The 70,948-nt window shown below is 52.4% G+C and overlaps 3 protein-coding genes across 4 annotated transcripts; 1 reads left to right on the top strand and 2 right to left on the bottom strand.

The window, feature by feature from the left end:
- Window positions 1-8,859: 8,859 nt before the first annotated feature.
- Window positions 8,860-49,055, bottom strand: LOC145339856 (uncharacterized). 2 transcript variants are annotated; one of them, XM_080184389.1, is made up of 6 exons: window positions 48,939-49,055; window positions 45,272-45,326; window positions 28,860-29,015; window positions 21,003-21,128; window positions 18,109-18,363; window positions 8,860-9,203 (listed from the first exon to the last, which is right to left on the bottom strand). In XM_080184389.1, exons 3-6 carry the CDS (start codon window positions 28,939-28,941, stop codon window positions 8,941-8,943), a joined length of 726 nt encoding a protein of 241 aa, XP_080040515.1. In that variant the 5' UTR covers window positions 28,942-29,015; window positions 45,272-45,326; window positions 48,939-49,055; the 3' UTR covers window positions 8,860-8,940. The 2 variants fall into 2 exon arrangements, with proteins under 2 accessions (XP_080040515.1, XP_080040514.1); XM_080184388.1 differs by lacking the exons at window positions 45,272-45,326; window positions 48,939-49,055 and adding an exon at window positions 37,192-37,478.
- Window positions 49,018-60,712, top strand: LOC145339855 (transmembrane and coiled-coil domain protein 3-like). Its single transcript, XM_080184387.1, has 4 exons — window positions 49,018-49,713; window positions 52,691-53,535; window positions 56,889-57,024; window positions 60,410-60,712. The coding sequence occupies exons 1-4, from the start codon at window positions 49,018-49,020 to the stop codon at window positions 60,710-60,712; spliced, it is 1,980 nt and encodes a 659-aa protein (XP_080040513.1).
- A 6,359-nt stretch (window positions 60,713-67,071) lies between these two features.
- Window positions 67,072-69,621, bottom strand: nprl3 (NPR3-like, GATOR1 complex subunit). Its single transcript, XM_080184390.1, has 3 exons — window positions 69,436-69,621; window positions 68,560-68,752; window positions 67,072-68,142 (listed from the first exon to the last, which is right to left on the bottom strand). The coding sequence occupies exons 1-3, from the start codon at window positions 69,608-69,610 to the stop codon at window positions 67,977-67,979; spliced, it is 534 nt and encodes a 177-aa protein (XP_080040516.1). The 5' UTR covers window positions 69,611-69,621; the 3' UTR covers window positions 67,072-67,976.
- Between the last annotated feature and the right edge of the window lie 1,327 nt (window positions 69,622-70,948).

A 70,948-nucleotide genomic window follows, 5' to 3' on the forward strand; every position in this document is an offset into this window, starting at 1 on the left:
AGCTGCCTCTTGGCCCGTTGCCCCTGGCAACTCACTGCGACCTCGGTGCCAAAGCGAGGAAGGGCCCAGGCCCAGGATTGAGGCCAAGGCTGACTCTTTGGTCAATCAGTCAGGTGGATTGGCCCGGGGATGGGCAGGAGCGATAAATTCTAACAGCCTTGGGCCTAGCTGGCAGGAGGTGTCAAGTTGACCTGAAGAAAGCAGGCCAAAGGCAAAACAAATCGAGAGAGGCAAATCTCACCAGCTCGTGCCTCCTCATGAACACACGCTGAGGGTGTTGGTATGGCGAGGCTTGTTGTTGTCAGGGGGGAGATGACTGACCTTTGACCTCAGAAGAGTGGGCAACTTGTGGGTATGCCACTTAGAATGAACTGACCCGTCCTCCTTCAGAGCCTGACACCCCCACCCGAGCAACCGGAGGAGATATTAGGGACAGAGGGTGGGTCAGTGAGGTCAGATTTTTAAGGATTGTCTTGAAGTAAGAGAGAGAGAGGGAAAGAGGGTGGACACAGATAGAGAGAGAGAGATACAGAGAGAGAGACAGACAGAGATAGAGAGAGAGAGAGAGGAGCGAGGGAGAGAGAGAGAGCGAGGGAGAGACAGAGACAAAGAGAGACAGAGATAGAGAGAGAGAGGGAAAGAGAGAGATACAGAGAGAAAGACAGAGAGAGAGACAAAGAGAGACAGAGATACAGAGAGATACAGAGAGAGACAGAGAGAGAGGAGACAGAGAGAGAGAGAAAGAGAGAGATACAGAGAGAGAGACAGAGAGAGAGACAGAGAGAGAGACAGAGATACAGAGAGAGAGAGCGAGAGAAAGACAGAGACAAGAGAGACAGAGAGAGAGCGAGAGAGAGAAAGAGAGAGATGCAGAGAGAAAGTGAGAGAGAGACAGAGAGAGAGAGAATTGGAGAGGTTTAGGGAGGGAATTCCAGAGCTTAGGGCCCCTCAGGCAACTGAAGGCACGGGCGCCAATGGTGGAGTGATGGGAATTGGGGGATGCTCGAGAGGCCAGAATCGGAGGAACGCAGAGATCTCGGAGAGTTGGTGGAGGTTACAGAAATAGAGAGGGGTGTAGGGGCTGGAGGAGGTTACAGAGATAGGGAGGGGGTGTAGGGGCTGGGAGGAGGTTACAGAGATAGGGAGGGGTGTAGGGGCTGGAGGAGGTTACAGAGATAGGGGAGGGGTGTAGGGGCTGGAGGAGGTTACAGAGATAGGGAGGGTTGTAGGGGCTGGAGGAGGTTACAGAGATAGGGGAGGGTTGTAGGGGCTGGAGGGGTTACAGAGATAGGGAGGGTTGTAGGGGCTGGAGGGGTTACAGAGATAGGGAGGTTGTAGGGGCTGGAGGGGGTATACACGAGAGGGTTGTAGGGGCTGGAGGAGGTTACAGAGATAGGGAGGGTTGTAGGGGCTGGAGGGGGTTACAGAGATAGGGAGGGTTGTAGGGGCTGGAGGGGGTTACAGAGGTAGGGAGGGTTGTAGGGGCTGGAGGGGGTTACAGAGATAGGGAGGGTTGTAGGGGCTGGAGGGGGTTACAGAGATAGGGAGGGTTGTAGGGGCTGGAGGGGGTTACAGAGATAGGGAGGGTTGTAGGGGCTGGAGGGGGTTACAGAGATAGGGAGGGTTGTAGGGGCTGGAGGGGGTTACAGAGAAAGGGAGGGTGAGTTTCTGGATGAATGTGAAAATAAGGTGAGTTAAGTGGTGCTGATGCTGATTTTTTTGGTGAATTTTGCTTCAGTCTGCATCTAATCCGTTAATGATCTGGAATCTGATCCAAGGCCTGATCTCTCAGGCTTGTGGGCTTTGTCCAAATGTTCAGGAGGGCATTCCCTGGAGATCACATCAAAGCAGGTCGGAGAGCTCAGCTCCGAGGCTGCCAGCAGCTCCTGGGAACAGGTCCATCCATCCCGGAGAGAGGAAGATCCGGATTCCGAGAGACTGGCATTCTCACCCTTCTCCATCGGAGCCCTGCCCACCAACCCCGACCCCCCCGACCTCCCCCCCACTCCAACCACCCCACATCCTGACCACACCCACCCAACCAACCCCCACCCCGACCCCCCACCCCGACCAACCCCCACCCCGACCCCCCCCACCCAACCAACCCCCACCCCGACCCCCCCCCACCCTGACCCCCCCCACCCCAACCAACCCCCACCCCGACCCCCCCCCACCCTGACCCCCCCACCCCCAACCAACCCCCACCCCGACCCCCCCCCCCACCCTGACCCCCCCACCCCGACCAACCCCCACCCCGACCCCCCCCCACCCAACCAACCCCCACCCAACCAACCCCCACCCCGACCCCCCCCCACCCAACCAACCCCCACCCCGACCCCCCCCACCAACAACCCCCACCCAACCAACCCCCACCCCGACCCCCCCCCCCACCCAACCAACCCCCACCCAACCAACCCCCACCCCAGTTACCTTTTTACAGCACCTTTCCCATCCCAGGGCAACACCGCCCCACCTATCGCGCCCCCCTATCCCTCCACGGCAAATGAAATACTCGCTGGATGTGTCAAATGTGTCAGCCACTCTCTACACAAAAAGATCCCACAAACAGAAGCCAACAACACAGCACTCCCTCAGCACTGACCCTCCCACAGTGCGGCGCTCCCTCAGCACTGACGCTCCCGCAGTGCGGCGCTCCCTCAGCACTGACCCTCCCACAGTGCGGCGCTCCCTCAGCACTGACCCTCCCTCAGTGCGGCGCTCCCTCAGCACTGACCCTCCCACAGTGCGGCGCTCCCTCAGCACTGACGCTCCCGCAGTGCGGCGCTCCCTCAGCACTGACCCTCCCACAGTGCGGCGCTCCCTCAGCACTGACCCTCCCACAGTGCGGCGCTCCCTCAGCACTGATGTTCCCGCAGTGCGGCGCTCCCTCAGCACTGACCCTCCCACAGTGCAACGCTCCCTCAGCACTGACCCTCCCACAGTGCGGCGCTCCCTCAGCACTGATGTTCCCGCAGTGCGGTGCTCCCTCAGCACTGACCCTCCCACAGTGCAACGCTCCCTCAGCACTGACGTTCCCACAGTGCGGCGCTCCCTCAGCACTGACCCTCCCACAGTGCGGCGCTCCCTCAGCACTGACTCTCCGATAGATAATGCATCACGACTTTGGAGTGTGGCGGGAGGGGGTTTGAACTCCTCAGGGTGGAAGGCCAGATTGTGACCATTTGTGACAGCAAGTCTTGGACGGGAAATTATTGCTTCCAAAGATTGACATCGAGCGATTGAGACTTGAAAAGAATCCAAGAATAAAGGCTCAAAATGTACTTGCTGAGTAATTTTATTTTTTTTACTGAAATATAGCAAATGTGCAGTATAAAAGCCATACTAATTCACATGAAGAGGACAGTCTTGTATATTAACACCGTAAATGAACACCTCCTTGTACTCTTAGAGAATGCCAACATCCTGCCCTTTGGAACCCTTTTCTTTTTGCTATATTCCAACCAGGATTATCCGAGATCCTATCCCAATGTTATTGCGAGTGGCCATCTCAGAATTGCGATCAATGGAATTCCCCCATTGGCGCTTCCAGCTCACACTATCTCACCCTTAATGATTTCACTTTCAGTGGGCCTCCAATATGGGCTAACAGCTGCTGCTGCTCCCCTCCATGTCAGTTGGGGGGGGAGGGGCGGGGGTGCTGCTCTGTCACGTGACATGGTCAAACAACGGCCAAAGTTCCGCCCAAAAAGTGGCCTCTTGTTTTTTTTGAAACTCAGCCAAGTATTCATAATCTGCTGTACTGCTGGACAACGCCAATAATGAATTCCATAGAATCTTGCCAGAATGGATGGTCAGGGTTTTCTTTTTTGCAAAGCCACACCAGGTGGCCTGTCAAACAAAGAGAAACCAATGAACATCGGCCATCGGGCTGTACTGACAAAGCTTGAGGACGGGATTGGAGCCAGGACCCAGAGGTTTCCTGTATGCTTATTCCCGGGATCTGGGCGAGATTTTCAATTGAGAGTGTCGACTGGGTAACAGAGAGGGTCGGACGTTAACATTCGTGAGTGTAGATTTCCAAAAGAGGTTTGAGGATTCATTTGAGTGGGCTTGTTCACCAAGACTGAAGGCAATATGGGGGAAGGAGTTGTAAGTGTTGAGGATACAGCATTGGCACAGGGTGAGAGAGCAGAGAGTCGTGGTGGGGGGTCATTGTTCAAATGGGAGGGGAATGTACAGTGGAGTTCCCCAGCAGTTAGGGGTGAGGATCACTCTTTCCTCTGATGTACACACACACACATATACGTGTGGTAGGGTGGTTAATCAAAATGAAGATGATCGTAGGCTACAGGAAGATATACACGTGTTGGTCAGACGGACAGAGCGGTGATATTTAACCCTGAGAAGTGTGAAGTCAGCAGTAGTAACGAGAGTGTTTATGAAAAGGCAGGGCACTGGGAAGCTCAGAGGAATCTTGGGGTAATTTTTCACAGATTCCTGAAGAGTGGGTGAATAGGATAATTAAGAAGACATACGGGCAGTCGTGGAGGATGAGAGCAAGGAGGAAATGTTGGAGCTGGACAGAGCATTGATTAGGCCACAGCTGGAGAACTGTGTTCTGGTCACCTCACTATAGGAAGGATGTGATTGCACTGGAGGTTCACCTGGGACGGAGCGTTTGGGCTAAAAGCAGAGACCAGAGAAGACCGGATTGTGTTCTCTAGAAATGTCAACAATGGTGCCTGTTGAAATGTCAGGAACAGATGATGACTTTTCCCTAAGCTCCACCAGATGGCCTGTTAATCAATGCATTGCCGCATTGTGTGCTTTCTGTCTACTCTAGCCAACATCCGCGGGTTTTCTTTTCTATTTACAAGGGGCTAGGGCTTTAGGAAAAAAGCTACAGGTCACGGTACTTCAGTAGAGAGAGAGAGACAAGGCAAGAGTTAGAGGTGGTTGGGGAGTAGGGGGAGATATGGAGTGAGAGAGAGAAGTCAAAACTGGTTTCTAAATTTCTAATTGCTCCCCGGGAGGGAGTGAGATTTGAAACATTCTCGCAGGTATTGAGCCAGGATCTGTGGATGACCTGCCTGGCAATCTAACCAATGGAGAGGAGAGAGAGGCAGCCCCACCAATAGAGAGGAGACTGGGGCAAACCCATTGGTAATGGGCCTTTATCTAGTCAATATAACTCATTAATATAAGGCAGGATGGTCCTAATCATCACAGAAACATTGAATCCTACAGTGCAGGAGGCCATTCGGCCCATTGAGTCTGCACTGACCACAATCCCACCCAGACCCTATTCCCATAACATTGTGTATTTACCCTGCTAATCCCCCTGACACTAAGGGGAAATTTGGCATGGCCAATTCTCCTAACCTGCACATCTTTGGACTGTGGGAGGAAACCGGAGCACCGGAGGAAACCCACACAGACATGGGGAGAATGTGCAGACTCCACACAGACAGTGACCCAAGGGCAGAATTGAACCAGTGCTAACCACTGTGCCACTATGGTGATACAAGGGATTGTTGGAGAATGGTTTGTCACTGTATAACACTGGGGTACATTACTGGTGGGGATGGGTCTGTCACTGTATAACACTGGGGTACAGTACTGGTGGGGACGGGTCTGTCGCTGTATAACACTGGGGTACAGTACTGGTGGGGACGGGTCTGTCGCTGTATAACACTGGGGTACAGTACTGGTGGGGATGGGTCTGTCACTGTATAACACTGGGGTACAGTACTGGTGGGGACGGGTCTGTCGCTGTATAACACTGGGGTACAGTACTGGTGGGGACGGGTCTGTCACTGTATAACACTGGGGTACAGTACTGGTGGGGACGGGTCTGTCGCTGTATAACACTGGGGTACAGTACTGGTGGGGATGGGTCTGTCACTGTATAACACTGGGGTACAGTACTGGTGGGGACGGGTCTGTCACTGTATAACACTGGGGTACATTACTGGTGGGGATGGGTCTGTCACTGTATAACACTGGGGTACATTACTGGTGGGGATGGGTCTGTCACTGTATAACACTGGGGTACAGTACTGGTGGGGATGGGTCTGTCGCTGTATAACACTGGGGTACAGGGGGACGGGTGTGTCACTGTATAACACTGGGGTACAGTACTGCTGGGGATGGGTCTGTCACTGTATAACACTGGGGTACAGGGGACGGGTCTGTCGCTGTATAACACTAGGGTACAGTACTGGTGGGTATAGGTCTGTCACTGTATAACACTGGGGTACAGTGCTGGTGGGGACGGGTCTGTCGCTGTATAACACTGGGGTACGGTACTGGTGGGGATGGGTCTGTCACTGTATAACACTGGGGTACAGTACTAGTGGGGACGGGCCTGTCACTGTATAACACTGGGGTACAGTACTGGTGGGTATGGGTCTGTCAGTGTATAACACTGGGGTACAGTACTGGTGAGTATGGGTCTGTCACTGTATAACACTGGGGTACAGTGCTGGTGGGGACGGGTCTGTCGCTGTATAACACTGGGGTACGGTACTGGTGGGGATGGGTGTGTCACTGTATAACACTGGGGTACAGGGGGACGGGTCTGTCACTGTATAACACTGGGGTACAGTGCTCGTGGGGATGGGTCTGTCACTGTATAACACTGGGGTACAGTACTGGTGGGGATGGGTCTGTCGCTGTATAACACTGGGGTACAGTAGTGGTGGGAACGGGTCTGTCACTGTATAACACTGGGGTACAGGGGGACGGGTGTGTCAGTGTATAACACTGGGGTACAGTACTGGTGGGGATGGGTCTGTCACTGTATAACACTGGGGTACAGTACTGGTGGGAATGGGTCTGTCACTGTATAACACTGGAGTACAGTACTGGTGGGGACAGGTCTGTCACTGTATAACACTGGGGTACAGGGGGACGGGTGTGTCAGTGTATAACACTGGGGTACAGTACTGGTGGGGATGGGTCTGTCACTGTTTAACACTGGGGTACAGTACTGGTGGGGATGGGTCTGTCACTGTTTAACACTGGGGTACAGTACTGGTGGGGATGGGTCTGTCACTGTATAACACTGGGGTACAGTACTGGTGGGGATGGGTCTGTCACTGTATAACACTGGGGTACAGGGGGACGGGTCTGTCGCTGTATAACACTGGGGTACAGTACTGGTGGGGATGGGTCTGTCGCTGTATAACACTGGGGTGCAGTACTGGTGGGGATGGGTCTGTCACTGTATAACACTGGGGTACAGGGGGATGGGTCTGTCGCTGTATAACACTGGGGTACAGTACTGGTGGGGATGGGTCTGTCGCTGTATAACACTGGGGTACAGTACTGGTGGGGATGGGTCTGTCGCTGTATAACACTGGGGTACAGTACTGGTGGGGATGGGTCTGTCACTGTATAACACTGGGGTACAGTACTGGTGGGGACAGGTCTGTCACTGTATAACACTGGGGTACAGGGGGACGGGTGTGTCAGTGTATAACACTGGGGTACAGTACTGGTGGGGATGGGTCTGTCACTGTATAACACTGGGGTACAGGAGGACGGGTGTGTCAGTGTATAACACTGGGGTACAGTACTGGTGGGGATGGGTTTGTCACTGTATAACGCTGGGGTACAGTACTGGTGGGGATGGGTCTGTCACTGTATAACACTGGGGTACAGTACTGGTGGGGACAGGTCTGTCACTGTATAACACTGGGGTACAGGGGGACGGGTGTGTCAGTGTATAACACTGGGGTACAGTACTGGTGGGGATGGGTCTGTCACTGTATAACACTGGGGTACAGTACTGGTGGGGATGGGTCTATCACTGTTTAACACTGGGGTATAATACTGGTGGGGACGGGTCTGATACTGTATAATGCTGTTTTTGTTTGCTTATTAGTGTCACAAATAAGGCTTACATTAACACTGCAATGAAGTTACTGTGAAAATCCCCTAGTTGCCACACTCTGGCGCCTGTTCGGCTAAACTGAGGGAGAATTTAGCATGGCCAATGCACCTAGCCAGCACATCTTTCAGACTGTGGGAGGAAACCGGGGCACCTGGAGGAAACCCATGCAGACACGGGGAGAATGTGCAGACTCCACACAGACAGTGAGCCAAGCCAGGAATCGAATGCAGGTCCCTGATGCTGTGAGGCAGCAGTGCTAACCACTGTGCCACCGTGCCAACCCCCAAATCTCCACTAGGACTGAGCACACCAGTGGGAATGAGGAAGGGGCATCTGTACGGGGTGGTGATAATGTTGCAGGCGCGGAGGGATGGGAGTTTGCGCAAGGGGGATGTGGAAAGTGCGGAGGGTAAGGGAGATGGAGAGGCGGAGGAAGAGGGGCATGGGAAGGAAGAGGGAGGGCGAGGGCGGACAGGGGCCAGGGAGGGGAAGGGGGTGAGGGGAAGGAGGACAGGTGGAGGTGGGGGGGGGGGGGGGAGGGGGCAAATGCAATGAGGCAGGGGGGAGAAAATGTCAGATGGGTGAGTGGGAGGGCCAGGAGGGTAAGAGAAAGGGATAAGAGAAGGCAAGGGTATAGGGAGAGGAGGGAGGAGATGGTGGAGGGGAAGGTAAGGGAAGGGGTGGATCAGGAGGGGGGGGGGAAGGGAAAAGGGAGGAGGAGGGCAGGAGGAAAGATGGCGGGGTAGGAGGTGAGGGGGTTGGGGAAGAGCAGGACTGAGGGGAAGCAGAGGGGGCAGGAGGTGGGAGGGAAGGTGGAAAGGTGGGAAGGTGGAGGTGAGGAATGGTGGGGAGGGCAATGGGTGAGGGGAGGAGATGGCTGAGGGAGTAAGGAAGGGCCCGTGGGTGAGGGGGCAGAGTTGGGCAGGGGGTTGGTGCTTTGCGATGGGGTGAGCTGGGGAAGAGAAATGGAAGGGGCTGGCTACACGTTAAAGAGAGACTCTTAACCAGTGTTGCGGAGGCTCTCAGGCCTCTGCTCAGGCCTCCTTTTGGGATTATACGTCGGCCTCTGCTCCAGCCTCTGCTCAGGCTGGGAAGCAGATGGAACAACACTCCAGACAAATCTCCAGGCAGTCGGATGAGCCACAGCAATCCTCCAGTATGCCGCACTCCACCTTGCAGGGGCAGCCCTCGTCACCCCCTTGGCAGGCCTCCCCGCAGCCACAGCAGCAGCAGGCCTGAGCACCAGCCTCACCCCCGGCCCCGCACGAGGTACAATCCAGCAGCAGGTCGCAAAACACCAGCAACTCACAAAACAGGCAGGCCAGGATGCAATGGACACAGCAGTCTGCAGCAGAGGTGGGGGTGGACAGAGAGAGGGGCGCGGGGAAAGATCAGAACAGGGAGGGGGTGTGGGGTGAGAAGAGAGAGAGGGAGGATACAAGAGGAGAGAGAGGAAGAGAGGAATGTGCAGAGAGAGAGAGAGAGAGAGAGGATTGCCAGGTGAGACAGGGTGGGGAGTTGTGGGAGGGAGATAGAGGAGGGTAGGTGAGAGGAGAGTGTGGGACAAGGAAGAGAGGTGGTAGAGAGAAGGGGGAGGGAGAAAGTGTAAGGGAGAGGGATGGAGAGAAAGAGAGACAGATAGAAAGACACACACACACACACACAGATGGAGAGAGACAGAGAGAGAGACAAAGAGAGGGAGAGAGAGAGATAGAAAGAGAGAGTGAGAAATACAGAGAGACAGACAGAGAGAGAAAGAGAAAGAGAGAGACACACACACATAGAGAGACAAAGAGAGACAGAGGGAGGTAGAGAGAGAGAGAGACACACACACACACACAACCGGAGAGAGATAGAGAAAGCGAGAGACAGACAAAGAGAGAGAGGCAGACAGAGAGTGAGAGAGAGACAGAGAGAGAGAAAAACACATACACAGAGACAAAGAAAGACAGAGATAGAGAAAGAAAGAGAGAGAGAGATGGAGAGAGAGATAGAGACAGACAGACAGAGAAAGAGAGACAGAGAAAGAAAGGCAGAGAGAGAGACACACACACACACACACACACACACACACACAGATGAATGTAGGTCAGAGGAGTGTGCAGGACGAGAGGGAAGGGGTAGAGAGAAAGTGTAATGGCGAAGGACAGAGAAAGAAAGAGAGAGAGAGGGACCAACGGGGAGAGAGAGGGGAAGACAGAGAGGAAGAGGGCAACAAACAAAAGAGAGAGAGAAAAACAATGAGAGACAAGGAAAAGAGAGACTGGGAAAAGGGAGCAAGAGTGATAGGTGAGCGAAAGAGAGGGTGAGAAAGAGAGGGAGAGATAGAGTGAAGACAAGGTGAGATGAGGGGGCAGTGGGTGGGGAGGGAGAGAGGAAAGGGTTTGAAAGACAGAGAAGGGAACGAGAGGACAAGAGATTGAGAGAGGTGGAGAGAGAGACGAAGTGGAGATGGAGAGCAAGGGGGAGAGAGGAGGAAAGAAAGAGAGAGGAAGAAGAGTCAGGAAATAGATAGAGGAAGACAGGAGAGATTACGGATGACCAGATGCAGGGAACAGGAGGAACAGAGAGTGGGAGAGAGAGTGGGAGAGAGAGAGAATGTAAAAAGAGGGAAAGGAAGAGAGAGGGGGTTGCAACAAGAGAGAAAGAAACAGTGGGAAAAAACAAGTTAGAGCATCATCGCCCAACATCAAATCACAAAAAAATCACAGGGAACTGACACAGGAATTATACTGAGGGATGTGGGATATATCAGAGTGTTACAGTGAGGGGTGTGGGATATATCAGAGTGTTACAGTGAGGGGTGTGGGATATATCAGAGTGTTACAGTGAGGGGGGTGGGGTATATCAGAGTGTGACTGTGAGGGGTGTAGGATATATCAGAATGTTACAGTGAGGGGTGTGGGATATATCAGAGTGTTACAGTGAGGGGTGTGGGGTATATCAGAGTGTAACAGTGAGGGGTGTGGGGTATATCAGAGTGTTACAGTGAGGGGTGTGGGGTATATCAGAGTGTTACGGAGAGGGGTGTGGGGTATATCAGAGTGTTACAGTGAGGGGTGTGAGGTATATCAGAGTGTTACAGTGAGTGGTGTGGGGTATATCAGAGTGTTACAGTGAGGGGTGTGGGGTATATCAGAGTGTTACAGTGAGGGGTGTGGGGTATATCAGAGTGTTACAGTGAGGGTTGTGGGGTATATCAGAGTGTTACAGTGAGGGGTGTGAGGTATATCAGAGTGTTACAGTGAGTGGTGTGGGGTATATCAGAGTGTTACAGTGAGGGTTGTGGGGTATATCAGAGTGTTACAGTGAGGGGTGTGAGGTATACCAGAGTGTTACAGTGAGGGGTGTGGGGTATATCAGAGTGTTACAGTGAGGGGTGTGGGATATATCAGAGTGTTACAGTGAGGGGTGTGGGGTATACCAAAGTGTTACAGAGAGGGGTGTGGGGTATATCAGAGTGTCACAGTGAGGGGTGTGGGATATATCAGAGTATTACAGTGAGGGGTGTGAGGTATATCACAGTGTTACAGTGAGGGGTGTGGGATATATCAGAGTATTACAGTGAGGGTTGTGGGGTATATCAGAGTGTTACAGTGAGGGGTGTGGGGTATATCAGAGCGTTACAGTGAGGGGTGTGGGATATATCAGAGTGTTACAGTGAGGGGTGTGGGGTATATCAGAGTGTTACAGTGAGGGGTGTGGGGTATATCAGAGTGTTACAGTGAGTGGTGTGGGGTATATCAGAGTGTTACAGTGAGGGGTGTGGGGTATATCAGAGTGTTACAGTGAGGGGTGTGGGGTATATCAGAGTGTTACAGTGAGGGGTATGGGGTATATCAGAGTGTTACAGTGAGGGGTGTGGGGTATATCAGAGTGTTACAGTGAGTGGTGTGGGGTATATCAGAGTGTTACAGTGAGGGGTGTGGGGTATATCAGAGTGTTACAGTGAGTGGTGTGGGATATATCAGAGTGTTACAGTAAGGGGTGTGGGGTATACCAAAGTGTTACAGAGAGGGGTGTGGGGTATATCAGAGTGTCACAGTGAGGGGTGTGGGATATATCAGAGTATTACAGTGAGGGGTGTGAGGTATATCACAGTGTTACAGTGAGGGGTGTAGGATATATCAGAGTGTTACAGTGAGGGGTGTGGGATATATCAGAGTGTTACAGTGAGGGGTGTGGGATATATCAGAGTGTTACAGTGAGGGGTGTGGGATATATCAGAGTGTTACAGTGAGGGGTGTGGGGTGTATCAGAGTATTACAGTGAGGGTTGTGGGGTATATCAGAGTGTTACAGTGAGGGGTGTGGGGTGTATCAGAGTGTTACAGTGAGGGGTGTGGGGTGTATCAGAGTATTACAGTGAGGGTTGTGGGGTATATCAGAGTGTTACAGTGAGGGGTGTGGGGTATATCAGAGCGTTACAGTGAGGGGTGTGGGATATATCAGAGTGTTACAGTGAGGGGTGTGGGGTATATCAGAGTGTTACAGTGAGGGGTGTGGGATATATCAGAGTGTTACAGTGAGGGGTGTGGGGTATATTAGAGTGTTACAGTGAGGGGTGTGGGGTATATCAGAGTGTTACAGTGAGTGGTGTGGGGTATATCAGAGTGTTACAGTGAGGGGTGTGGGGTATATCAGAGTGTTACAGTGAGTGGTGTGGGGTATATCAGAGTGTTACAGTGAGGGGTGTGGGGTATATCAGAGTGTTACAGTGAGGGGTGTGGGATATATCAGAGTGTTACAGTGAGGGGTATGGGGTATATCAGAGTTACAATGATTGTCCCTTGATAATGGTAGCCCCAGTGGAATGGGCAGAATGGCCTCCTCACTGACCTCCTGCGGGTCATGCGTACCCTGGTGATTCCGCCTCGTCTCAGTGGTAACACAGCTCGGAAATCTCCATCGCCAGCTCCAAGCAGTCGCCCGTCTGCTGGCACATTTCGAATATTGATGTTTCGGGGTCACAGCCACACAGGCACTCAGCCCCGGGGCGCTCTCTCTCCACTGCCGCTGGCATAGCAGCGCCAGGGCAACACAACAGGCTGCAGAACGTCTCCAGGCACAGGGTGGGCAACAGCTGGCAACAGTCAGAGAACTGGCAGAAGAGACAAGTGAGCAGGAAGCTGGCACACACATCTGCGGAATACCGAGGGAGCGAAGGGAAGAGACCGGAGGAAAGGAGGAATGGATTGGAATGAGACATAGTGAGGGAAAGAGAGAGGAAGAGAGGTGTTAGTGGAAGATCAGCCTTGTTAGTGTCTCCCCGTATCCCTCAATTCCACTCAACTCCCCGTATCCCTCAATCCCACCTTCTCCCTGTATCCCTCAATCCCACCTTCTCCCCGTATCCCTCAATCCCATCTTCTCCCCGTATCCCTCAATCCCCACCTTCTCCCCGTATCCCTCAATCCCCACCTTCTCCCCGTATCCCTCAATCCCATCTTCTCCCCGTATCCCTCAATCCCATCTTCTCCCCGTATCCCTCAATCCCCACCTTCTCCCCGTATCCCTCAATCCCACTCGTCTCCCCGTATCCCTCAATCCCCACCTTCTCCCCGTATCCCTCAATCCCACCTTCTCCCCGTATCCCTCAATCCCACCTTCTCCCCGTATCCCTCAATCCCACCTTCTCCCCGTATCCCTCAATCCCCACCTTCTCCCCGTATCCCTCAATCCCACTCGTCTCCCCGTATCCCTCAATCCCCACCTTCTCCCCGTATCCCTCAATCCCCACCTTCTCCCGGTATCCCTCAATCCCACCTTCTCCCTGTATCCCTCAATCCCACCTTCTCCCCGTATCCCTCAATCCCACCTTCTCCCCGTATCCCTCAATCCCCACCTTCTCCCCGTATCCCTCAATCCCCACCTTCTCCCGGTATCCCTCAATCCCACCTTCTCCCTGTATCCCTCAATCCCACCTTCTCCCCGTATCCCTCAATCCCACCTTCTCCCCGTATCCTTCAATCCCCACCTTCTCCCCGTATCCCTCAATCCCATCTTCTCCCCGTATCCCTCAATCCCACCTTCTCCCGGTATCCCTCAATCCCCACCTTCTCCCCGTATCCCTCAATCCCACTCGTCTCCCCGTATCCCTCAATCCCCACCTTCTCCCCGTATCCCTCAATCCCCACCTTCTCCCCGTATCCCTCAATCCCCACCTTCTCCCCGTATCCTTCAATCCCCACCTTCTCCCCGTATCCCTCAATCCCATCTTCTCCCCGTATCCCTCAATCCCATCTTCTCCCCGTATCCCTCAATCCCACCTTCTCCCCGTATCCCTCAATCCCACCTTCTCCCCGTATCCTTCAATCCCCACCTTCTCCCCGTATCCCTCAATCCCCACCTTCTCCCCGTATCCCTCAATCCCACTCGTCTCCCCGTATCCCTCAATCCCCACCTTCTCCCCGTATCCCTCAATCCCCACCTTCTCCCGGTATCCCTCAATCCCCACCTTCTCCCGGTATCCCTCAATCGCACCCAGTGTTTAACTCCAAGTCCTCATCCCTGGAGTAACCTCTCCCTCCCACGGTGTCACTGTGAGAGTCTCCCCCCCCCCCACCGGCACTGCGTTCAGTCCCTGCGTGTCCGATCGGTAGAACATTTGGACCTCTGACCTTCCCAAAATTCTCCGCCACTGCGGGGAGCGAGGAGCAGGATTAGATTGGAAAAACAGAACTGAGAAACAGCCTGAGTTGTGATAGTACCTTCAACACAGTCAGTTATCCCAAAACTGCTTCTCCAGAGAGTGTTAATCAGTCAGAAGCTGATAGGAGGTATGACGGACAGGCGACCAAAAGCTTGGTATTTAAGGAGCGTCTTAAAGGATTAGAGGGAGAGAATACCAGAGAGAGAGAGCGAGAGGGGCAAAGAAAGAGAGGAGGAGCAAGAAAGAGAAGAAGAGAAAGGGAGAGAGAGAACCAGAGTGAGAGAGAGAGAGAACCAGAGAGAGACAGAGAGAGAACCAGAGCGAGAGAGAGAACCAGAGCGAGAGAGAGAGAACCAGAGCGAGAGAGAGAGAGAACCAGAGAGAGACAGAGAGAGAACCAGAGCGAGAGAGAGAGAACCAGAGCGAGAGAGAGAGAGAACCAGAGAGAGACAGAGAGAGAACCAGAGCGAGAGAGAGAGAACCAGAGCGAGAGAGAGAGAACCAGAGCGAGAGAGAGAGAACCAGAGCGAGAGAGAGAGAACCAGAGCGAGAGAGAGAGAACCAGAGCGAGAGAGAGAGAGAACCAGAGAGAGACAGAGAGAGAACCAGAGCGAGAGAGAGAACCAGAGCGAGAGAGAGAGAACCAGAGCGAGAGAGAGAGAACCAGAGCGAGAGAGAGAGAACCAGAGCGAGAGAGAATCATTGAGAGAGAGAATCATTGAGAGAATCATTGAGAGAGACAACCATTGAGAGAGAGAACCAGAGCGAGAGAGAGAATCAGAGCGAGAGAGAGAATCAGAGCGAGAGAGAGAAAACCAGAGAGAGAGAGAGAGAAAACCAGAGCGAGAGAAGGAGAGAGAAAAAGGTGGAGAGAGGGAAAGAGGGTGAGGGGCTGAGAGAAGGAGAGAGGAGAAAGGACAAGAAAGTCATCAAGAGAGAAGGAGAGGCAGAGAGAGAGACAGAGAGAGGCAGAGAGAGTGAGAGAGAGAGGCAGAGATATATGTAGAGAGAGAGAGAGAGTGGCAGAGAGAGTGAGAGAGAGGCAGAGAGAGAGAGAGAGACAGGGTGAGGGCAAGAAAGTCAGCAAGAGAGAAGGAGAAGCAGAGAGAGAGAGAGAATGCTAGAGACAGAGAGAGGGAGCAAGAGAGACAGGGAGCGACTGAGAGGAGGAAAGAGAGGGAGAGAGAGAAAGTGAGGGAGAGGCAGACAGAGAGCAGAGAGAGCAGAGAAAGCAGGCAGAGAGAAAGAGCGGGAAACAGAGAGAGAGACACACACAGAGAGAAGTTGAGGGAGAGGGTTCCTCGGCCCGAGGGCAGCTGAAGACGCAGATATCCAATGATAAAGAGACCAGAATTGGAGGAACGCCGAGATCCCGGAGTCCTTAAGGAGGTTATAGAGATAGAGAGCAGAGCGAAGGGTTTGAAAGCGAGGAGGAGAATTTGAAAATGGAGGCCTGTTGGGACTGGGAGCCAGTGTGGGTCACTGAGCAGGTGTGAGTTCAGGGAATGGGGGGGATGGGGGTTGAGGCTTTGAGGCTGAAGAGTCGAATGTTGAGTCGGTGGGGGGGGAGGTAAGAGCAAGATGAGGGCTTTCAGCAGCAGGTGGAGTGAGGCAGGGGAAGGAACCCAGCATCACGGCCTGGGAAATGAGGCCTAGTTACAGACCGCCGCCAATCCTCCCAGAATGCAGTGTGGGCAAGCGGCCTGAAGCGATAACTCCGGGGAATCGGTGTTTACCATCCTTTCACTGGTACTGGGAGGGCTGCCAGGAAACAAGCCACAACCACACGACACACAAGCCCCTGAATAAACTTTGTTTTCCTGGCAGTTGCCGAGGAGCAGGCCCCAGGCTTCCGCTCCAGAAAAAGCGCGCAAAGGTCAGAAAAACAAAACCACTTCTCCCTGTCCCGCGTTCAAAACAGTTACTATGAAAAAATGCAGGATGGGGGACAGCAAAATGTGAAATACGTTCTGTAAATTTTCTACATAGTTTCCATTCTCTGTCAGACACTTTGGTCAAAGTCAGCCTTAACTCCAAGTGTGAAACAATGGTGACAATCTGTCCCTGAGATATATCTGTCAGCATTCAGATATCTCCCTGAGAGAGAGAGAGGACCGAGAGACACCAGTCAGTGTACAGATATCTCCCTGAGAGAGAGAGAGGGGACTGAGAGACACCAGTCAGTGTACAGATATCTCCCTGAGAGAGAGGGGGGACTGAGAGACACCAGTCAGTGTACAGATATCTCCCTGAGAGAGAGAGGGGACTGAGAGACACCAGTCAGTGTACAGATATCTCCCTGAGAGAGAGAGAGGGGACTGAGAGACACCAGTCAGTGTACAGATATCTCCCTGAGAGAGAGGGGGGACTGAGAGACACCAGTCAGTGTACAGATATCTCCCTGAGAGAGAGAGAGGGGACTGAGAGACACCAGTCAGTGTACAGATATCTCCCTGAGAGAGAGAGAGGGGACTGAGAGACAGCAGTCAGTGTACAGATATCTCCCTGAGAGAGAGAGGGGGGACTGAGAGACACCAGTCAGTGTACAGATATCTCCCTGAGAGAGAGAGAGGAGACTGAGAGACACCAGTCAGTGTACAGATATCTCCCTGAGAGAGAGAGGAGACTGAGAGACACCAGTCAGTGTACAGATATCTCCCTGAGAGAGAGAGGAGACTGAGAGACACCAGTCAGTGTACAGATATCTCCCTGAGAGGGAGAGAGTGGACTGAGAGACACCAGTCAGTGTACAGATATCTCCCTGAGAGAGAGGGGACTGAAAGACACTATACAGTGTACAGATATCTCTCTGAGAGAGCGGACTGAGAGACACCAATCAGTGTACAGATATCTCCTTGAGAGAGAGGGGACTGAGAGACATCAGTCAGTGTACAGATATCTCCCTGAAAGGGAGAGAGAGCTGTGGGAAGAATGTGGAAGTTGCTCCCACAGGGAGTGGGGAGAAAGGGGGACCCGCTCCCACAGGGAGTGGGGAGAAAGGGGGACTCGCTCCCACAGGGAGTGGGGAGAAAGGGGGACTCGCTCCCACAGGGAGTGGGTGAGGTGAATTGTATCGCTCTGTTTAAGGGGGGAAGCTGGATAAACACATGAGGGAGGAAGGAATAGAAGTATGTGGGGAATGGGGAGGGGAGATGAAGTCAGGAGTGTGGGAGGAACATAGAATGGGGGCAGGATCACCGATAGAGAGGCCAAATAGCTTGTTTCTGGGTGACACAACTCTCCGTGTTCCCAGAGACAGAACCCTGAACCCGTCTCCTACTGATTCGATAGATGGCCGATGAACTCAGTTCCTTCTTCGATCCTTCCCCTGTACAGGCAATTGTAACCGCCGTTAATCACTCTCACGCAAAGACTTTTATGTGGCACCTTCCCCAGAACCTTGTGTCACACTATCTGTGAGAGGCAGTCCCTCACTGCTGCTGGGACTGGGGGGTGCTATCGCATTGGGCTTCTGCCACTGGCACTGGGGATTCCCAAACCCTCGCCAGGGTTTGGTAACAAGGCAGAGAGGTAAGAGCCCCAACACCCACCCCCATGTCCACCCAGACTGGCTCTGGTCTTCACAGAGAGTTACTCACCTTCGCCCACTGGTGGTGGCAGCTGGGAGGACGCTGACTTGTAGCTGCTTCGGGTGTAGACGGAGGATGTGGAACCCAGTCGCGTCTTCTCGGGGCGGGCGCCCGGGGACTTACAAATGGGCGCCGGCAGCGGACCTGGGTGGCTCTGGGCATTGCTGGAGGTGGCACCCCCATTGGCATACAGGGAGGGCACTCGCTTCGATCCTGTGTCGCCCAAAACTGGCGCGGGCAATGCTGGCTGAGATACGGAGGTGTCTGCATCACAGAAAAGAGAGAAAGAGAGACAGAGAGATAGAATAAGAGAGAGATTTCATCAGTTCAACACAGTCACAAACACTCCCAGGACAGGTACAGCACGGGGTTAGATACAGAGTAAAGCTCCCTCTATACTGTCCCCATCAAACACTCCCAGGACAGGTACAGCACGGGGTTAGATACAGAGTAAAGCTCCCTCTATACTGTCCCCATCAAACACTCCCAGGACAGGCACAGCACGGGGTTAGATACAGAGTAAAGCTCCCTCTACACTGTCCCCCATCAAACACTCCCAGGACAGGCACAGCACGGGGTTAGATACAGAGTAAAGCTCCCTCTACACTGTCCCCCATCAAACACTCCCAGGACAGGTACAGCACGGGGTTAGATACAGAGTAAAGCTCCCTCTACACTGTCCCCCCATCAAACACTCCCAGGACAGGTACAGCACGGGGTTAGATACAGAGTAAAGCTCCCTCTACACTGTCCCCCCATCAAACACTCCCAGGACAGGTACAGCATGGGGTTAGATACAGAGTAAAGCTCCCTCTACACTGTCCCCCATCAAACACTCCCAGGACAGGTACAGCACGGGGTTAGATACAGAGTAAAGCTCCCTCTACACTGTCCCCCCATCAAACACTCCCAGGACAGGTACAGCACGGGGTTAGATACAGAGTAAAGCTCCCTCTACACTGTCCCCCCATCAAACACTCCCAGGATAGGGACAGCACGGGGTTAGATACAGAGTAAAGCTCCCTCTGCACCTTATTTGCTAGGGGATTTACGCAGTGGGATCCTGCTATGTGAAAATGGCCCCGTTTGGTGCCACAGAGGCAGCAGCGAGCGTCTGTTCAAATGCTTCATTAGATGGACAAGGTTTGGGCAGGACAAACCTCTGTTTAATTGCTGATTGGCCTCTGTGCACTGAGCTGTAATTGATGTTACATTGTCCCTGTGGGACAGCCTTGTTCACAAACTCAGCAAGAAAGCTTTAAGTGGAGATGAAAGGTAGAGCGGGACTGAGTGCATGCATTTGTCTGCTGAACATCAATCTTCATTACAAGCCTGTCTCATCCCCTTTCCTGGCTCTCCCCCTCCCTCCTCTCTGTCTCTCTCACACACTGCACTGAACTGAGACGTCTGGGTGTGATCGTCAGAGAGACTGGACCCTCCCCCATGGGCAAACACTGCCTCTCTGTACCCAGGAAGGTGCCATTCCTCCCAACTGCTCCGTACTAGCATTTACATTCCACATCAATCCCTGTCCACCCGACTGACAGCTTCAACACACTCTCTCTCCCTCTCTATCCTGCCATCGCATTCTCTCTTTCCCTCGCTCTCTCACACATTCTCTCTTTCCCTTGCTCTCTCACACATTCTCTCTTTCCCTCGCTCTCTCACACATTCTCTCTTTCCCTCGCTCTCTCACACATTCTCTCTTTCCCTCGCTCTCTCACACATTCTCTTTTTCCCTCGCTCTCTCACACATTCTCTCTTTCCCTCACTCTCTCACACATTCTCTTTCACATCTTCTCCCTCTCAGGCGTTCTCCCTCTCTACTTCTCCTATTCTCTCACACACTTCTCTCTATTTCTCTCACACTATCTCTTTCTCTCTCTCTCTTTCTTTCTCTCTCTCCAGTTTTCTCTCTCTTTCTCTTGCACTCATTCTCTGTCACATATTCTCACTCACATTCTCTGTCTTTCTTGTACACTCTCCCACGCATTCACCCTCTCTCTTCCTCCCTTTCTCTCACAGACTTCTCTCTTTCTCCCTCCCTCTTCCTCTCACATTCTCTCTCTCTTTCTCTCACAGACTTCTCTCTTTCTCCCTCCCTCTTCCTCTCACATTCTCTCTCTCTTTCTCTCACAGACTTCTCTCTTTCTCCCTCCCTCTTTCTCTCACATTCTCTCTCTCTTTCTCTCACTCACACATTCTCTCTCTTTCTCGTACACACATTCTCTCTCTCTCTCTTTTCCCCACACATTCTCTCTCTCTTTCTCTCATTCTCTCTCGCTCTCATACACACATTCTCTCTCTTTCTCTTATACTTTTTCTCTCTCCCTCTCTCACATTCTCTCTCTTTTTCTCTCACATTCTCTCTCTCTCTCACACATTTTCTCTCTCTCTCTCTCACATTCTTTCTCTCTCTTTCTCTCACATTCTCTCTCTTTCTCTCTCTCGCTCACGTTCTCTCTCTTACACACATTTTCTCTCTCTTTTTCTCTCACATTCTCTCTCTCTTTTCTCACATTTTCTCTCTCTCTCTCTCTCTCACACATTCTCTCTTTCTCTCTCTCTCTCTTTCAGATTCTCTCTCTCTCTCACACACACATTCTCTCTCTCTCTCTCTCTTCCTCCCTTGCCCATTTTCCAGTCTGTCTGGGATGTGCCTCTGCCCACATTGGAGGGGCCGGAGAGGCAGCACGGATGGGGTGGGGGTGGGAATCACCCTGTCCTGTAGCCCAGTGGGTAACAGTGGCCTCTGGGCAGGAGGGGGAACCCGGATCCCTCCTTCCTGGGCGGGGTAGGGGGGTGCGGAGCAGGGAGGAGTCCTGGTTCTGTCCCCAGGCACGGCTGGTGAGGGGAGGGGGAGGGCTGGCCTGTGGATGGGAGGGGGGGAATCGCCTGTTTACCTTGCGGGGTGTCTGCGCTCGCTCCTCCGGGGGTGGGTATGAGCCGTGAGCTCTCGGTGCTGGTGAACTCGTCGCCAGCGATGGAGCGTTGGCTGTCCGACAGATATCCATCTCCACCTTTGTCATCTGGTGTCAGAGAGCGAGAAAAGACTGGAGGTTAAAACCAGGCATCATTCATAGCAGCAGCAGTAGGCCTTTCGGCCCCTTGAGCATGTTACCCTATTCGACAGACTACAAGATATCGGAGCAGAATTCAACATTTGGCCCATCGATCATGGCTGATAAGTTTCCCCACCCAATTCTTTACCCTGTAACCTTTGGCAACGAGTTCCACAGATTCGCCACCCTCTTGCTGAAGAAATTCCTCCCCATCTCCGTTCTAAAGTGTCCCTTTACTCTGAGGCTGTGCCCTCAGATCCCAGTCTCTCCCACTCATGGGAACATCTTCCCCACGTCCTTTCAGTATTCTGTAAGTTTCAATAAGATCCCCCCCTCATCCTTCTAAACTCCCGGAGTTCCTCATACGTCAAGCTCTTCATTCCCGGGATCATTCCCGTGACCCTCCTCTAGACCCGCTCCAGGGCCGGCACATCCTTCCTTAGGTCCGGGGCTCAAAATTGCCCCCAATATTCCAAATGTGATCTAACCAGAGCCTTATACAGCCTCAGCAGTACATCCCTGCCTGGCGGTTCTGACTGAGGTCTAAACTCCTGTTGTTCCCCCACTCCCCCTCCACCCCCTCGCCAATCGGAAATCTGTCCAACTCGACCTTGAATATATTCAATGAGCTGCAGCCCTCATAAAGGGGGGGACATCCTCTCAGCATCCACCCTGTCAAACCCCCCCTCAGAATCTGAGATGTTTCAATAAGATCCCCTCTCATTCTTCCGAACTCCAATGGGTTCAGGCCCCGACCTGCTCAATCTTTTCCTCATAAGGCAAAAACCCCCCTTCACCCCAGGAATTGGCCCAGTGAACCTTCTCTGAACGGCCTCCGATGCGGTTTGTCATTAAATTTGAAGGACTGGCTTTGTCCGCAAGGATTGGTGCGGATTGTTAATATACAGAAGACTTAGGAGCAAGAGGAGGGCCATTCGGTCCGTCGAGCCTATTCGGTAAGATCATGTCTGATCTGACTGTAACTTTGACCCCACATTGCTGATAACCTTTCACCCCCTCGTTAATCCAGAATCCTTCTCTGCCTTAAAAAGATTCCAAGACTCTGAGGGAGAGAGATCCAGAGACTCAGCCCCCTGTGAGAGAAATCATTTCTCCCCATCTCCATCTGCACTGGGCAACCCCCTGATTTTTAAACAGTGACCCCCCCTCCCCCCACACACCGAGTTCTAGACTCTTCCACAAGAGGAAACATCCTCTCCACATCCACCCTGTCAAGAAACCCCCTTCAGGATCTGAAAGGTTTGGATTGAGTCGCCTCTTACTCTTCTAAACTGCAGCAGATACAAGCCTAACCTGTCCGACCTTTCCTCATCAGACAACCCACCCATTCCAGGGATCTCCCAGAAACTTACAAAATTCTGATGGGATTACAGATCATTGAATCATAACATAAGAACATAAGAAATAGGAGCAGGAGTAGGCCAACTAGCCCTTCGAGCCTGCCCCGCCATTCAATAAGATCATGGCTGAATCATAGAATTTTACAGTGCAGAAGGGGGCCATTTGGCCCATCAAGTCTACTTCAACCACAATCTCACTCAGGTCCTAAACCCATCTCTAACCTCTGCTCATCCCCTTAACACTAAAGGACAATTTATCATGGCCAATCCCTCTAACCTACACATCCCAGGACATTAAGGGGCAATTTAGCATGGCCAATCCACTTAACTGCACATCTTTGAACACTAGGGGGTAATTTATCATGGCCAATCCACCTAACCTACACATCCCAGGACATTAAGGGGCACTTTAGCACGGCCAATCCACCTAGCCTACACATCTTTGGACACTAAGGGGCAATTTAGCATGGCCAATCCCCCTAACCTGCACATCTTTGGACACTAGGGGGCAATTTAGCATGGCCAATCCCCCTAACCTGCACATCTTTGGACACTAGGGGGCAATTTAGCATGGCCAATCCACCTAGCCTACAGATCTTTGGACACTAAGGGATAATTTAGCATGGCCAATCCACCTAGCCTACACATCTTTGGACACTAAGGGGCAATTTAGCATGGCCAATCCACCTAACTGCAGTGTGGGAGGAAACTGGAGCACCTGGAGGAAACCCACACAGACATGGGGAGAATGTGCAAATCCACACAGACAGTGACCCAAGCCAGGAATTGAACCCAGGTCCCTGGCATTGTGAGGCAGCAGTGCTAACCACTGTGCCACCGTGCCATCTCTTAGATTAGACAGGGTAGATTCAGAAAAAATGTTACTGATGGTGGGGCGAGTCCAGAGCTAGGGGGTCATAGTTTGAGGATAACTGAGGTGAGGAGAAATTTCTTCACCCAGAGGGTGGTGGAATTCACTCCTACAGAAAGTAGTTGAGGTCAAAACGTTGTGTGATTTCAGGAAGAAATTAGATATCGCTCTTGGGGCTAAAAGGATCGAACAAAGAACAAAGAACAAAATCAGCCAGGGAAACAGGCCCTTCGGCCCAATGAGCCCGCGCCGCCATCTCAACACCACCAGTCCACCTCTCTACCCATGACCCCTATCTAATGTTTTATGGCCATCCAGATTGAGGGAAACTGATTTAGGGACAATTTATTCCTGCCAGTCAGCCTAACAGCACATCTTTGGGGTGCGGGAGGAAACCGGAGCACCCGGAGAAAACCCACGCAAGCACGGGGAGAATGCACAAACTCCCACAGACACAGGCCCAAATCCATGTGTCTGCACAGCAAACAGCGATAGTCACTGAGCTGTCGTCTTGCCCAGTATCTGGTCCAGTTTAGGCACACATTAACGACATGAAGGATATGGGGGGAGGGAGGATCAGGATATTCATAGAGTCATAGAGGTTTACAGCATGGAGACAGGGCCTTTGGCTCAACTTATCCATGCCACCCATTTTTTAAACCCCTAAGCCAGTCCCAATCACCCGCATTTAGTCCATATCCCTCTATACCCATCATACCCATCTAACTATCTAAATGCTTTTTAAAAGATAAAATTGTACCTGCCTCTACTACTACCTCTGGCAGCTTGTTCCAGACACTCACCACCCTCTGTGTGAAAAAATTGCCCCTCTGGACACTTTTGTATCTCTCCCCTCTCACCTTAAAGCTACACTCTTCAGTTTTAGACTCCCCTACCTTTGGGAAAAGATATTGACTATCTACATTGTCTATGCCCCTCATTATTTTATAGACCTCAGCCTCCTACAATCCAGAGAAAAAAGTCCCAGTCTAATTCTACTTCTCCTTATAACTCAATCCAGTAGCATCCTAGTATATCTTTTCCGCGCTCTTTCTAGTTTAATAATATCCTTTCTATAATAGGGTGACCAGAACTGTACACAGTATTCCAAGTGTGGCCTTACCAATGTCTTGTACAACTTCAACAAGACGTCCCAACTCCTGTATTCAATGTTCTGACCGATGAAACCAAGCATGCCGAATGCCTTCTTCACCACTCTGTCCACCTGTGACTCCACTTTCAAGGAGCTATGAACATGTACCCCTTGATCTCTTTGTTCTGTAACTCTCCCCCAACACCCTACCATTAACTGAATAAGTCCTGCCCTGGTTCAATCTACCAAAATGCATCATCTTGCATTTATCTAAATTAAACTCCATCTGCCATTCGTCAGCCCACTGGCCCAATTGATCAAGATCCCATTGCAATCCATAGAATCCCTACAATGAAGAAGGAGGCCATTCGGTCCATTGAGTTAGTATCAACCACAATCCCACCAAGGCTCTATTTCCATAACCTCAATTACCCTGTTAATCCCCCTGATACTGAGGTCAATTTAGCAAGGCCAATCCACCTAACCTGCACATCTTTGGACACTAAAGGATACTTTAGCATTTCCAATCCACCTAACCTGCACATTTTTGGACACTAAGGGGCAATTTAGCATGGCCAATCCACCTAGCCTGCACATCTTTGGATACTAAGGGATAATTTAGCATGGCCAATCCACCTAACCTGCACATCTTTGGATACTGAGGGATAATTTAGCATGGCCAATCCACCTAACCTGCACATCTTTGGATACTAAAGGATAATTTAGCATGGCCAATCCACCTAACCTGCACATCTTTGGATACTAAGGGACAATTTAGCATGGCCAATCCACCTAGCTGCACATCTTTGGATACTAAAGGATAATTTAGCATGGCCAATCCACCTAACCTACACATCTTTGGACACTAAGGGATAATTTAGTATGGCCAATCCACCTAACCTGCACATCTTTGGATACTAAAGGATACTTTAGCATGGCCAATCCACCTAATCTACACATCTTTGGATACTAAGGGATAATTTAGCATGGCCAATCCACCTAACCTACACATCTTTGGATACTAAAGGATAATTTAGCATGGCCAATCCACCTAGCCTGCACATCTTTGGATACTAAGGGATAATTTAGCATGGCCAATCCACCTAGCCTGCACATCTTTGGATACTAAGGGATAATTTAGCATGGCCAATCCACCTAACCTACACATCTTTGGATACTAAGGGATAATTTAGCATGGCCAATCCACCTAGCCTGCACATCTTTGGATACTAAAGGATACTTTAGCATGGCCAATCCACCTAACCTACACATCTTTGGACACTAAGGGACAATTTAGCATGGCCAATTCACCTAATCAGCACAGCTTTGGCCTGTGGGAGGAAACCGGAGCACCTGGAGGAAACCCACGCAGACACGGGGAGAGCGTGCAGCCTCCACACAGACAGTGATGTTGAATTCGATGATCATACTGAATGGCGGAGCAGGTTTGAAGGGCTGAATGGCCTACTCCTTCTGCTAGTTTCTGTGTTCCGGAGTCTGGGAAGCATTCTCCGCACCACTTCCAACTCATTTACATCTTCGCTTAAATAAAGAGACCGATACTCTCCACAATACTCCGGATGTGGCCTCAGTAGTGCCCTGTCTGATGTCAGAACTGACTTAATGTTACATCAAGGTTAATTACTTCTCAATCTTCCAGCTCCGGCTGGCTCGGAGGGGGGCGGGGGGGAGAGGTACATTACGCAGTCTGCCTGGAGATGCCTGGGGGAATCGTTTAACTTCCAGAGCAGGAGATGTCTTAATGACCTCTTGCGATTGAACTGTCGAGATGTCCATTAGAGGCCTGCGCCAGGTGGAGACTTGCTGTGAAGGAACTGTATTCTTCAGATGGGTTCTGCCCCCTTCCCTCCCCCACGGGACGTGGGGTCAACCACAATGTTAGCTGGGATAGGTTGGGCCGGAAATTTCCGGACAATCGATGGTGGGGGAGGGTCATCCCATCCTCTAAAGTGTCACAAAAACATAGCAGGTTGAAGCAGGAGTAGACCATTCGGCCCTTTGAGCTTGCCCTGCCATTCAGTATGATCACGGCTGGCCCTCTATCTCAATGCCACACTCCCCACACCCTCCCCAAGCCCCTGGACACCTCCAGAATCTAAAAATTATCTATTTCCTTCTTAAATCTATTCAGTGTCTCGGTCTCCACACCTTTCTGCGATAGAGAATTCCACTGGTTCACCATCCTCTGAGTGAAGACATTTCTCCCAATCTCTGACCTAAATGGCCTCCCCCGTATCCTGAGACTGGGACCTCCTGTTCCAGCCCCTCCCCAGCCAGAGGAAACAACATCCCTGCATCCAGTCTGTCCAGCCCTGTCAGAATTTTATACATTTATGAGATCCCCTCTCATTCTCCTAAATCCCAGTGAATACAGGCCTGGTCGACCCAATCTCTCCCCGTACGACAATCCTGCCAACCCCGGGAATCAGTCTGGTGAACCTTCGCTGCGCTCCCTTCACGGCAAGTATATCCTTTCTTAGATAAGGAGACCGAAAGGGTGCACGGGACTCCAGGCGTGGTCTCGCCAAGGCCTTGTACAGCTGTAGATAGATATCCTTACTCACCAATAATTCAGACCATAGTACACTGAGGAGCCTTATTTGGTAGGTTTTTGGCATACCTCGTGGCAGTGCTCTGGGTCTGGGAACACCAGGAGAAGCAAAGGACATGTACCGCCTGTTCTACCCACTACGCCAGCCTCCTCCCCCTACCCACTACTCCCCCTCTCCCTCCTCATCCCCCATCTCCTCCTATCCCTGTCTTCCTACTTATTTTGTTCATTCGTGTCGCTGGCTGGGGCAGTATTTATTGCCCATCGCTAATTGCTCTTGGATTGGGTGACTGAATTTCAGAGGGTAATTAAGAGTTAACCACATTGCTCTGGAGTCACGTATAGGCCAGACCGGGTAAGGACGGCAGATTTCCTAAAGGACATGAGTGAACCAGATGGGTTTTTCCGACAATGGTTTCATGGTCATCAGTAGATTTTTAATTCCAGATCTTTTTTTTAATTGAATTAAAATTCCACCAGCTGCTGTGGTGGGATTCGAACCCAGGTCCCCAGAAATTAGCTGAGTTTCTGGATTAATAGTCTAGCGATAAGGCCATGAGGCCATCTTTTCTGTACCCTCTCCACATCCTTCTGGTAGGGGCGACAAGAACCATACTCAATATTCCACATGCAGTCGAACTACAACCTGATTCAAACCCGGGTCCCCAGAAAGTTTGCTGAGTTTCTGTTCTCCCTATCCAACTTGGAATGCTGTCCACAGTTCTGGTCTCCCTATCCCACTCGGAATTCCGTGCACATTTCCCATCCCCCATCCCACTTGGAATACTGTGCACAGTTCCAGTCTCCCTATCCTGTTTGGAATACTGTGCACAGTTCCAATTTCTACATCCCACTTGGAATACCGTGCACAGTTCCCGTCTCCCTATCCCAGTTGGAATACTGTGCACAGTTCCGGTCTCCGTATCCTAATTGGAATGCTGTGCACAGTTCTGATCTCCCAATCCCACTTGGAATTCTGTGCATAGTTCCGTTCTCCCTATCCCACTTGGAATACTGTGCACAGTTCCGGTCACTGTATCCCACCTAGAATACCGTGCACAGTTCCAATCTCTATCCTATTTGGAATACTGTGCACAGTTCCAGTCTCCCTATCCCACTTGGAATACTGTGCACAGTTCCAGTCTCCCAATCCCACTTGGAATACTGTGCACAGTTCCGCTCTCCCTATCCCACTTGGAATACTTTGCACAGTTCCCGTCTCCATATCCCACTTGGAATACTGTGCACAGTTCCAGTCTCTGTATCCCACCTAGAATACCGTGCACAGTTCCAATCTCTATCCCGTTTGGAATACTGCGCACAGCTCCAGTCTCCCAATCCCACTTGGAATACTGTGCACAGTTCCGGTCTCCCTATCCCACTTGGAATACTGTGCACAGTTCCCGTCTCCCTATCCCACTTGGAATACGGTGCACAGTTCCGCTCTCCCTATCCCATTTGGAATACCGTGCACAGTTCCGGTCTCCCTATCCCACTTGGAATACTGTGCACAGTTCCGCTTTCCCTATCCCATTTGGAATACCGTGCACAGTTCCGCTCTCCCTCCCATTTGGAATAGCGTGGACAAGTACGACCTTCATGTATGGAGGCACTGGACAATATCCCAAAATAATTGAGCCTGCTTCACACTCCTTTCCCATAACCCTTACATCCCAGGGTGTCCAGGGACTGGCCTCAGGGAACATCTCATCCCAATCCGTGACTGGAACAGCTCTGACCCACACATGCCCAATTGCCCAGTCTGGCCAGGCTCAGTGACAGAGTGAGATGGCGCACTCACCCTTACGGATGGCTTCTTTCCCAGCTTCCGTCTGGGAATCGCGTCCTGGGCAATGGACGAGGACTTTCTCAGACTCCGACATCCGGCGTTGGGGGTTGCTAAGGAACGTGGAAAGGAATCAGCCAAGAGCTGGAGCCGGATGTAACGGCCAGTGGCCTAGAGGGAGAGAGAGAGAGAGAGGAGGTGAAAGCAAAGTAGGCCACAGGCTTCACTGACATTTATTTACAACACATCCTATGTGTTCCTATTCCCCTCCAAGGCCATTCCCTCTCTGGCTGAAAGTTCCCGGGGTAGGTGAAGGATCAAGATTTTAGAATGTTTTGGGACTTTTTGACGTATGCCATTTTGCAATGTCAGAAGCCTCAATCTTAGGCCCATCTTCCCTCCATTTTACATTGCTTTAGCTTCCATCTTACTCAAACTCCACCCAAGAACCCTTCCCAAGTCATAGAATCCCTGCAGTGCCCATTCGGCCCATCGAGACTGCATTGACTCTCTGACAGAGTGTCTTAGCCAAGCCCTCTCCCCTGGCCTATCCCTGTAATCCCACACATTTACTACAGCCAATCCATCTAACCTGCACATCTTTGGACACTAAGGGGCAATTTAGCATGGCCAATCCACTGAACCTACACATCTTTGGACTGTGGGAGGAAAACGGAGCATCCGGAGGAAACCCATGCAGACACGGGGAGAACGTACAAACTCCACACAGACAGTGACCCAAGGCCAGAACTGAATCCAAGTCCCTGACACTGTGAGGCTGCAATGCTAACCACTGTATCGCTAAAACTTACACTAAGATTGATATGAGATGTGTGTACCATCAATCAGAATTAGACAAGGCATCTCGAGAATTTATTATAATAGAGATTAATTCAGACAAGTGCAAGGTGATGCATTCTGGAAGATCAAATTCAGGTATGAATTATACAGTAAGTGGCAGAATGCGTAGAAGCATTGACGTACAGAGGGATCTGGGCGTTCTGGTCCATGGATCTCTGGAAATGGCAACACAGGTGGTTAAGGTGGTCAAGAAGGCATATGCCATGATTGCCTTCATCGGTCGGGGCACTGAGTATAAAAGTTGGCAAGTCATGTTGGCAGCTGTACAAAACTTTAGTTAGGCTGCATTTGGAATATTGTGTGCAGTTCTGGTCGCCACACTACCAGAAGGTAGCTTTGGAGAGAGTGCAAAGATCTTGCCTGGTCTCGAGGGTGTTGGTTATGAGGAGAGGTTGAATAAACTTGAATTGTTTTCACTAGAAAGACGGAGGCTGAGGGGAGACCCTGATAGAGGTCTACAGAATGATGAGAGGCAGAGACAGAGTGGATAGTCAGAGGCTTTTTCCCAGGGTGAAAATGTCAATTACACGGGGGGGCACATGTGTTCAAGGTGAGAGGGGTAAGTTTAGGGGAGACGTGTGGGGAAAGTTTTTTACACAAGAAGGTGCCGGGTGCCTTGGAATGCATTGGAAGAAGGCACAATAGCAACATTCAAGGGGTACCTTGATAGGCAGGTGAATAGAGGGAGAGAAAGCGTGTATCAGCACAGGCTTAATGGGCCGAAGGGTCTGTTCCTGTGCAATATTGTTCTTTGCACACATGCAAAGGTTTAGACCAGGATACCCTGGCTACCCTTTGGAGTCTCAATGGCGTTGGCAATTCTCCACGACGGAAGGCTTTACTGAAATAATTCCACAGGGGGCCGGTGTCCCTTCACCAGATTCCCTCTATTTACAAACTTTATCCCACTCCGAAGAGCGCTTCAGGTACAAAGTCAGAAGCCGCAATCCGGAGGGTCAGGAGCCCTGACACTCCTCAATATATTTCTATAACGATGAAACTCCAGGCGATCTTTAACTCAATCAGGGAGCTCATACTCAAGAGCTCCACCTCATTGCGATCCATCCGCCTATCTAATGTAGTTGTCTATCTAAGAGTTTACAGGAGCATCTAAATGGGAGCACCTAGCTCATCTTTAAGAAGTTGTAAATTGATTAAACAAATTGACCTCCAAGGTAAAAGGGTGAGGAAAACCACGAAACATTTTGACACATAGAAACCAGAAGCAGGAGTAGGCCATTCGGCCCTTCGAGCTTGCTCCCCCATTCATTTTGATCCTGACTGATCATCAAATTCAATATCCTGATCCCCCACTCCCCCCATTATCCCTCCATCCCTTTAGCCCCAAGAGCGATATATCTAATTTCTTCTTGAAATCACACGACGTTTTCTGTGGGAGTGAATTCCACACATTCCCCACCCTCTGGGGGAAGAAATTTCTCCTCACCTCAGTTCTAAAAGGTTTCCCCCTTATCCTCAAACTCTGACCCCTAGTTCTGGACTCCTCCCACCATCGGGAACATTCTTTCTGAATCTGCCCTGTCTAACCCTGTTAGAATTTTATAAGTTTCTATCAGATCCCCTCTCACTCTTCTAAACTCCAGTGAATATAATCCTAACCGACTCAGTCTCTCCTCATATGACAGACCTGCCATCCCAGGAATCAGCCTGGTAAACCTTCGCTGTGCTCCCTCTATAGCAAGGACATCCTTCCTCAGATAAGGAGACCAAAACTGTACACAATACTCCAGGTGTGGCCTCACCAACACCCTGTACAATAGCAGCAAAACATCCCTATTCCTCTCCTCAAATCCTCTTGCTATGAAAGCCAACATACCATTTCCCTTCTTTACTGCCTGCTGTACCTGCGCGCTTACTCTCAGAGACTGATGCACAAGGACTCCAGGGTCTTGCTGAGTACCCACCTCTCTCAATTTAAACCCGTTCAAATAATAATCTGTCTTCCTATTATTGCTCCCAAAGTGGATAACCTCACATTTATCCACATTATACTGCATCTGCCATGCAGATACCCACACACTCAGCCTGTCCAAATCACACTGAAACATCTCTGTATCCTCCTCACAGCTCACCCTCCCACCCAACTTTGTATCATCTGCAAATTTGGAGATAATCCATTCAGTTCCCGCTTCCAAATCATTAATATATAATGTGAACAGTTGGGATCCTTGCACAGGTCCCTGCGGAACCCCACCAGTCACTTGAGAAGGAGAGAATCGCACCCAAAGGATAGTCTATCTGTCGGTGATATTTCTCCAGATGTCAATAACGCCAGCTTCTCCGAGGAAGAATGATGTGATTTTCCAGTGAGAACTCAAGACATTATCTGCACTGGTGTACTCTCGCAATCGAGAGTCTAAACCAGAGTTACCTCTCCCACTGGTGAGTTCAATAATAAATTACAATGCTCCCACAGGATTAGGAAGAAGTCTTACCACACCTGGTTAAAGTCCAACAGGTTTATTTGGAATCACGAGCTTTCAGCACTTCTCCAGCAGGTAACTCACCTGCTGAAGGAGCAGCGCTCCGAAAGCTCGTGATTCCAAATAAACCAGTTGGACTTTAACCTGTGAAACTATTTAATGTGCCCACCCTGATTGATTTATTTTTGTAAGGAATTCAGGTTGAGGTCCAATTCTTGTCTAATATTGCAAATAATTCAGTTGTTATTGAAATGTGTTCCTCCGGAACGTAAAGGGGAGGGATGTAGCAGTGTGCCCCTTTAAGGGGCAAGTTCGCGCAGGGTCATGTGATCCATTTGGCTACTCGGGCCACAGCGCAGGATTCAGGAGCTGAATGCAGATTTCCCCACAGCAATGAGAAGGCTGGATGCACTATCTTCACTCTCTGTAAACCACTCCTCACCTCAATAAATGGTTCATTCATTAATCTACTCGGTGGTCACTTAACTTTCCAAGATACTGCACACCGACATAAAACCCTCTCTCACCCACCCACACACATAATCCTCTCTCACACACACAATCTTCGCACTCTCTCTCACACACACACAACCCTCTCTCACACACACAATCCTCGCACTCTCTCTCTCACACACACACAATCCTCGCACTCTCTCTCACACATAATCCTCTCTCATACACACAATCCTCGCACTCTCTCTCTCACACACACACAATCCTCGCACTCTCTCTCACACATAATCCTCTCTCATACACACAATCCTCGCACTCTCTCTCACACACACACAACCCTCTCTCACACACACAATCCTCTCTCACACACACAATCCTCGCACTCTCTCTCTCACACACACACAATCCTCGCACTCTCTCTCACACATAATCCTCTCTCATACACACAATCCTCTCACATACACACAATCCTCGCACTCTCTCTCTCACACACACAATCCTCTCTCACATACACAATCCTCACACTCTCTCTCACACACACACAACCCTCTCTCACACACACAATCCTCTCTCACACACACAATCCTCGCACTCTCTCTCACACACACACACACAATCCTCACACTCTCTCACACACACACAATCCTCACACTCTCTCACACACACACAATCCTCACACTCTCACACACACACACAATCCGCTCACACAAACAATCCTCGCACTCTCTCTCTCACATAATCCTCTCTCACACACACAATCCCCTCTCTCTCACACATACACAATCCTCTCATTCTCTCACACACATACAATCCTCTCTCTCTCACACACACACAATCTTCTCACACACATGCACTCAATCACCTCTCTCTCACACACAATCCTCTCTCTCTCTCACACACACAATCATCTCTCACGCACACACAATCATCTCTCACGCACACACACAATCCCCTCTCACACACACACAATCTCTCACACACACACACAATCCCCTCTCACGCACACACACAATCCCCTCTCACACGCACACAATCATCTCTCACACACACACAATCATCTCTCACACACACACACAATCATCTCTCACACACACACACAATCATCTCTCACACACACACAATATCTCTCTCTCACACACACACTATCCTCTCTCACACGCACACAATCATCTCTCTCACGCACACACAATCCTCTCTCTCTCACATACACATAATCCTATCTCTCTCACACACACACAGGCAATCCTCTTCCTCACACACACACACAATCCTCTCTCCCTCACACACACAATCCTCTCTCTCTCACACCCACAATCCTCTCTCTCTCTCACACCCACAATCCTCTCTCTCTCTCACACCCACACAATCCTCTCTCTCTCACACCCACACAATCCTCTCTCTCACACACACAATCCTCTCTCTCTCTCACACCCACACAATCCTCTCTCCCTCACACACACAATCCTCTCTCTCACACACACAATCCTCTCTCTCACACACACAATCCTCTCTCTCACACACACAATCCTCTCTCTCTCTCACACCCACACAATCCTCTCTCCCTCACACACACAATCCTCTCTCTCTCACACCCACAATCCTCTCTCTCTCTCACACCCACACAATCCTCTCTCTCACACCCACACAATCCTCTCTCTCTCACACCCACACAATCCTCTCTCTCACACACACAATCCTCTCTCTCTCTCACACCCACACAATCCTCTCTCTCTCTCACACCCACACAATCCTCTCTCTCTCTCACACCCACACAATCCTCTCTCTCTCTCGCACAAACATACAATTCTCTCTCACACACACAATACTCTCTTACACCCACACACACACACACAATCCTCTCTCACACACATTCACAATCCTCTCTCTCACACACACACAAATCAATCCTCTCTCTTTTCTCTCACGCACACTCTCTCACACACAATCCTCATTCACACACACACAATTCTCTCTTTTTACACACACAACCCTCTCTCTCTCAAATACAATCTTCTCTCACTCGCACGCACAAACCTCTCTCTCTCTCACACACACACACACACACACACACACACACACACACACACACACACACACACACACAGAATGCACACTCACAATCCTTTCTCTCTCACATATACATTCTGTCTCTCACACACAATCCTCTTTCTCTCACACACGCACTCACACAATCCTCTCTCTCATTCACAATACTCTCTCACATACAATCCTCTCTAACACTCATTATTCCTCTGCAATCCTTTCTCTCCCACACATTTCTCTCTCTCACACACATAAACCTCCCCCTCACACACACATACAATCCTCTTTCACACATACACACCATCCTTTCTCTCTCACTCACGCACAACCGTCTCTCTCACATACAGACAATCTTGTCTCTCGCACACACTCTCTCTCTCTCACACACACACACACATACACATTCTCTTTCTCATGCACAATCCTCTCTCTCCCTCTCTTTCACTCACATACACACACAATCCTCTCTCACTCACACAACCCTCTCTCACGCACACACAACCATCTCTCTTTCTGTCACGCACACAAATCCTCTCTCTCTCACACACACACAATCCTCTCTCACACGCACAATCCCCTCTCTCTCACACACACACAATCCTCATTCTCACACACACACAACCCTCTCACTTTCTCACACAATCCTCTCTCTCTCACACGCACACACACAATCTTCTCTCTCTTGCACACAGAATCCTCTCATTCTCACACACACAACCCTCTCACTACAGACACAATCCTCTCTCTCTCATACACACACAACTCTCTCTCTCACACACACACAACTCTCTCTCTCACACACACACACAACTCTCTCTCACACACACACACAACTCTCTCTCACACACACACAACTCTCTCTCTCACACACACACACACAACTCTCTCTCTCACACACACACACACACACACAACTCTCTCTCTCACACACACACACAATCCTCTCTCATACACAATCCTCTCTCTCTCACACACACACAATCCTCTCTCTCTCACACACACACAATCCTCTCTCTCTCACACACACACACAATCCTCTCTCTCACACACACACAACCCTCTCACTTTCTCACACACACACAACCCTCTCACTTTCTCACACACACACAACCCTCTCACTTTCTCACATACACACAACCCTCTCACTTTCTCACACAATCCTCTCTCTCACACACACACACACACACACACACAATCTTCTCTCTCTTGCACACAGAATCCTCTCATTCTCGCACACACAACCCTCTCACGAGACACAATCCTCTCTCACACACACACACAAGACTCTCTCAGACACACAATTCTCTCTCACTCTCACACACAATTCTCTCTCTCTCACACACACAACTCTCTCACTCTCACACACACAACTCTCTCACTCTCACACACACGCACACACACACACAATCCTCTCTCATACACACAATCCTCTCTCTCTCTCACACATGCATTAACAATCCACACAGAATGATTTATTCCCAGTTACAAAGCTTAAAACATTCTAAAGTTTAAAACATCCCAGACAATCTGAATGTTACACCAGAGCAGTCTCAAAAATACAAAGCAAATTTCATTCTCTCTGTCTCTGTTAACATCCCTGCCGTAAACTCACTCTGTCTCCACCTCTCTCATTCTCTATCTTGCTGTCTTTCATATTCTGTCTCACTCTCTCTCCCTTACTCTGTCTCTCTCTCTCTCTGTTAATAACCACACCCTCCCCTGTCTCCATCTCTCTCTCACTCGCTATCTATCTTGCTGTCTTGCACTCTCTGTCTCTCTCCCTCTGATGCTGTCTGTCTCTCTCTCTCTCTCCGTTTCTGCCTCCTTCTCTCTCCCTCTCCATCTGTCTCTCTGTTTTTCTCTCTCTCAATCTCTCTCACTCTCTCTCGCTCTGTCTGTCTGTCTCTCTCTGTTTCTGCCTCCTCTCTCCCTCTCTGTCTGTCTCTCTCTGTTTTTCTCTCTCTCAATCTCTCTCACTCTCTAACACACTTTCTCTGTCTGTCTGTCTGTCTCTCTCTCTGTCTTTCCCTCTCTCTGTCTCTCTCTCTTACTCACTCTCTATCTCTCTCTTCCTCTCTGTCTCTCTCGTTCTCTCTGTCTCTCACTCATTCTCTATCGCTGTCTCTCTCTTCCTCTCCGTCTCTCTTTCTCTCTCGTTCTCTCTGTCTCTCACTCATTCTCTATCGCTGTCTCTCTCTGCCTCTCTCTCTGTCGTCTCTCTCTTTCACTCACTTTCTATCGCTCTCTCTTTTTCTCTGTCTCTCTCTCTTGGTCTCTCTGTCTCTCACTCACTCTCTATCGCTCTCTCTCTCACTCACTCTCTTTCTCTGTCTCTTAATCTCTATAGCTTTCTCTCTCTCTTGGCCTTTCTCTCTCTCATTCACTCTCTATCGCTCTCTCTCTTTCTCATTCAGTCTCTATCGCTCTCTCTCTCTCTCTGTCTCTCACTCACTCTCTATCACTCTTTCTCTCTTGTAAGTTGGATCTCCAGAGAGATGCTGCAGTGACAGTCTTGTGCAAATGGTTTTGTTCAGTAACACACGTACCTTTCACTCCGGGATCGACACAGCTCTGTGCACATGTAAAACACAATCTTCCTTTCTCTAGATGATAGTTTGAGTGCGAGCGTTCTCTCTTTTTCACGAGATCTCTTCTATGCACTGCTTCCCTGCATGTGAAAGTGGCAGAGATCTGTCCCTTACCCTCGCTCTCTCGCCCTTACTCTCTGTCTCACACTCCCTCAATTTCTTCGTGTCTGTCACTCTCTCTCACTCTGTCTCTTCCTGTCTCTGTGTCCCTCTATCTCTCTGTGTTTCTCTCTCTGTCTGTCACTCTGTCTCTATCCCTCTATCTGTCTCTCTCAATCGGTCTCTCACTCTCTATCTGTCTCTCTCAATCGGTCTGTCTTTCTCTCTTTCTCCCTCCTGTGTTAATTGTTCTTCTCCCAGATCACTGCCCAGTTTACGTAAAGCTGACAGGAGATGGAGCTGTCAGAATTTCCGGAGCTCTGGAATACAAAAGGGAAAAGCTAAATCCTGGCACATGACCTGAGCTCAGCAAAGCACCAATCCAAAAACCAGTCCAAATCCAACTGAAAACAGAGACCCAACCTAAACCCAACCCCAAACTCAAACCAAAACCCAACCCCAAACTCAAACCAAAACTCAACCCCAAACTTAAACGAAAACCCAACCCCAAACTCAAATCAAAACCCAACCCCAAACTCAAACCAAAACCCAACCCCAAACTCAAACCCGAACCCAACCTCAAACACAAACCCAACCCAAAACTCAACCCCAAACTCAAACCAAAACCCAACCCCAAACTCAAACCCAACCCCAAACCCGAACCCAACCTCAAACACAAACCCAACCCCAAACTCAAACCAAAACCCAACACCAAACTCAAACCAAAACTCAACCCCAAACTCAAACCAAAACCCAACCCCAAACTCAAACCAAAACCCAACCCCAAACTCAAACCCGAACCCAACCCCAAACTCAAACCCAAACCCAACCCCAAACTCAAACCCGAACCCAACCTCAAACACAAACCCAACCCAAAACTCAACCCCAAACTCAAACCAAAACCCAACCCCAAACCCAACCTCAAACACAAACCCAACCCAAACCCAACCACAAACTCAAACCAAAACCCAAACTTGAACCCAATCTCAAACACAAACCCAGCCTAAACCCAACCCCAAACTCAAACCAAACCCAAACCAAATCCCAAACGCAAACCAAAACCCAACCCCAAACTCAATCCCAACCTCAAACACAAGCCCAACCAAAACCCAACCCCAAACTCAAACCAAACTCAAACCAAACCCAAACCAAATCCCAAACTCAAACCAAAACCCAACCCCAAACTCAAACCAAAACCCAACCCCAAACTCAAACCAAAACCCAACCCCAAACTCAAACCCAACCTAAACCTAACCCCAAACCTGAATCCAACCTCAAACACAAACCCAACCTAAACCTAACCCCAAACTCAAACCAATCCCAAACCAAACCTAAACCCAAACCCAACCTAAATCCAAACCCAACCTCAAGCACAAACCCAACCCCAAACTCAAACCAAAACCCAACCCCAAACTCAAACCAAAACCCTACCCCAAACACAAACCCAACCTAAACCCAACCCCAAATTCAAACCAAAACCCAACCTCAAACTTAAACATAAGCCCAATCCCAAACTCAAACTCAAACCAAAACCCAACCCCAAACCCGAACCCAACCTCAAACACAAACCCAACCTAAAACCAACCCCAATCTCAAACCAAAACCTAACCCCAAACTCAAACCCAACCTAAACCCAAACCCAAAACAGAACCCAACCTCAAACACAAACCCAACCTAAAACCAACCCCAATCTCAAACCAAAACCCAACCTCAAACTCAAACCTAAGCCCAATCCCAAACTCAAACCAAAACCCAACCCCAAACTCAAACCAAAACCCTGCCCTAAACACAAACCCAACCTATACCCAACCCCAAACTCAAACCAAAACCTAACCCCAAACTCAAAACTAAACCCAATCCCAAACTCAAACCAAAACCTAACCCCAAACTCAAACCAAAACCCAACCCCAAACCCGAACCCAACCTAAAACCAACCCCAATCTCAAACCAAAACCTAACCCCAAACTCAAACCCAACCTAAACCCAAACCCAAAACTGAACCTAACCTCAAACACAAACCCCAACCTAAAACCAACCCCAATCTCAAACCAACCTCAAACTCAAACCTAAACCCGAGCCCAAACTCAAACCAAAACCCAAGCCCAAACTCAAACCCAACCTAAACCCAATCCCAAACCCGAACCCAATCCCAAACTCAAACACAAACCCAACCCAAACCCAAACAAAGCAAAACTCAACCCCAGACTCAAACCTAAACCCAATCCCAAACCCACAATGCTCAGGGAGCAGGGCACTGACGGAGATTCAGTGCTGAGAGAGTGCGAGGGATATTTAATTTTGCTATTGTTCAGTTCTGTAAATGTGCAGTCGTAACAGAGGTCCAGAGGAGGGCAGGAGGGAGCACACTGCAGAGTGGCTCCCTCTGGAGGCTGTTAGTTTTATTGCAGTAAGAACACTGTTTCTTTGTCAGGTGTTTGGGAAGTGTGGAAAGAACTTTCCAAACACCTGACGAAGGAACAGCGTTTCCGAGAGCTTGCGGGTTGACTATCAAATAAACCTGTTGGACTTTAACCTGGTGTTGTGAGACTTCTTACTGTGTTTACCCCAGTCCAACACCAGCATCTCCACATCAGTTTAATTGCAGCCCAGATAAATGAGGGCGATTTTCCCTGCTCGCCGCGTCGGCTGCAGGTCATTCCAGTCCTGGAAAATAGCGGGCAGGCCTAAAACACCCCTTGAACCCCAGAGCCAAACAGTTTACCACTGTCCCAGATCTCTCCCAGTGCCGTGAGCTGTGTTGCGATTCCAATCTCACGTTAGTGAACTCGGCACGCAATCCCATCTCCCCAGCACACACCACCAGGCTTCCCCCGCCAATCCCCCCATCCACTTTCCTGGAATGTTCCACCTCTCTGGCAGGAAGTTAGATTGGCGCGAAACACTCCTCGCAGTGGGAATCCAGAACCTCACTTACTAGGGGGAGCGAGGCAGAGACTCCAGCTTAATACCAACCCGAAGGGCATAGTAGCAGGTCAGCCACGGTGCAGGATGGGGGTATGGAGAGGGAAGGGGGCAAGGGGGCAGCAGCTTGGGGTTGGGGGCAGCGCTCAGGCTGGGCAGGATATCCTCAGCTCGGGGGGTCGCCATTGGGTTGAGGTCTGTCTGGGAAGGATTCTCCAGAACCATTGGAAAACCTGAGGCAGTTTCCATATGAGGTGGTGTTCTGCCTACCCTGGTATCCGTCTGGTGGATGGACACAGTGGTTTACCATGGACAATCCATCCCAGGATCTGCCAACAGTCAGGAACGTCATGCTGAGTGTGCGCCACACTGTCAGAGGGTCAAATGCTGAGGGAGTGCTGCACTGTGGGAGGGTCAGTGCTGAGGGAGTGCTGCACTGTGGGAGGGTCAGTGCCGAGGGAGCGCCGCACTGTGGGAGGGTCAGTGCCGAGGGAGCGCCGCACTGTGGGAGGGTCAGTGCCGAGGGAGCGCCGCACTGTGGGAGGGTCAGTGCCGAGGGAGCGCCGCACTGTGGGAGGGTCAGTGCCGAGGGAGCGCCGCACTGTGGGAGGGTCAGTGCTGAGGGAGCGCCGCACTGCGGGAGGGTCAGTGCCGAGGGAGCGCCGCACTGCGGGAGGGTCGGTGCTGAGGGAGCGCCGCACTGCGGGAGGGTCGGTGCTGAGGGAGCGCCGCACTGCGGGAGGGTCGGTGCTGAGGGAGCGCCGCACTGCGGGAGGGTCAGTGCTGAGGGAGCGCCGCACTGTGGGAGGGTCGGTGCTGAGGGAGCGCCGCACTGCGGGAGGGTCGGTGCTGAGGGAGCGCCGCACTGTGGGAGGGTCGGTGCTGAGGGAGCGCCGCACTGTGGGAGGGTCAGTGCTGAGGGAGCGCCGCACTGCGGGAGGGTCAGTGCTGAAGAAGTGCGAGGGGATATTTAATTTTGCTGATGTCCAGTCCTGTAAATGTTGTGCAGTGACAGCAGTGGTCCACAGGAGGGCAGGAGGGAGCACACTGCAGAGTGGCTCCCTCTGGAGGCTGTTAGTTTAATTGCAGCCCAGGCAATGAGGGTGATTTTCCCTGCTCGCTGCGCCAGTCCTGGAAAATAGCAGGCGGGCCTAAAACACGCCCTCAAGTGCAGCGCCAAACTGTTTACGATTCTCCCAGATCTTTCCCACTGCCGTGAGCTGTGTCGCGATTCCAATCTCACGTTCCTGACCTCGGCACGCAATCCCATCTCCCCACCACACCCCACCAGGCCACCCCCTCCAAGCACGCCCCCCCGACCCCCCATCCACTCTTCCGGAATGTTCCACCCCACCGGCAGGAAGTTAGATTGGCGTGAAACACTCCTCATTGTGGGACACGGACACTCAGTTGCGAGGGGGAGAGAGGCAGAGACTCCAGCTTAATACCAACCTGAAGGGCAGGTCGGCCACGGTGTGGGGTGGGGGTATGGAGGGGGAGGGGCAAGGGCACAGCAGCTTGTGGATGAGGGGTGGGCAGGGTGTCCTGGGGTCAGGGGTCGCCATTGGCTTGGGGTCTGTGTGAGAGGATTCTACAGAACATAGAATATAGAACATTACAGCGCAGTACAGGCCCTTTGGCCCTCGATGTTGCGCCAACCAGTGGAACCAATCTAATGACCCTCTAACCTCAACTATTCCAATGTTATCCATATGTCTATCCACTGACCATTTGAACGCCCTTAAAGTTAGCGAGTCCACAACTGCTGCAGGCAGGGCATTCCACGCCCTTACTACCCTCTGAGTAAAGAACCTACCTCTGACATCCGTCCTATAATTACCACCCCTCAATTTAAAGCTATGTCCCCTTGTGTTAGCCATCATCATCCGAGGGAAAAGGCTCTCACTGTCCACCCTATCCAATCCTTGATCATCTTGTATGCCTCAATTAGGTCACCTCGTAACCTCCTTCTCTCTAATGAAAGTAACCTCAGGTCCCTCACCCTTCCCTCATAAGACCTTCCCACCATACCAGGCAACATCCTGGTAAACCTCCTCTGCACCCTTTCCAATGTCTCCACATCTTTCTTATAATGCGGCGACCAGAACTGTACACAATACTCCAAGTGCAGTTGCACCAGAGTTTTGTACAGCTGCAACATGATCTCATGGCTCCAAAAACTCAATCCCTCTACAATAAATGCTAACACACCGTACGCCTTCCTAACAACCCTATCAACCTGGGTGCCAACTTTCAGGGATCTATGCATATGGACACTGAGATCTCTCTGCTCGTCGACACTACTAAGAGTCTTTCCCATTAGCCCAATACTCTGTAATCCTGTTACTCCTTCCAAAGTGAATCACCTCACACTTTTCCGTATTAAACTCCATTTGCCACCTGTCGGTCCAGCTCTGCAGCTTATCTATGTCCCTCTGCAAACTGTAACATCCATCCTCACTGTCTACAACAGAATCGCTGGAGACCTTTGAGAGGTTCAGTATGAGGTGGTGTTCTGTCTATCCTGGCAACAATCCGGTGGACGGACCCGGAGGTTTACCATAGACAATCCATCCAGGACCCACCAACAGTGAGGAACGCCACACTGAGGGAGCACTGCACTGTGGGAGGGTCAGTGCTGAGGGAGCGCTGCACTGTGGGAGGGTCGGTGCTGAGGGAGCGCCGCACTGTGGGAGGGTCAGTGCTGAGGGAGCGCCGCACTGTGGGAGGGTCAGTGCTGAGGGAGCGCCGCACTGTGGGAGGGTCAGTGCTGAGGGAGCGCTGCACTGTGGGAGGGTCAGTGCTGAGGGAGCACCGCACTGTGGGAGGGTCAGTGCTGAGGGAGCGCCGCACTGTGGGAGGGTCAGTGCTGAGGGAGCGCCGCACTGTGGGAGGGTCACTGCTGAGGAGCGCTGCACTGTGGGAGGGTCAGTGCTGAGGGAGCACCGCACTGTGGGAGGGTCAGTGCTGAGGGAGCGCTGCACTGTGGGAGGGTCAGTGCTGAGGGAGCACCGCACTGTGGGAGGGTCAGTGCTGAGGGAGCACCGCACTGTGGGAGGGTCAGTGCTGAGGGAGCGCCGCACTGTGGGAGGGTCAGTGCCGAGGGAGTGCTGCACTGTGGGAGGGTCAGTGCTGAGGGAGTCCCACACTGTGGGAGGGTCAGTGCCGAGGGAGTGCTGCACTGTGGGAGGGTCAGTGCTGAGGGAGTCCCACACTGTGGGAGGGTCAGTGCTGAGGGAGTGCCGCACTGTGGGAGGGTCAGTGCTGAGGGAGCGCCACACTGTGGGAGGGTCAGTGCTGAGGGAACGCTGCACTGTGGGAGGGTCAGTGCTGAGGGAGCACCGCACTGTGGGAGGGTCAGTGCTGAGGGAGTCCCACACTGTGGGAGGGTCAGTGCTGAGGGAGTGCCGCACTGTGGGAGGGTCAGTGCTGAGGGAGTGCCGCACTGTGGGAGGGTCAGTGCTGATGGAGCGCCGCACTGTGGGAGGGTCAGTGCTGAGGGAGTGCCGCACTGTGGGAGGGTCAGTGCTGAGGGAGCGCCGCACTGTGGGAGGGTCAGTGCTGAGGGAATGCCGCACTGTGGGAGGGTCAGTGCTGAGGGAGCACCGCACTGTGGGAGGGTCAGTGCCGAGGGAGCGCCGCACTGTGGGAGGGTCAGTGCCGAGGGAGCGCCGCACTGTGGGACGGTCAGTGCTGAGGGAGCACCGCACTGTGGGAGGGTCAGTGCTGAGGGAGCGCCGCATTGTGGGAGGGTCAGTGCTGAGGGAGCGCCGCACTGTGGGAGGGTCAGTGCTGAGGTAGTTCTGTGGGTGTTAACACAGTTCCTCACACTGCAAGGACTATGTGGTGCTCCCTCCAGTGGGTATTTAACAGTAACTTCATTGCAGCGTTAACGTAAACATTATTTGTGACAATAATGAATAAATTTTGAAACTTTAAACTATTGTGCACTGCTCCAAGGGAGTGTCAGCAGATGCATGCTGGGAACTCCCCCTCCCCCTACAGAATCCCTACACTGCAGAAGGAAACCATTCGGCCCATCGTGTCTGCATCAAACACAATCTCACCCAAGCCCTATCCTCAGAACTCCATGCATTTACCCCAGCTAGTCCCCCTAACACAAAGGAGCAATTTAGCATGGCCAATCAACCTACCCCACACATCTTTGGAGTGTGGGAGGAAACCGGAGCACCCGGAGGAAACCCACGCAGACACGGGGAGAACGTGCAGACTCCACACAGTCAGTGACCTCAGCCAGGAATCGAACCCAGGTCCCTGGCACTGTGAGGCAGCAGTGCTAACCACTGTGCCACCGAGCCTGTCTTCTCCTACTCTCTCCTGTTGTGGGCCATCTTTTCCTCCAGGGACAAAGGTGGGGGAGATACATGGAAACATAGAAACTCGAAGCAGGAGGAGACCATTTGGCCCTTCAGTCTTGCTCCACAATTCATTTCAATCATGGCTGAAATTCGAATTCAAATACTGATTTCCTCCCCTTCCCTCCCCATATCCCGCGATCCCTTTAGCCCCAAGAGCGATATCTAATTTCTTCTTGAAATCACGGTGCTACAGTGGTTAGCATCGCTGCCTCACAGCACCAGAGACCCAGGTTTGATTCCCAGCTTGGGTCACGTTCTCCCCGTGTCTGCGTGGGTTTCCTCCGGGTGCTCTAGTTTCCTCCCACAGTCTGAAAGACGTGCTGGTTAGATGCGTTGGCCATGCTAAATCTTCCCACAGTGTACCCTAACAGGAGTGCGACGACTGGGGGAATTTCACAGTAACTTCATTGCAGTGTTAATGTAAGCCTAGTTGGGACACTAATAAATAAACTTTAAACGTTTTGGGGGATAACTCCGTTTAACTGTGATGTTTAACATGTTTCTTGTTTCTAATGTGTGTGTGTGTGTGTGTGTGTGTGTGTGTGTGTGTGTGTGTGTGTGTGTGTGTGTGTGTGTGTGTGTGTGTGTGTGTCATATTTTATGATTTCCTCATACATGTTAGTAAGTAATAAACTCACAATTTCTTGAACTTGACATTGCCTGGTTAAATTGGTTCCTTCTAACACGTTTACACTGCGGAAAGACATTGAAGAGGAAAGGGGTCCTTTTAGAATCAGGGGAGCAAACCAGCAGGGTAAATAACGAAGGGACAGCACCTCGCCCCTCTTCACCAGAGACTGTAATGAATTGGGGAACCCACTTCCACAAACATAACAAATACAAGGAACTCACACAGCACCCAATTGTAAAACAGTGTAGAGGGAGCTTTACTCTGTATCTAACCCTGTGCTGTACCTGTCCTGGGAGTGTTTGATGGGGACAGTGTAGAGGGAGCTTTACTCTGTATCTAACCCTGTGCTGTACCTGTCCTGGGAGTGTTTGATGGGGGGGACAGTGTAGAGGGAGCTTTACTCTGTATCTAACCCTGTGCTGTACCTGTCCTGGGAGTGTTTGATGGGGGGACAGTGTAGAGGGAGCTTTACTCTGCATCTAACCCCGTGCTGTACCTGTCCTGGGAGTGTTTGATGGGGGACAGTGTAGAGGGAGCTTTACTCTGTATCTAACCCCGTGCTGTACCTGTCCTGGGAGTGTTTGGTGGGGCACAGTGTAGAGGGACCTTTACTCTGTATCTAACCCCGTGCTGTACCTGTCCTGGGAGTGTTTGGTGGGGCACAGTGTAGAGGGAGCTTTACTCTATCTAACCCCATGCTGTACCTGTCCTGGGAGTGTTTGATGGAGACAGTGTAGAGGGAGCTTTACGCTGTATCTAACCCTGTGCTGTACCTGTCCTGGGAGTGAGTGTGTGTGTGTGTGCGCATGCATGCGAGTGTAGGGTGTGTGAGAGTGTGCGGGTGTGAGTGTGTGTATATGTGCATGCGTGTGAGTGTGTGTCTGTGAGAGTGGATGTGTGTGTCTGTGGGGCAGGATGGGAGTTACCCCCTGTGTCTGCCACCCTGCTTCCTCTGGGTGGTCAAGCTGGGAGGGGTTCTCTGAGAACTGCCCCATGGGGAGGGCACTGTGCAGCAGGCCGTCAGCAGGCAGAATGGGGGCACGGATCATCCATGGATTCGTTCAATGGGTGCAGAGTCTCTGGGCTCTTGGGGGGGGTGGGGGGGGGGGGGGGGGGGGGGTGGGGGGGGGAGCAGTGGAAGGGTGGGGAGGGGGCAGTGGAAGGGTGGGGAGGGGGACAGTGGAAGGGTGGAGGGCAGTGGAAGGGTGGGGAGGGGGGCAGTGGAAGGGTGGGGAGGGGAACAATGGAAGGGTGGGGCAGGGGGACAGTGGAAGGGTGGGGAAGGGAGACAGTGGAAGGGTGGGGAGGGGAGCAGTGGAAGGGTGGGGAGGGGAGCAGTGGAAGGGTGGGGAGGGGGGCAGTGGAAGGGTGGGGAGGGGAGCAGTGGAAGGGTGGGGAGGGGAGCAGTGGAAGGGTGGGGAGGGGGCAGTGGAAGGGTGGGGAGGGGGACAGTGGAAGGGTGGGGAGGGGGACAGTGGAAGGGTGGAGGGCAGTGGAAGGGTGGGGAGGGGGGCAGTGGAAGGGTGGGGAGGGGAACAATGGAAGGGTGGGGCAGGGGGACAGTGGAAGGGTGGGGAAGGGAGACAGTGGAAGGGTGGGGTTGCTGCATGATCCACACTGCCAGGGCAGGCTCCTTTAAGGAACTTTCCAAAGGAATCCGTCGCTGCTTTAAACGTTGCTGGTTCCATTTGTTGTGATGTCACAGGGAGCCGCGGGCCCCTCTCCACACTGGTGGTTTGGGGGTGACAGTTAACGTTGAACGCCAAGGGACACAACAGGGGCTCCTGTCTTCAAACACCCCCTCACTGACTCCCAGCAGAGGGTCGCCCAGACTAACACGACACCCACCCTCACTGTGTATGCACCCTGCACACACAGGCTGTCAGGCCAGATCCTGTGGGGAAACACCAAGTAAGAATTTGCTCTATTCTTTAATCCACTGCTCATTGAGCTCAGTAACCCCTCTCTCCACCCCTCCCCGCCCCCAGCACCCTGTGTTACTGACTGTATCTGTACTGATGTTAATCCAGCTCCCTCACACTGTCACTCAGTAACCCCTCTCTCTCCCCCAGCACCCTGTGTTACTGACTGTATCTGTACTGATGTTAATCCAGCTCCCTCACACTGTCACTCAGTAACCCCTCTCTCTCCCCCAGCACCCTGTGTTACTGACTGTATCTGTACTGATGTTAATCCAGCTCCCTCACACTGTCACTCAGTAACCCCTCTCTCCCCCAGCACCCTGTGTTACTGACTGTATCTGTACTGATGTTAATCCAGCTCCCTCACACTGTCACTCAGTAACCCCTCTCCCCCCAGCGCCCTGTGTTACTGACTGTATCTGTACTGATGTTAATCCAGCTCCCTCACACTGTCACTCAGTAACCCCTCTCTCCCCCAGCACCCTGTGTTACTGACTGTATCTGTACTGATGTTAATCCAGCTCCCTCACACTGTCACTCAGTAACCCCTCTCTCCCCCTCAGCACCCTGTGTTACTGACTGTATCTGTACTGATGTTAATCCAGCTCCCTCACACTGTCACTCAGTAACCCCTCTCTCTCCCCCCCAGCACCCTGTGTTACTGACTGTATCTGTACTGATGTTAATCCAGCTCCCTCACACTGTCACTCAGTAACGCCTCTCTCCCCAGCACCCTGTGTTACTGATTGTATCTGTACTGATGTTAATCCAGCTCCCTCACACTGTCACTCAGTAACCCCTCTCTCTCCCCCCCAGCACCCTGTGTTACTGACTGTATCTGTACTGATGTTAATCCAGCTCCCTCACACTGTCACTCAGTAACCCCTCCCCGCCCCCAGCACCCTGTGTTACTGACTGTATCTGTACTGATGTTAATCCAGCTCCCTCACACTGTCACTCAGTAACCCCTCTCCCCCCAGCACCCTGTGTTACTGACTGTATCTGTACTGATGTTAATCCAGCTCCCTCACTCAGTAACCCCTCCCCCCAGCACCCTGTGTTACTGACTGTATCTCTACTGATGTTAATCCAGCTCCCTCACACTGTCACTCAGTAACCCCTCTCTCTCCCCCAGCACCCTGTGTTACTGACTGTATCTGTACTGATGTTAATCCAGCTCCCTCACACTGTCACTCAGTAACCCCTCTCTCCCCCCCAGCACCCTGTGTTACTGACTGTATCTCTACTGATGTTAATCCAGCTCCCTCACACTGTCACTCAGTAACCCCTCTCTCCCCCAGCACCCTGTGTTACTGACTGTATCTGTACTGATGTTAATCCAGCTCCCTCACACTGTCACTCAGTAACCCCTCTTTCCCCCAGCACCCTGTGTTACTGACTGTATCTGTACTGATGTTAATCCAGCTCCCTCACACTGTCACTCAGTAACCCCTCTCTCCCCCCCAGCACCCTGTGTTACTGACTGTATCTGTACTGATGTTAATCCAGCTCCCTCACACTGTCACTCAGTAACCCCTCTTTCCCCCAGCACCCTGTGTTACTGACTGTATCTGTACTGATGTTAATCCAGCTCCCTCACACTGTCACTCAGTAACCCCTCTTTCCCCCAGCACCCTGTGTTACTGACTGTATCTGTACTGATGTTAATCCAGCTCCCTCACACTGTCACTCAGTAACCCTTTTCCCCCCTCCCCAATTCTCCGATGTCTCTCTCAGTCAGCCTGTACTTACCCTGTTGTATCTCTTCCTCCTGCAGATCTTCGCCTCTGGACCCCGGGGTACTGTGCCAGGCAGGGTATGGGGGGCAGCTATGGAGGCTGACTCGGAGGGACCCTTGCCCTCCTCCTCGATGCCAGGTGGCGGCTCCCGGACCCAACGCAAGAGCTCCAAAAGCTTCCACAAGGTGAACCGGGTGCTGGCCAAGGGGGTGAAGCAGCTCTTCGCCAACCAGCGGGTATCCTTCGAAAGCAATGGTCTGCAGCTGGACGTGGCCAGTCAGCACCTCCCGCCCAAAAGCTCGCTCCTGCAGAACTATGTGGTCCCCTCGGACGATGTCTCCCTGTCCGTGCCCGTTGGCAAGGGCGCCACTGCCGCCAACTCCAGCCTGCGTTCCGATTTCGCCTTCACCAAGTCGGAGGCCCAGCACGGTTGGCCGCGGGATCACAAAGGCCATAGTGCCCTGCACCACCACACCACGCGGCCCCACCTCATCCCCAAGGGGAGCAGGAAGAACCCCGAGGAGCCCCAGGAGTTGGCCGTGCCGCAGGCCGCCCAGAACCCCAGAGCCACGGATGTGCCATCCTTCCAGCCCCTGGAGTACCTCAACGACCAAAGCTCGAGCGCGCCTCCGTCCAAGCATAGCTCCGATGAGATGCAGAGCGGCTACCTGGGGAGCGACCAGAGCTCCGATGAAATGAAGGGGAAACCTAAAATCCGCGGGGACGAGTTGCGGAAATTTACCATTTCCAACACCATCTCCCGGATGAGGGGCTTAAGGAAGGACAAGGTAAGAATGGCCCAGTGGGTTAGCGCTGCTGCCTCTCACAGCACCAGGGACCCGGGGTTTGATTCTGGCCTCAGGTCACTGTCTGTGTGGAGTCTGCACGTTCTCCCCACGTCTGCGTGGGTGTTCTCCGGGTACTCCGGTTTCCCCCCACAGTCCAAAGATGTGCAGGTTAGGTGGATTGGCCATGTTAAATTGTCCCTTAGTGTCCAAAGATGTGTAGGTTAGGTGGATTGGCCATGTTAAATTGCCCCTTAGCGTCCAAAGATGGTAAGAAGTCTCACAAGACCAGGTTAAAGTCCAACAGGTTTATTTGATAGTAAACCCACAAGCTTTCGGAAACGCTATTCCTTTGTCGGGTGTGTGGAAGGTTCTGGTCAGAGAAGGGGATATAAAGTCACACACAGTTTACAGAATACTGATTAGAATGCAAGTCTTTACAGCTAACCTGCTATTCAAGTCTTAAAGATGCAGACAATGTGAGTGGAGAGAGCATTAAGCACAGGTTAAAGAGATGTGTATTGTCTCCAGACAGGACAGTAAGTGAGATTTTACAAGTTCAGGCAAGTCACGGGGGTTACAGATAGTGTGACATGAACCCAAGATCCCGGTTGAGGCCGTCCTCATGTGTGCAGAACTTGGCTATCAGTCTCTGCTCAGCGACTCTGCGCTGTCGTGTGTCGTGAAGGCCGCCTTGGAGAATGCTTACCCGAAGGTCAGAGGCTGAATGCCCGTGACCACTGAAGTGTTCCCCAACAGGAAGGGAACAGTCTTGCCTGGTCATTGTCGAGCGATGTTCATTCGTCTGTTGTTGTAGCGTCTGCATGGTCTCCCCAATGTACCATGCTTCGGGACATCCTTTCCTGCAGCGTATCAGGTAGACAACGTTGGCCGAGTTGCAAGAGTATTTACCGTGTACCTGGTGGATGGTATTCTCACGTGAGATGATGGCATCCATGTCGATGATCTGGCATGTCTTGCCGAGGTTGCTGTGGCAGGGTTGTGTGGTGTTGTGGTCACTGTTCTCCTGAAGGCTGGGTAGTTTACTGCGAACAACGGTCTGTTTGAGGTTGTGCAGGCAAGACTGTTCCGTTCCTGTTGGGGAACACTTCAGCGGTCACGGGCATTCGGTCTCTGATCTTTGGGTAAACGTTCTCCAAGGTGGCCTTCACGACACGACAGCGCAGAGTCGCTGAGCAGAGACTGATAGCCAAGTTCCGCACACATGAGGACGGTCTCAACCGGGATCTTGGGTTCATGTCACACTATCTGTAACCCCCATGACTTGCCTGAACTTGTAAAATCTCACTAACTGTCCTGTCTGGAGATAATACACATCTCTTTAACCTGTGCTTAATGCTCTCTCCACTCACATTGTCTGTACCTTTAAGATTTGAATAGCAGGTTAGCTGTAAAGACTCACATTCTAATCAGTATTCTGTAAACTGTGTGTGACTTTATATCCCCTTCTCTATCAGAACCCTCCACACACCCGACAAAGGAACAGCGTTTCCGAAAGCTTGTGGGTTTACTATCAAATAAACCTGTTGGACTTTAACCTGGTCCTGTGAGACTTCTTACTGTGTTTACCCCAGTCCAACACCAGCATCTCTATGTCATGTCCAAAGGTGTGCAGGTTAGGTGGATTGGCCGCGCTAAATTGTGCCTTAGTGTCCAAACACGTGTAGGTTAGATGGATTGGCCATGCTAAATTGCCCCTTAGTGTCCAAAGATGTGCAGGTTCAGTGGATTGGCCATGCTAAATTGTCCCTTAGTGTCCTGGGATGTGCAGGTTCGGTGGATTGGCCATGCTAAATTGCCCCTTAATGTCCTGGGATGTGTAGGTTAGGTGGATTGGCCATGCTAAATTGCCCCTTCGTGTCCAAAGATGCGCAGGTTCGGTGCATTGGCCATGCTAAATTGTCCCTTAGTGTCCTGGGATGTGTAGGTTACGTGGATTGGCCATGATAAATTGCCCCTTAGTGTCCTGGGATGTGCAGGTTAGGTGGATTGGTCATGATAAATTGTCCTTTCGTGTTAAAGGGATGAGCAGAGGTTAGAGGCGGGTTTAGGACCTGAGTGGGATTGTGGTTGGTGTAGACTTGATGGGCCAAATGGCCTCCTTCTGCATTGTAAGATTCTATGATTCAATGATCTGTAATCCCATCAGAATTTTGTAAGTTTCTGGGAGATCCCTGGAATGGGTGGGTTGTCTGATGAGGAAAGGTCGGACAGGTTAGGCTTGTATCTGCTGCAGTTTAGAAGAGTAAGAGGCGACTCGATCCAAACCTTTCAGATCCTGAGGGGGTTTCTTGACAGGGTGGATGTGGAGAGGATGTTTCCTCTTGTGGAAGAGTCTAGAACTCGGTGCGGGTGGGGGAGGTGACTATTTAAAAATCAGGGGGTCGCCCAGTGCAGACGGAGATGGGGAGAAATGATTTCTCTCACAGGGGGCTGAGTCTCTGGAACTCTCTCCCTCAGAAGGCGGGAAGCAGAGTCTTGGAATCTTTTTAAGGCAGAGGAGGATTCTGGATTAACGAGGGGGTGAAAGGTTATCAGCAATGTGGGGTCAAAGTTACAGTCAGATCAGACATGGACATATCGAATGGGGGAGCAGTATTAATGGAGCAAGGTCGAGGGGGAGAATGAGGGAGGGGCATCGAGGGGGAGAACGAGGGAGGGGGATCGAGGGGGAGAACGAGGGAGGGGGATCGAGGGGGAGAATGAGGGAGGGGGATCGAGGGGGAGAACGAGGGAGGGGGATCGAGGGGGAGAACGAGGGAGGGGGATCGAGGGGGAGAACGAGGGAGGGGGATCGAGGGGGAGAATGAGGGAGGGGATCGAGGGGGAGAAGGAGGGGATCGAGGGGGAGAATGAGGGGATTGAGGGGCTGAATGGTGGGGATTGAGGGGCTGAATGTGATGGAAGGGGATCGATGGGCTGAATGTCCAGCTCCATTCCTCTCTGGGCTCTCTCGCAGGTTGACCAGTTGGAGGTGGCCAGTTTGACGGTGTCCTCGGGCCCCATGTCCTGCATCCCAGAGGAGACGACCAGCTCCCCGGCCCTCAGCCAGGAGGATGCAGTGACACTGGAGGGGCTACGGGCCGAGCAAGCCCTGTTCCAGCAGAAGGTGCTGAAGATCACGGAGGAGATCCGGATCAAACAGACCCACCGCAGCGCCAACGTCTCCGAGTATCTGCGGCTGATCTCGCACACTGACCGGGCCCAGGCCTTCAGGCTGAAGGAGGCCTTCGAGAAGAAGAACCAGTACCTCTCCTCCATCATCTCCCAGCTGCAAAGGAGGCTCGAGCACTACGTCCAGAGGCAGCAACAGCTGGAGCAGGAGATGATCCTCCTCCAGGACAAGGCCCCGTCCATCCTGGACATGCGCAGCCTGCAGCACGTCAGGAGTGACTACACCAACGATGAGAACCACTACGACTCGCCTCACCTCAGCGAGGCCAGCATCGCTCCCACCAACTTGCTCGTGCCCTCCGAATCCGAGACGCAAGGGATCTCCCATCAGAGGGCCCAGAAAATCATCTACTCTGACACCGATGCCCACACCCTCCACGACGACGAGTATTCCTTCATCACCAGCTACTCGGAGAACTACCAGGATCTCCTGGGCCTCAGCTTCGAGGGCAAGATTTTACTGGATAACTCGCTGGAGCGCCACCACCTGGGCTACCTGGCCATGCTGGAGGAGCTGACCGAGATCAAGGAGACACAGCTCAACTTGGAGCTGGACTTTAAGAACATTGCCGAGCAGTATAACCAGCATTACGCTGCCTTCGAGGAGTCCCTACACGAGGAAAAATACAGGTACCTGGCACTGCTCGGAGGGAGGGAGTGAGTAAGTGGATGTGAGTGAGGGAGGTAGGAGTGAGTGAGTGAATGAGTGAGTGAGTAAGCGGGTGAGTGAATGAGTGAGTTATCCTCAGCTCTCTGAAGCCTCTGTGACTCCCGTCCTGTTGCCCAGCTCAAGCTGGAGGTTGTGATGAGTGTGGGTGCTTTACTCAGTGCACTGTCACATTGGCAGCGAGTTACTCAGGGAAGAAGACACATGACTAGGATACGGACGCCCCTCTCCACCCCTCACACACTCTTCCCTCGCCATGATCTGGAATGAACCCCTTCAAACCACGCAGCTCCCTCACCGCCCTCCCCTCGGCCCTGCTGCCCTCCGTTGGGCTAGGGACCTCGAAATGCCACCCTCCGTAACCTCCACCCGCTGGTTCCTGATCCCATCTCTCTGCAACTCCCGTGACAAACCGCGTCCTCTGCCTCCTCAAAGGGAAGGCCTCAAAATCTGCCTCGGACAAACACGTCAACTGAGACTGAGAAACTCTGAGAGGGGGGGTGGAGGGATGGTTTCCAATGCTGCCCCTCCCTACCCCCCGCAACCTCCACCTCCACCAGGGGTAGTGCGGGGATGGCGGGGGGGGGAGGTGGGAGGGAGGAAAGATTTCTGACCCCCAGAGAAGAGACTGCCTCCTCATCTTGGTTCAAAATGGCCACCCTCTGATCCTGAGACTGTGATGACACTCTCTTCCCGCTACCCCCCCCTCCTCACCAAAGCCCCCCAACACTCTATCTCAGAGATCAAAAGGGTGCACGTGTCTGAGGCGTGTCCTCGTACCCTGCCCCTCCTCCGCAAAGCCCTGAGCCTTGAACTCTGACCCCCTTGGCGACAAAGGCCAACACCAGACCCACCCCCACCTCGACCCACTGAATCCGCCGTCTCACGTCCCACCCAATCCCTCTGAAACACAGAAACTAGAAGCAGGAGGAGGCCATTCGGCCCTTCGAGCCTGCTCCGCCATTCATTATGATCGTCCAACTCAATATTCGCACTTGGAGGCGAATGAGGTCAAAGGTTATGAGGAGGAAGCAGGATTAGGCTATTGAGTTGGACAATCAGCCATGATTGTGAATGAATGGTTGAAGGGCTGACTGGCCTCCTCCTGCTCCTATTTTCTATGTTTCCCATTTTTTCCTGAAATCACACAACGTTTTGGCCTCAATTCCTTTCTGTGGGAGTGAATTCCACACATTCCCCACCCTCTGGGTGAAGAAATTTCCCCTCAGCTCAGTTCTAAAAGGTTTCCCCCTTATCCTCAAACTCTGACCCCTAGTTCTGGACTCCCCCCACCATCGGAAACATTCTTTCTGAATCTACACTATCTAATCATAGAACGGTACAGTAACAGACCCTTCGACCCACAATGATCTGCTGAGTATAATGTCTAATTAAACTACCCCTTGCTCCATATCCCTCTGTTCCTTTCATATTCATGTGCTTGTCTAAAAACCCCTTAAGCGCCCCTTTCGTATCTGCCTCCACCAACCCTGGTAGCGTGTTCCAGATATCTACACACCTACGCAGCACTACCCCCCCCCCCCAACTCCCTCATCGATCACAGTCCCCCCTCCCCCACCGATCACATCCCCACCCTCAGTGAGCACATATAAAGTGGTGGCACCTCCCCTCATTGGCACGCCCCCATTGGCCCCACCCCCTGGCCTGCCCCCATTGGCCCCACCCCCTGGCCCACCCCCCCCATTGGCCCCACCCCTGGCCCGCCCCCCCATTGGCCCCACCCCCTGGCCCGCCCCCATTGGCCCCACCCCCTGGCCCACCCCCATTGGCTCTACCCCACTGGCCCACCGTCATTGTCTCCACCCCACTGGCCTGCACCTATTGGCTCCACCCCTGGCCCACCCCCATTGGCTCCACCCCTGGCCCACCCCCATTGGCTCCACCCCTGGCCCACCCCCATTGGCTCCACCCCTGGCCCACCCCCACTGGTTCACCCTTGGCCTGCCCCCATTGGCTCACCCCCTGACTTGTCCCCATGGGCTGATCACATTGAAATGAACATGTGCATAAATTTAAATAAATTTTCCAGCCTCTGGCCCGTTCCTGGCGAGAGGCCGACCGCAGCGGAAATCCGGGTATTGGAAAATCGCGACAGGTGCAGAAACCGGGGCCATTCGCACTCGCCACTTTACACATTGCAAAAAGGGCATAAAACACCTGTAAATTATCACAACCCCTTTCATCTATTCTCTCTGAATGACAGCTCCCCGAGACCATTCTCGGAGGGAGGTGATGTGGCATGGTGGGGGGGGGAGGGGGTGTGGGGGGGGAAGGGGGAGGGGGTGTGGGGGGGAAGGGGGAGGGGGTGTGCGGGGGAAGGGGGAGGGGGTGTGGGGGGGGAAGGGGGAGGGGGTGTGGGGGGGGAAGGGGGAGGGGGTGTGGGGTGAGGTGGGGGAGGGGGTGTGGGGTGAGGTGGGGGAGGGGGTGTGGGGTGAGGTGGGGGAGGGGGTGTGGGGTGAGGTGGGGGAGGGGGTGTGGGGGGGGAGGGGGTGTGGGGTGAGGGGGGAGGGGGTGTGGGGGGGGAAGGGGGAGGGGGTGTGGGGTGAGGTGGGGGAGGGGGTGTGGGGGGGGAGGGGGAGGGGGTGTGGGGTGAGGGGGGGAGGGGGTGTGGGGGGGAGGGGGTGTGGGGTGAGGTGGGGGAGGGGGTGAGGGGGTGTGGGGTGAGGGGGGGAGGGGGTGTGGGGTGAGGGGGGGAGGGGGTGTGCGGTGAGTGGGGAGGGGGTGTGGAGTAAGGCAGGGGGAAGGAGGTGTGGGATGAGACAGGGGAGGAGGGTGTGGATTGAGGCGAGGGAGGGGGGTGTGAGGTGAGGCAGGGGGAGGGGTGTGGTGTGAGGCGGGGAGGGGGTGTGGAGGAGTGAATATGGGGTGAGGCGGGGGACGGGTGTGGGGAGGGAGTGTGGGCTGAGGTGGGGGGTGTGGGGTGAGATGGGGATGGGGTGTGGGGTGAGGCGGAGGGAAGGAGTGTGGAGTGAGGCGGGGGAGAGGGTGTGGGGTGTGACGAGGGGAGTGTGGGGTGAGGCTGAAGAGTGTGGGGTGAAGTGGGAAAGGAGTGTCTTTGGGGTTATTGAGGTAAAGGGAGCGAGGGAGCGCACGCGGGTGAGAGTGTTGAGGAATTATCGAAGGGCTGCACGGAGGGCTGTGGGTGCATCATGGGGGAGCAAAATGGCCGTCTGGGTGCTAAGCAGAGCTCCGAATGTCGCTCAGTGAGGGGAGCGCGAGGCCCAGCTCCTCCCTCAGCTGCCTACCTGGCATCCCTTGCCTGAGGTGCTTTGACTCTCTCCCGCCTTCCCGTCAGGTCGAACCAGCTACAGGCCCAACTGAACGACCTGATCGATCTCCACCAGAACGAGGTGCTGAACCTGAAGAGCGAGCTGGCCAGCCTGGAGGAGAAGATTGCCTATCAGTCACATGAGAGCAGCAGAGACATCTGGGTCAGTACCCCCCAGGAGAACTCGGACATTCGGGGGTGGGGGGGGAAGGGGGAAGGGAGAGGGTGAGCTTTATCCTCCCCACCCCACCTGGGAGATCAGACAAGGCCTCAGTTTAATGTTCCCTTCAAAAAAACAGTGCCCCTGACGAGGCAGCACTCACTCAGTGCAGCGCTGGACATTAGCTGGAGAGAATGTTAAACGCAGTATCTTCAGACTGAAGAAAGAGGGAGAGGGGAGAGACAGAGAGGGAGAGACAGAGAGAAAGAGGGAGAGACAGAGAGGGAGAGTGGGAGAGAGGGAGAGTGGGAGAGAGGGAGAGGGGGAGAGAGGGAGAGGGGGAGAGACAGAGAGGGGGAGAGACAGAGAGGGGGAGAGACAGAGAGGGGGAGAGACGGAGAGGGGGAGAGACGGAGAGGGGGAGAGACGGAGAGGGGGAGAGACAGAGAACAAGAGACAGAAAGGGATAGAGAGGGAAAGAGAGAGAGAGGGAGAAAAAGAGACAGACAGAGAGATGGAGAGAGATAGAGAGAGACAGAGGGAAAGAAAGAGAGAGGAAGAGACAGAAGAAGGACAAGAGTAGCAGACACCCTGGGGACACCCACCACTGCAAGTTCCCTCCTTCAACCCACTCCACACACACACACACACACACACACACACCATCCCGACTTGGAAGTATATTGGCCATTCCTTCACTGTGACTGGGTCAAAATCCTGGAACTCCCTCCCTAACAGCACTGTGGGTGTACCTACACCACACGGGACTGCAGCGGGTTCAAGATGGCGGCTCACCCACCACCTTCTCAATGGGGACAATTAGGGATGGGGATAAGCGCTGGGGCTGACCAGCCACGCCCACATCCCCGGGAATGGGTAAAAACCTTTATAAAAAAAAGGTACGGAAATTGTGTCGCTGAGGCCATTTCATTCAGAACTCTTAAGCTGTAGGCCGATGGGAGGGTGGTGGGGGGGGCAGTGCGGGGGGCTCCATCAGCATTGGAGAGCTGATTTAAATAGAATTAATCTCAAAGCCACCCCACCCCCACTGCTTGGCAAACAGGAAACAAAAAATAAACTCATAATTTTCCAGATGGCAGGCAGCGCCTAGTCGCTAAGCACAGGGGTCAGCACTGGGACCCCACCTATCCACAATATATATTTAACAATTTAGATGAGGGAATTAAATACAGTATCTACAAATTTGCAGATGACATAAAGTTGGGTGGGAGGGTGAGCTGTGAGGCGGATGCAGAGATGCTTCAGTGGGGTTTGGACAATTTGAGTGTGGGCAAATGCATGGCAGATGCAGTTTAATGTAGTTAAATGAGTGCTTATCCACTTTGGTAGCAATAATAAGACAGATTATTATGTTGAATGGTTATAGATCGAGAGAGGGGAATCATAGAAATCCTACAGTGCAGAAAGAGGCCATTCGGCCCATCGAGTTTGCACTGACCACAATCCCAACCAGGCCCTACCCCCATATCCCTACATATTTACCCACTAATCCCTCTAACCTGTACATCTCAGGACAACTTACTTTTTTAGTATGGCCAATCAACCTAACCCATACATCTTTGGACTGTGGGAGGAAACCAGAGCACCCGGAGGAAACCCACACAGACACGGGGAGAATGTGCAAACTCCACACAGACAGTGATCCAAGCCGGGAATCGAACGCAGGTCCCTGGAGCTGTGAGACAGCAGTGCTAACCACTGTGCCACCCATGTGTAATGACCTGGGCATGCACTGAAGGTGTAGCAGGCAATAAAAAAGGCAAATGGTATATTGGTCTACATAGCGCGGGGATTCGAGTACTGGAGCAGGGATGTCTTGATGTGATTGTATAGGGCCTTGCTGAGGCTGCACCTGGGACATTATCGTCTGCAGTTTTGGTCTCTATCTGAGGAAAAATATTCTTGTTCTAGAGGGTGCCCCAGTGGTTAGCATTGCTGATTCATAGCACGAGGGACCCGGGTTCGATTCCCAGCTTGGGTCACTGTCTATATGGAGTTTGTACATTCTCCCCGTGTCTGCGTGGGTTTCCTCTGGGTGCTCCGGTTTCCTCCCACAGTCTGAAAGACGCTCTGGTTAGGTGCATTGACCCGAATGTGTGGCGACTAGGGGAATTTTGCAGTAACTTCATTGCAGTGTAAGCTTTATTTGTGACTAATAAATAAACTTTCACTTTGCAGAGGTTTACCAGACTGATCCCTGGGATGGTGTTACTGACAGATTGAGTTGTTTAGGATTGTATTTGCTGGCGTTCAGAAGATCGAGGTGGTGGGGGTTCTAACAGGACTGGACAGTGTAGATGCAGGAAGGATGGTGGGGGAGTCCAGAATCAGGACTCACAGTCTGATAGAGCGTTTAGGACAGAGATGAGGAGAGATTTCCTCACCCACAGAGTGGTCAGCCTGTGGAATTCACTACCACAGAAAGCAGTCGAGGCCAAAACATTGAACGTTTTCAAGAAGCAGTTAGATACCGGCGGCACGGTGGTTAGCACTGCTACCTCATAGCGCCAAGGATCTGGGTTCAATTCCAGCCTCAGGTCACTGTGCAGAGTTTGCACGTTGTCCCCATGTCTGCATGGGTTTCCTTTGGGTGCTCCGGTTTCCTCCCAGAGTCCAAAGATGTGTAGGTTAGGTGGATTTGCCATAATAAAGTGCCACTTGGTGTCCAAAGATGCGCAGTTTACAAAGTTTGGCTATACTAAATTGCCCCTTAGTGTCCAAAGATGTGTAGGTTCAGTGGATTGACCATGATAAGTTGCCTCTTGGTGTCCAAAGGTGTGCAGTTTAGGAAGTTTGGCTATACTAAATTGCCCCTTAGTGTCCAAAGATGTGTAGGTTAGGGTGGATTGGCTACACTAAATTGACCCTTAGCGTCTAAAGATATGCATGTTTGGGGGATTGACGATGCTAAATTGTCCCTTAGTGTCCAAAGATGTGCGGGTTAGGGGGATTGGCCATGCTAAATTGTCCCTTAAGGCAGGATTTTCCAGCCATGTTTGTCCCAAGTCGGAAAATCGTGTCCAAGGTTTGTGTCCCACCTGCTACAATTCCCGTGGCGAGCGGGATAGGAAATCTCTGCCTTTAGTGTCAGGGGATTAGCAGGGTAAACGTACACGGGGTTACAGGGATGGAGTCAGGGTGGGATTGTTGTCGGTGCAAGCTCGATGGGCTGAATGGCCACCTTCCGCACTGTAGGGTTCTCTGATACAACAATCGGGCAACGGGAATCAAAGGATATTGGAGAGGGGGAGGTGTTGTGATCAGCCAAGATGATAATGAATGGTGGAACAGGCTTGAGGGTCCAAATGGCCTCCACCTGCTCCCGTGTGTTATGCCTCGCCCACGCCCGCTGTGTGTGTCCCGGCAGGAGGTGTTGGAGAGCTTCCAGAGTAAGCTGCTACAACTGGAACGGCAGCAGCAGCAAGGGGAACTCCTGGACCGCGTCCACACCAGGGAGCTCCTGGGGAAGTCCATGAACCTTCTGCTGATCATCTTCGCCATGATGCTCATGCTAATATCCACCCTCTCCGCCCTGGTGCTGCCGTTCATCAAGACCCGCATGCGGACCGTCAGCACGGCTACTGCCATCTTCCTCCTGATCCTCGTCTGGCACAACTGGGAGTCGTTCATTAGCCTTCTTGTCCGCCGGCTCATCTTCCGTTGGCGCTAAGGTGCCTGCCCCACACTACGCGTCAACTACTTTCTGTGAGAGTGAATTCCACACATTCACCACGCTCTAGGCAAAGAAATTTCTCCTCACCTCAGTCCTAAAAGGTTTACCCCTTATCCTCAAACTATGACCCCCTAGTTCTGGACTCCCCCCACCATTAGGCACATTCTGTCTGAATCTACCCTGTCTAATCATAGAAGAGTACAGCACACGAACAGGCCCTTCGGCCCACAATGTTGTGCCAAACATGATGTCAAATTGAACAAATTTGATAGCACGAGCTTTCGGAGCACTGTTCCTTCATCAGGCGATGAAGGAGCAATGCCTCGAAAGCTCGTGCTACCAAATAAACCTGTTGGACTTTAACCTGGTGTTGTGAGACTTCTTACTGTGCCTATTCAGTCCAACACTGGCATCTCCACACCCTGTCTAACCCTGTTAGAATTTTATAAGTTTCTATCAGATCCCCTCTCACTCTTTTAAACTCCAGTGAATATGATCCTAACCGACTTGGTCTCTCGTCATATGACAGACCTGCCATCCCAGGAATCAGCCTGGTAAACCTTCGCTGTGCTCCCTCTATAACAAGGACATCCTTCCTCAGATAAGGAGACCAAAACTGCACACAATACTCCAGGTGTGGCCTCACCAACGCCCTGTACAATTGCAGCAAAACATCCCTATCCCTGTACTCAAATCCTCTCACTGTGAAGGCTAACATCTCTTGTGAGAGTGCATTCTCCCTGATCACAGAGTATCCCACTGATGCCACAAACACACAGCCCCCTGCCTCCCCCCACCCCCCTTAGCACCGAGAGCATGCTGACTGTCATGATCAAGGGATATGGAGGGCTGGGGGGGGTGGCGGGAAGGAAAGGCCAGGTTCAGGATATTGAAGTTAACGTTGAGGAACGGCAGGACAGTCTTGAAGGAATGAATGGCCTCCTTCTGCTCCTCTTTCCCGCTTTTTCTAAGATGTATGGGCAGCACGGTGGCACAGTGGTTAGCACTGCTGCCTCACAGCGCCAGGGACCTGGGTTCGATACCCAGCTTGGGTCACTGTCTGCGTGGAGTTTGCACATTCTCCCAGTGTCTGCAAGGGTGCTCCGGTTTCCTCTCACAATCCAAAGATGTGCAGGTTAGGTTGATTGGCCATGCTAAAATTGCCCCTTAGAGTCATGAGATGCATATGTTAGAGGGGTTAGTGGGTAAATATGTAGGGATATGCGGATAGGGCCTGGGTGGGATTGTAGTCAGGGCAGACTCGATGGGCTGAATGGCCTCCTTCTGCACTTGTAGGGTTTCAATGATTTCTCACAGCGCCAGGGACCCGGATTCGATTCCCGGCTTGGGTCACTATCTGTATGGAGTCTGCACATTCTCCCTGTGTCTGCACGGGTTTCCTCTGGGTGCTCCGGTTTCCTCCCACAGTCTGAAAGTTCTAGTTAGGTGCGTTGGCGCTCAGTGTCAGGTGGACTAGCTAGGGTAAATGGGGTTACGAGGATAGGGTCTGCGTGCGTTGTGGTTGGTGCAGACTCAATGGGCCAAATTATCTCCTTCTGCATTGTAGAATTCAATGATTCTATGAAATAGCATCCGGAGTAGGCCATTCAACCCTTCCAGCCTGTTCCGCTATTTAATAAGACCAAGGCTCATCTAACACTGACTAAATCCACTTTTCCACCTCATCTCCGTAATCCTAAATTCCCTGACTGATGAAAAATTAACCCAATCAATCTCAGCCTCCCTCAGCAAAGAATTCCAAAGATCTGCCAATTTTAGAGAAGAAATTCTACCTCAAATCCTTCTTAAAAGAGCTCCCCCTCATTCTGCGACTGTGCCATCTGGTCCCTATACTCTCCCGAGTGGAAACACCCTCCCGACATTTACCCTGTCTAACCCTCCGAGAATCCGATGCATTTCAATCATATCGCCTCTCATTCTTCCAAACTCCAAGGAGTACAAACCCAATCTGTTTCACCTTTCCTCAAATGGCAATCCCTCCCTACCCGGGATTACCCCGGTTAAACCTCCTCCACAGACTGCCTCCAATGGTAATCTATCTGTAACGTCCGAACTCTGTGAGGGGCAGCAGGTTTCAAACAGGAAGAGAAAGATGTGACCCGCACGCGGAGATTCAATATAACAGCAGCAGGGTTTATTGTGGGAGCTGCTGCCTGTACAGAGCAGCCCAAGGCAGGAAGGAGCCTACAGAACACCCCAATGACATCACCATCAAATCATGTGAGCGGCTCTTAAAGCAATCACACAACCAGTTAAATATATATCTTTCCTCAAATGTGGGGACCAAACTGTGCACGGTATTCCAAATGTGGCCTCACTGTTACCTTGTACAGTTCAGCAACACCTCCTTACTTCTGATACCCCCTTGAAGTAAAAGCCAGCATTGCATCGGCCTTCCCTATTAGCTCCTGTACATTGTTTCGAGGTTTCAGAAACAAGGTGCCCCCCCCACTCACCCCAAAGCCTCTTTATGCTCCAACTTTCAGCACTCTTTCTCATTGAAGTAACCATCCTCACATCCTTCTTCCTAAGGGAACAATCTCACATTTTCCCATGTCAAATCCCAAAGTTCTGCAAATTCACTTCACCCCATCGCTATCTCTCTCTGATTTACACCCTCCCTACATCCTGCTTTCCCTCCCATCTTTGTATTACCCCAGTTCCCCACATTTGAGTAGAACCGTAGCAATTCACACCCCCATGGGGGAGGCCATTCAGCCCGTCCTGTCCTCCGCTGGCTGAGATACAGCCCTCCGTCTCTCATCCAACCTGGCAGCTCTCGAGGTGTGTCGCACTGTGGCACTGGGACCAGATACTTCATCACCATAAGGAAGGTCTCTATCTCTACACCAGTCCACTGGGGAGTGGGTGCCAAATTCCCCACCATCTTCTGATGGGGCAAATGTCTCCTCGGGCCTCTTCCCTTCCCCCCCCCCCCACTCCCCCAATTATTTTGTCTCCTGCCTCAGTTGGAACCTCTGCAATTGGAGAACACATCCCCCACTGATCCCCACTCCCGATCCCACCTACTCAGAACGATACAGCCTTAAAATAAATCTTTCCCACCGCTCTGGAAAAAAAAAATTCCCAGCTTCTCCTCCCTTGGGGGGAATTCCTCCATTCCAACCCATTAATCTCCTCCGTACCCTCTCTCACCCTCATAGAAAACAGAAGCAGGACTAGGCCATTCGGCCCATCAAGCCTGCTCTCCCATACATTTTGATCGTGGCTAATCTTCAAATTCAATATCCTGATTCCCCCCAATATCCCTTGATCCCTTTAGCCCCAAGAACTGTATCCAATTTCCTCTTGAAATCACGTTTTGGCCTCAACTACATTCTGTGAATTCTACACATTCGCCTTCCTCTGGGTGAAGAAATTTCCCCTCACCTCAGTTCTAAAAGGTTTCCCCCTTATCCTCAAACTATGACTCCCTAATCCTGGACTCCCCCCACCAACGGGAACATTCTTTCTGAATCTACTCTGTCTAACCCTGTTAGAATTTTATAAGTTTCCATGAGATTCCCCCCTCACTCTTCTAAATGTCGATGAATATAATCCTACCAACTCAATCTCTCCTTATACGACAGACCTGCCATCCCAGAAATCAGCCTGGTAAACTTTCGCTGTACTGTCTCCGCAGCAAGGAAATTGAGATGCCAGCATTGGATTAGGGTGGGCACAATTATTAGTCTCACAACAGCAGGTTAAAATCCAAGCTTTTCGGAGCAGGATCTATAGCAAAGGCATCCTTCCACAGATAAGGACACCAAAATTGCACACAATACTCCAGGTGTGGCCTCACCAGCGCCCTATACTATTGCAGCAAAACATCCCTATCCCTATACTCAAATCCTCTCGCTATGAAAGCTAACATCTCTCGTGAGACTGCATCCTGCTTGTAATGCAATAAACACACTTAAACAGCTCCAGTCTAAGTTAGCACTTGTACAGTACCAGTGTAGTCTCCCTGCTGACACTTGTCAAGGGTAGTAACTGTTATTCCTTCTTAACTTAACTTTTCTCCCTCTCTCATGACCTTCAGGGATCGGTGGACCTACCACCCCAACCAATCACCCACTCCTACCCAACACCCAGAGCCCCAAAACTAGTCCATCAATATCTCCCTGAAGTTAACATCTTCCTTTTCAACCCACATGGTCAGTTTTTGTATGACCAGTGACCGCCCCCCTTAATCATGTCTCCTACATTGGAGTGTGAATTGTTGTTAGATACCACCCATGCTTGAGCCCCTCCTCCACTCCATTCCCCTCCGGCGGGACCCCACCTCGAAACAACCTCCCTGTCATTGATAAAAAAAAGCTCCACTCTTCCCTCCCTCCCTTTTCCCCACTGCTTCCCGTGAGGGGTAAAACTGCCGCAATGCCAAGGGATCCCAGCCATGTTTTCCTCGCGGGTTCGTTCTCCCTTACACTCCTTTGGCTGTTCTCCCACCCAGCCGAATGCCAGCGCCTGAAGTCGCCGTCCGACTGTTGTCCGACTCCAAGCGGGAGCTGCCAGTGTGTGAACGATCCACACTGGGCAGAATAAACGACTGCATCAATGCCGAGCCTCAGAATCTGATGTTTTATTGTGGTTTTCCATGCAATCTGTGTGTAATGAGAGACAGAGCAATACAGAGGGAGACTGCTGAAAGTGTGTTGGGTGTGATTGTACCAGCCCACAGCAGGTGGGGGAGGTTGCATGTTCATTTTTTAAGTTTTGTCCAAGGACGGAGCGGCACGGTGGTTAGCACCGCTGCCTCACGGCGGCAGGGACTCAGGTTCGATTCCCAGCTTGGCTCACTGTCTGTGCGGAGTCTGCACATTCTCCCCACGTCTGCATGGGTTTCCTCCGGGTGCTCCAGTTTCCTCCCACACTCTAAAGATGTGCGGGTTAGGTCGACTGGCCATGCTAAATTGCCCCTTAGTATCAGGGGATTAGCTCGGGTAAATATGCAGGGTCTCAGATTTAGAGCTGGGGTGGGATTGTGGTCGGTGCAGACTCGATGGGTCGAATGGCCTCTTTTCTGCACTGTAGGGATTTTATGATACATGCAAAGCCTGCCTGCTTTGTGCTGTACACCACTCCTGTTTGCAGTGTCTCTCTGTGACAGGATAAAACACACAGCAGCTAAATATCCTTCAGCGTAATGTGCTATCGGGGGATACAAACTTCACAGGTTGCAGCGCTCTGTCAAGCTAAAGGCTGCTGTCAAATAGCTAGACAACCAGGCAAGGAATGCAGAATTGGCTGGTCTGAACTGAAGCACGCCAGGGGCAGTGTGCCCCTCTTAACTGGCACCACTCCATAAACATTCACTCCCACCACCACTGACACACAGCAGTGTGTACTGTCTACAGGACGCACTGCAGCGACTCGCCAAGGCTCCTTCGACAGCAGCGCCCAAATCTGCCACCTCTACCCCCTAAACCACCCCCTAGAAGCACAGGGGCAGCAGACGCCATGGGGAACACCCACCACCTGCAAGTACCCCACCCCTTCCCAAAACACCATCCCGACGTGGAAATATATCGGCCCGTTTCTTCACAGTGGTCAAAACCCTGGAGCTCCCTCCCTAACAGCGCTGTGGGTGGACCTACACCACGCAGGACTGCAGCAGGTTCAAGATGGCGGCTCACCCACCACCTTCTCAAGGGGGCAATTAGGGATGGGGGGGTAAATGCCAAGGCTGGCCAGCCACACCCACATTCCATTAACGAATTTTGAAAAGCCTTCACTGGAATCGGTCTGATGAGTGGACCAAGGAGCGGCAAAGAGACTGATGCCACCTCGGTGAGGCCCTCATAAGGACATCATTACAAGCCTTGACAAGTGCCACAGGGCAGGAGAAGCTCTTGTGCCCTCCTGTTGTCCGCTGGACTACACTCTGGGCAGAGGGGTGATTTTGATTAGATTTATTATGGTCATGTGTATTAGTATACAGTGCAAAGTATTGTTTCTTACGTGACAAAGCATACCATTCATACAGAAGGAGAGAGTGCAGAATGTAGTGTTACAGTCGTAGCTAGGATGTAGAGAAAGATCAACTTAATGGAAAGTAAGTCCATTCAAAAGTCTGACCTCAGCAGGGAAGAAGCTGTTCTTGAGTCGATTGGTATGTAACCTCAGGCTCTGGTATCTTTTTTCTCGACAGAAGATGGTGGAAGAGAGGATGTCCAGGGTGCATGGGGTCCTTAAATATGCTGGCTGCTTTTCCGAGGCAGTGGGAAGTGTAGACAGAGTTGATGGGATACCCGTACCGCTGCCCAAGGGTGGGTGGGTGGGTGCTGCTCTGGAATCACCAGGTAACATGATCAGCAGACAGCCCCTCATCGCCCGGTTGCTGCCCGCTGCTTTGCCAGGCACGCTCTGATGCTGGTGGTACAGCTGAGACAGAACGGGGTGTGGGCAAGTCACCGGGTACTGGGTCACATACAACTTCATGCCAACCTGGGTGACGATGGGAGGGGACTTCCCTTTCCAGCCTGGAGGAGGAGAGGCAGTGATGACTGGCCTGTGCCTTTCCCCCCGCCTGCCCGGCGTTGGCTGATGGGTGCAGCCCCGTGCCGAGGAAGGAGCCCCCCCCCCTCTCGGGCATGCTGAACTGGGACAGTCCTGCCCGCTTTCCCGGGCCGTCACTGAAGTGGGCTGCGGTGGAGCGATGGAAGAGAGAGCTCCCGTCCCGCGAGGATTGGTTTTGGGGCTTAGAACAGTCAATAATGAAGCCATTCCAAGCACCGGGACAATCTCCAGCCATCCCGGACTGTCATCGAGGTACAGAATCCATCTGGAGTCAGCCGCCAATCCCATTTCGCCAAACGGATTTAGCATCACAGCAACTCTCCTTCCCTCCAAAGCAGCACGGTGGCACAGTGGGTTAGCACTGCTGCCTCACAGCACCAGGGGACCCGGGTTCGATTCCTGCCTCGGGTCACTGTCTGTGCAGAGTCTGCACATCCTGCCCGTGTCTGTATGGGTTTCCTCCGGGTGCTCCGGTTTCCTCCCCGAGTCCGAAAGATGTACTGGTTAGGTATGTCAGCCGTTGCTAAACTCTCCCTCGGTGTACCCAAACAGGAGTGTGGCCACCAGGGGGATCTTCCCGTAAGCCCTACTTGCGACACTGATAAATAAAGGTTAAACTTTATTATAGCAGGTGGTCGGCGCACACCCGGGTCGCGAGGTCACTTTGTTTTGGGAAATATATTAGAAAGAAAAGACTTTGTCCACCTGGATGCGGTCACACAAAGGGAGACTGAAAGACGGAGATGATGGGGTCCTCGTGGTTTCGAACGACCAGCACGCTGCGGAACTTGTCGATTAACATCAGCAGCACCGAGCGCCGCATGTTCTCATTGTACATAATCTCCTCCAGGTGGTGGCGGCCACGGAAATAATGCAGCAGCCTGCAAACAGAGGCAGAAAGAGGGAGCGAGTGAGTGTGTGCACACGGGGGAGGGAGGAGAGCCCGAGGCCGGTGGGGGGAAGCGAGGGGGGGGGGTTGGGGGAGGACTGAGCAAGGGGGTACCCCTCGCTCGCACCCACACACTCCCACTCACTCCCTTCCCTTGTGCACGCTCCCCTCTCACTCACCCTCACTAGTTTGCTTTCACCCTGCCTGCCCTACACTCACCCTCACGCGTGTCGGCTCACCCCGCCATCCGCACACTCACCCTCTGGCCCACCCCTGATCCCAGTCTCTGGCTCTCTTGCTGCCATCCCCGCCAGCTTGCCCACACATGCCCTCTGTCTACCCGCGCTCACTCGTTCTCCGGCATCTCGCTCCCCCTCTCACTGGGGGGCGGGGGGACAGGGTCACGTACTTGGCAAGCATCCGCAGATCCTCCGGATTCTGGGCCGCCGGAATGTTCTGGATCATTTTCCTCTCGTGGTCGGACAGGCTGGCCAGCAGGTTCTCGGTCATGCGTTTATTGAGGGGCGAGTCGCCCCCCGGCACCAGCTCAGCACTCGAATTGTCCATGCTCGGACTGGTCAGCGTCATGTCATCACTGCTGGCTGTGGGAGAAGGTCAAAGGTCACAGAGTCAATGCTTGTGTCAGGGTGGGGGGCACAAGAGAAGCATCGGGTGGGCGGGGGGGGGGGGGGGGAGTGCGAGAGAGACACGGGGGTGGAGGAAGGGGGAGCGAGAGAGAGAGAGATTGGGGGAAGGGGGGAGCGAGAGAGACAGGCAGACGTGGGGGAAGGGGGAACGAGACAGACATGGGGGAGGAGCGAGAGAGACAGACGTGGGGGGGGGAAGGGGGGAGAGAGAGAGAGAGAGACATGGGGAGAGGGGAGCGAGACAGACACGGGGGGAGGGGGAGCGAAAGAGAGAGAAATGGGGGGAGTGAGAGAGAGAGAGACATGGCGGGGGAGGAGAGGGAAGAGAGAGTGAGAGACAGACTGGGGGCGGAGTGGGAGCAAGAAAGAGACACAGGGGGTGGGGGAGAAAGACAGGGAGATAGAGACAGACATGCCAGGGAGAGGGGGAGCTAGAGAGAGACACGGGGGCGGGGTGCGAGAGAGAGAGAGAGAGAGAGAGAGAGGCAGACATGGTGGGGGGGGGGGGGGGGTAGCGAGACAGAAACACGGGGCAGGTGGAGTGGGGCGAGAGAGAGATGCTGGGGGAGGGGGAGCAAGAGTGAGAGTGGTGGAGGTGCGGAGGGCCCGAGAGCAGAGTGAGAGAAGTTGCGACATACTTGGTGAACCGAAGCTCAGGGCATTGGGGGCGCTCAGACTGCGGCCCCCCACTCTGGCCGGCAGTAACTTGTCTTCCTCGCGTAGATCAGAGTCCATCTCACTGGGCGGCACCATCAGGCAGACATAGGTATGGAGCTGGATCAGGAGCCGGTGTTGTAACATCCAGATCACCATCTGTACCAACTGTGCCTGGAGAGAGAGGGAGGGAGAGAGAGAGGGGAGGGAGAGAGAGGGAGGGAGAGAGAGAGGGAGGGAGAGAGAGGGAGGGAGAGAGAGAGGGAGGGAGAGAGAGAGGGAGGGAGAGAGAGAGGGAGGGAGAGAGAGAGGGGGAGGGAGAGAGAGAGGGAGGGAGAGAGAGAGGGAGGGAGAGAGAGAGGGAGGGAGAGAGAGAGGGAGGGAGAGAGAGAGGGAGGGAGAGAGAGAGGGAGGGAGAGAGGGAGGGAGAGAGGGAGGGAGGGAGAGAGAGAGGGAGGGAGAGAGAGAGGGAGGAGAGAGAGAGGGAGGGAGAGAGAGAGGGAGGGAGAGAGAGAGGGAGGGAGAGAGAGAGGGAGGGAGAGAGAGAGGGAGGGAGGGAGAGAGAGAGGGAGGGAGAGAGAGAGGAGGGAGGGAGGGAGGGAGGGGAGGGAGGGAGGAAGAGAGGGGAGAGGGAGGGAGGGAGGGAGGAGGGAGAGAGAGAGGGAGAGAGAGAGGGAGGGAGGGAGAGAGAGAGGAGGGAGAGAGAGAGGGAGGGAGAGAGAGAGGGAGGAGAGAGAGAGGGAGGGAGAGAGAGAGGGAGGGAGAGAGAGAGGGAGGGAGAGAGAGAGGGAGGGAGAGAGAGAGGAGGGAGAGAGAGAGGGAGGGAGAGAGAGAGGGAGGGAGGGAGGGGGAGAGAGGGAGGGAGGGAGAGAGAGAGGGAGGGAGGGAGAGAGAGAGAGAGGGAGGGAGAGAGGAGGGGGGAGAGAGGAGGGGGGGAGAGAGAGAGGAGGGTGGAGGGGGAGGTGGAGGAAAAGAGAAAGGGAGAGGGGGAAGAGGGGGGAGGGAGGAGATAGAGAGAGGGGATTGGGGGTGTCAGTGAATGTGAAGCTAATTGAGGGTGCCAGTAGACACTACATTGCCCAACCTGGAGCGCCACACAAGAACCAGCACCAACAGGATGACCAGAATGGCCTCCCTCCGCGCTACAAGTAGTCCAGGAGTCTGCAACTCACAACCGTCCGACTCAAGAGGCAGAGACGCAGACCTGGATACCTCACTGACAGCCTGTGTCACAGAGCGATGCACAATCAGGCGGTGCAGGAGGCCCTTCAGCCCATCGAGATTGTACCAACACGAGAAACACCCGACCTCCCCACAGTTTGACCTCAACTATCTGTTATAGAGCAGAGATGGATCCTGCCTCAGAACTCACACATAAAACTCCCAAAGAGCAGTACCTCGCCCGAAAATCTGTAAGAAGTGTGTGTGAAGCGATGTGCCTTCTACTGATTAAATACAAAATAAATCCCTGACACTGACTCACAGCTCAACACAAAT

The sequence above is a fragment of the Carcharhinus amblyrhynchos genome, unplaced genomic scaffold (assembly GCF_965287045.1).
Source record: "Carcharhinus amblyrhynchos unplaced genomic scaffold, sCarAmb.v2.hapA scaffold_707, whole genome shotgun sequence".
NCBI lineage: Eukaryota > Metazoa > Chordata > Chondrichthyes > Carcharhiniformes > Carcharhinidae > Carcharhinus > Carcharhinus amblyrhynchos.

Coding starts and splice junctions, on each gene's coding strand:
- LOC145339856 (XM_080184389.1), bottom strand. CDS start 28,941: ATGTCGGAGTCTGAGAAAGTCCTCGTCCATTGCCCAGGACGCGATTCC. Junction 21,129..28,859: donor GAAAGAAGCCATCCGTAAGG/GTGAGTGCGCCA, acceptor CTCTGACACCAG/ATGACAAAGGTGGAGATGGA. Junction 18,364..21,002: donor GAGCGCAGACACCCCGCAAG/GTAAACAGGCGA, acceptor TCTGTGATGCAG/ACACCTCCGTATCTCAGCCA.
- LOC145339855 (XM_080184387.1), top strand. CDS start 49,018: ATGGAGGCTGACTCGGAGGGACCCTTGCCCTCCTCCTCGATGCCAGGT. Junction 53,536..56,888: donor CTACACGAGGAAAAATACAG/GTACCTGGCACT, acceptor CCTTCCCGTCAG/GTCGAACCAGCTACAGGCCC. Junction 57,025..60,409: donor AGAGCAGCAGAGACATCTGG/GTCAGTACCCCC, acceptor GTGTCCCGGCAG/GAGGTGTTGGAGAGCTTCCA.
- nprl3 (XM_080184390.1), bottom strand. CDS start 69,610: ATGGTGATCTGGATGTTACAACACCGGCTCCTGATCCAGCTCCATACC. Junction 68,753..69,435: donor CCTGAGCTTCGGTTCACCAA/GTATGTCGCAAC, acceptor CTTCTCCCACAG/CCAGCAGTGATGACATGACG. Junction 68,143..68,559: donor GATCTGCGGATGCTTGCCAA/GTACGTGACCCT, acceptor CTCTGTTTGCAG/GCTGCTGCATTATTTCCGTG.